Source organism: Gorilla gorilla, chromosome 20 (genome assembly GCF_029281585.2).
Source record: "Gorilla gorilla gorilla isolate KB3781 chromosome 20, NHGRI_mGorGor1-v2.1_pri, whole genome shotgun sequence".
NCBI classification, from domain to species: Eukaryota; Metazoa; Chordata; class Mammalia; order Primates; family Hominidae; genus Gorilla; species Gorilla gorilla.
Window position 1 is genome coordinate 17904955 of NC_073244.2, and position 71533 is coordinate 17976487.

The 71533-nt window shown below is 44.4% G+C and overlaps 2 protein-coding genes across 6 annotated transcripts in view; both read left to right on the top strand.

Moving 5' to 3' along the window:
- The first annotated feature begins 17209 nt into the window (after positions 1-17209).
- On the top strand, positions 17210-44408 carry LOC101128712 (zinc finger protein 69). Of its 3 annotated transcripts, XM_055371752.2 has the most exons (5): positions 17232-17448; positions 33345-33471; positions 33678-33738; positions 34426-34664; positions 43261-44408. In XM_055371752.2, coding segments are annotated over exons 1-5 (492 nt in total). In that variant the 5' UTR covers positions 17232-17385; the 3' UTR covers positions 43263-44408. The 3 variants fall into 3 exon arrangements, with proteins under 3 accessions (XP_055227726.1, XP_055227725.1, XP_055227727.1); XM_055371751.2 differs by having other exon boundaries at positions 17210-17448; positions 34426-44408; XM_055371750.2 differs by having other exon boundaries at positions 17218-17448; positions 33336-33471; positions 34426-44408.
- Positions 44409-55388: 10980 nt separating this feature from the next.
- LOC101130507 (zinc finger protein 700) overlaps positions 55389-71533 on the top strand; it is a 24191-nt gene continuing 8046 nt past the window's right edge. The window contains exon 1 of one of the 3 annotated variants that reach the window (XM_055371700.2): positions 55389-55764. In XM_055371700.2, the coding sequence (XP_055227675.1) occupies positions 55702-55764 (63 nt within the window). In that variant the 5' untranslated portion in view covers positions 55389-55701. Of the gene's footprint in view, positions 55765-61365; positions 61609-71533 lie in introns of those variants that run through there. The other 2 variants (XM_019016468.3, XM_055371701.2) reach the window with 2 other exon arrangements.

Sequence of the window (71533 nt, forward strand, 5' to 3'; positions counted from 1 at the left end):
ACCCTGTCTCAAAAACAAAATTTATAGTTACAAGTCCTAAACCCCAACAGGGTCATATTTGGACATGGACCTTTTAGGAGATCACATACATTTATAAAGGAGGGCCCTCAATGGGATTAGTAAGAGAGAGAGAGAACTCTGCCTCTCCAGCATGTAAGGACAAAGCAAGAAGGCATCTAGCTGCAAGCCAGGAAGATAGCCTTCACTAGGAACAAAATTGCTGGCAGCAAGATTTCAGACTTCCCAAGCTTCAGAACTGTGAGAAACAAATTTCTGCTGTTTAAGAAACTGAGTCCATGGTATTTTGTTATACTAGCCTGAGCTAAGTCACTCCAAGAGTCCTCACATTAACCATATACTATCGTACAAGTGCTGCGTTTGGATCTACCTGGAATGTCTCCAAATCTACTTTTCCTCTTGGACCCATTGTGAGAATAGGTTTGCCTCATAGACAACTGCTGGTGATATTAGTGATAGCCTACCAACTAGGGACTAAAAAGAAAGTTTTTCTTTTTTTTTTTTTTTCTTGCTTTTTTTTTTTGAGATGGAGTTTTTGCTCTGTTACCCAGGCTGGAGTGCAATTATGCAATCTCGGCTCACTGCCAGTTCTGACCCCCAGGTTCAAGTGATTCTCCTGCCTCAGCCTCCCAAGTAGCTGGGTTTACAGGTGCGTGCCACCACATCTGGATAATTTTTGTACTGTTAATTAGAGATGGGGTTTCAACATGTTGGCCAGGTGGCTCTAGAACTCTTGACCTCAGGTGATCCACCTGCCTTGGCCTCCCAAAGCACTAGGATTACATGTGTAAACCACCACACTTGGCCTCTCATTCATATGTGTGTGTGTGTGTGTGTATATATGTGTGTGTGTGTGTGTATATACACACACACACACACACACACACATATATATATATATTCTGTTTTTAATAAAAATAGAGACTAGGTCTATGTTGCCCCGTGTGGTCATAGCCCAAACTTTTGGGCTCAAGTGATTTACTCGCCTCAGCCACCCAAAATGCTGGGATTAAGTCATGAGAAACTGTGCCAGGGCAAATGAAAGAAACTTAGTGGGAGGCCAGGCACGGTGGCTCACACCTGTAATCCCAGCACTTTGTGGGGTGAGGCGGGTGGATCACCTCAGCTCAGGAGTTCAAGACCAGCCTGGACAACATGGTGAAACCACATCTCTACTAAAAATACAAAAAAATTAGCTGGGCATGGTACTCCCATTCTCACAGTCGTGCAAAGGCTCTTTCTTAAGGATTCCACCTGCTGGAAAGCATTATATACTGCCTGCACTGATTCAAGAGTGTCTGGTTTCATCTCCATGTCATAATTACAACCACAATCCTAAAGGGACTGATTTACTACACTGTGGTTGCCATTAAGTCCCAAATTGTACCCTCAGCAGCAACTGTATCATCCCAAGTCACAGCTCTACCCTCTAAAGGTGTGCCTGAGGCTTGTGCCTGCCATACTAACACATTAACCTGTCCAAAGCTTCCTTCAGAGCTGTGTCCCAGTCCCAAAGTGCCCCTTTCTAAAACATTGGGCTAAGTGTCAGATAAATGCTCTCCAATAATCCAAAGACCAACAAATGTCTGGATTTCTTTTATTTATTTATTTATTTATTTATTTATTATTATACTTTAAGTTTTAGGGTACATGTGCACAATGTGCCAGTTAGTTACATATGTATACATGTGCCATGCTGGTGTGCTGCACCCATTAACTCGTCGTTTAGCATTAGGTATATCTCTTAATGCTATCCCTCCCCCCTCCCACCACCCCACAACAGTCCCCAGAGTGTGATGTTCCCCTTCCTGTGTCCATGTGTTCTCATTGTTCAATTCCCATCTATGAGTGAGAACATGCGGTGTTTGGTTTTTTGTCCTTGTGATAGTTTACTGAGAATGATGATTTCCAATTTCATCCATGTCCCTACAAAGGACATGAACTCATCGTTTTTTATGGCTGCATAGTATTCTATGGTGTATATGTGCCACATTTTCTTAATCCAGTCTATCATTGATGGACATTTGGGTTGGTTCCAAGTCTTTGCTATTGTGAATAGTGCAGCAATAAACATACGTGTGCATGTGTCTTTATAGCAGCATGATTTATTATCCTTTGGGTATATACCCAGTAATGGGATGGCTGGGTCAAATGGTATTTCTAGTTCTAGATCCCTGAGGAATCGCCACACTGACTTCCACAATGGTTGAACTAGTTTACAGTCCCACCAACAGTGTAAAAGTGTTCCTATTTCTCCACATCCTCTCCAGCACCTGTTGTTTCCTGACTTTTTAATGATTGCCATTCTAACTGGTGTGAGATGGTATCTCATTGTGGTTTTGATTTGCATTTCTCTGATGGCCAGTGATGATGAGCATTTTTTCATGTGTCTGTTGGCTGCATAAATGTCTTCTTTTGAGAAGTGTCTGTTCATATCCTTTGCCCACTTTTTGATGGGGTTGTTTGATTTTTTCTTGTAAATTTGTTTAAGTTCTTTGTAGATTCTGGATATTAGCCCTTTGTCAGATGGGTAGATTGTAAAAATTTTCTCCCATTCTGTAGGTTGCCTGTTCACTCTGATGGTAGTTTCTTTTGCTGTGCAGAAGCTCCTTAGTTTAATTAGATCCCATTTGTCAATTTTGGCATTTGTTGCCATTGCTTTTGGTGTTTTAATCATGAAGTCCTTGCCCATGCCTATGTCCTGAATGTTGCTGCCTAGGTTTTCTTCTAGGGTTTTTATGGTTTTAGGTCTAACATTTAAGTCTTTAATCCATCTGGAATTTAATTTTTGTATAAGGTGTAAGGAATGGATCCAGTTTCAGCTTTCTACATACGGCTAGCCAGTTTTCCCAGCACCATGTATTAAATAGGGAATCCTTTCTCCATTTCTTGTTTTTATCAGGTTTGTCAAAGATCAGATGGTTGTAGATGTGTGGTATTATTTCTGAGGGCTCTGTTCTGTTCCATTGGTCTATATCTCTGTTTGGTACCAGTACCATGCTGTTTTGGTTACTGTAGCCTTGTAGTATAGTTTGAAGTCAGGTAGCCTAATGCCTTGAGCTTTGTTCTTTTGGCTTAGGATTGTCTTGGCAATGTGGGCTCTTTTTTGGTTCCATATGAACTTTAAAGTAGTTTTTTCCAATTCTGTGAAGAAAGTCATCGGTAGCTTGATGGGGATGGCATGGAATCTACAAATTACCTTGGGCAGTATGGCCATTTTCATGATACTGATTCTTCCTATCCACGAGAATGGAATGTTCTTCCATTTGTTTGTGTCCTCTTTGATTTCGTTGAGCAGTGGTTTGTAGTTCTCTTTGAAGAGGTCCTTCACATCCCTTGTAAGTTGGATTCCTAGGTATTTTATTCTCTTTGAAGCAATTGTGAATGGGAGTTCACTCATGATTTGGCTCTCTGTTTGTCTGTTATTGGTGTATAGGAATGCTTGTGATTTTTGCACATTGATTTTGTATCCTGAGACTTTGCTGAAGTTGCTTATCAGCTTAAGGAGATTTTGGGCTGAGATGATAGGGTTTTCTAAATATACAATCACGTCATGTGCAAACAGGGACAATTTGACTTCCTCTTTTCCTACTTGAATACCCTTTATTTCTTTGTCCTTCCTGATTGCCCTGGCCAGAACTTCCAACACTATGTTGAATAGGAGTGGTGAGAGAGGGCATCCCTGTCTTATGCCAGTTTTCAAAGGGAATGATTCCAGTTTTTGCCCATTCAGTATATGATATTGACTGTAGGTTTGTCATAAATAGCTCTTATTATTTTGAGATACATCCCATCAATACCCAGTTTATAGAGAGTTTTTAGCATAAAGGGCTGTGGAATTTTGTCAAAGGCCTTTTCTGCATCTATGCAGATAATCTTGTGGTTTTTGTCTTTGGTTCTGTTTATATGATGGATTACGTTTATTGCTTTGCATATGTTGAATCAGCCTTGCATCCCAGGGATGAAGCCAACTTGATCGTGGTGGATAAGCTTTTTGATGTGCTGCTGGATTTGGTTTGCCAGTATTTTATTGAGGATTTTTGCATCGATGTTCATCAGGTATATTGGTCTAAAATTCTTTTTGTTGTGTCTCTGCCAGGCTTTGGTATCAGGATGTCGCTGGCCTCATAAAATGAGTTAGGGAGGATTCCCTCTTTTTCTATTGATTGGAATAGTTTCAGAAGGAATGGTACCAGCTCCTCTTTGTACCTCTGGTAGAATTCAGCTGTGAATCCATCTGGTCCTTGACTTTTTTTGGTTGGTAGTCTATTAATTATTGCCTCAATTTCAGAGCCTGTTATTGGTCTATTCAGGGATTCAACTTCTTCCTGGTTTAGTCTTGGGAGAGTGTATGTGTCCAGGAATTTATCCATTTCTTCTAGATTTTCTAGTTTATTTCGCAGAGGTGTTTGTAGTATTCTCTGATGGTAGTTTGTATTTCTGTGGGATCAGTGGTGATATCCCCTTTATCATTTTTTTACTGTGTCTATTTGATTCTTCTCTCTTTTCTTCTTTATTAGTCTTGCTAGCGGTCTATCAATTTTGTTGATCCTTTCAAAAAACCAGCTCCTGGATTCATTAATTTTTTGAAGGGTTGTTTGTGTCTCTATTTCCTTCATTTCTGCTCTGATTTTAGTTATTTCTTGCCTTCTGCTAGCTTTTGAATGTGTCTGCTCTTGCTTTTCTAGTTCTTTTAATTGTGATGTTAGGGTGTCAATTTTGGATCTTTCCTGCTTTCTCTTGTGGGCATTTAGTGCTATAAATTTCCCTCTACACACTGCTTTGAATGCGTCCCAGAGATTCTGCTATGTTGTGTCTTTGTTCTCGTTGGTTTCAAAGAACATCTTTATTTCTGCCTTCATTTCATTATGTACCCAGTAGTCATTCAGGAGCAGGTTGTTCAGTTTCCATGTAGTTGAGCGGTTTTGAGTGAGTTTCTTAATCCTGAGTTCTAGTTTGATTGCACTGTGGTCTGAGAGACAGTTTGTTATAATTTCTGTTCTTTTACATTTGCTGAGGAGAGCTTTACTTCCAACTATGTGGTCAATTTTGGAATAGGTGTGGTGTAGTGCTGAAAAAAGTGTATATTCTGTTGATTTGGGGTGGAGAGTTCTGTAGATGTCTATTAGGTCTGCTTGGTGCAGAGCTGAGTTCAATTCCTGGGTATCCTTGTTAACTTTCTGTCTCATCGATCTGTTTAATGTTGACAGTGGGGTGTTAAAGTCTCTCATTATTATTGTGTGGGAGTCTAAGTCTCTTTGTAGGTCACTCAGGACTTGCTTTATGAATCTGATTGCTCCTGTATTGGGTGCATATATATTTAGGATAGTTAGCTCTTCTTGTTGAATTGATCCCTTTACCATTATGTAATGGCCTTCTTTGTCTCTTTTGATCTTTGTTGGTTTAAAGTCTGTTTTATCAGAGACTAGGATTGCAACCCCTGCCTTTTTTTGTTTTCCATTTGCTTGGTAGATCTTCCTCCATCCTTTTATTTTGAGCCTATGTGTGTCTCTGCACGTGAGATGGGTCTCCTGAATACAGCACACTGATGGGTCTTGACTCTTTATCCAATTTGCCAGTCTGTGTCTTTTAATTGGAGCAGTTTTACAATTAAACTGTAACTTTTACAATTAAAAGTTTAAATGTAAACTTTTACATTTAAAGTTAATATTGTTATGTGTGAATTTGATCCTGTCATTATGATGTTAGCTGGTTATTTTGCTCATTAGTTGATGCAGTTTCTTCCTAGCCTCAATGGACTTTACATTTTGGCATGATTTTGCAGTGGCTGGTACCGGTTGTGCCTTTCCATGTTTAGTGCTTCCTTCAGGAGCTCTTTTAGGGCAGGCCTGGTGGTGACAAAATCTCTCAGCATTTGCTTGTCTGTAAAGTATTTTATTTCTCCTTCACTTAAGAAGCTTAGTTTGGCTGGATATGAAATTCTGGGTTGAAAATTCTTTTCTCTAAGAATGTTGAATATTGGCCCCCACTCTCTTCTGGCTTGTAGAGTTTCTGCCGAGAGATCCGCTGTTAGTCTGATGGGCTTCCTTTGTGGGTAACCCGACCTTTCTCTCTGGCTGTGCTTAACATTTTTTCCTTCATTTCAACTTTGGTGAATCTGACAATTATGTGTCTTGGAGTTGCTCTTCTCGAGGAGTATCTTTGTGGCGTTCTCTGTATTTCCTGAATCTGAATGTTGGCTTGCCTTGCTAGATTGGGGAAGTTCTCCTGGATAATATCCTGCAGAGTGTTTTCCAACTTGGTTCCATTCTCCCCGTCACTTTCAGGTACACCAATCAGACGCAGATTTGGTCTTTTCACATAGTCCCATATTTCTTGGAGGCTTTTTTCTCTCAACTTCCCTTCTTGCTTCATTTCTTTCATTTCATCTTCCCTCACTGATACCTTTTCTTCCAGCTGATCACATCGGCTCCTGAGGCTTCTGCATACTTCACGTAATTCTCAAGCCTTGGCTTTCAGCTCCATCAGCTCCTTTAAGCACTTCTCTGTATTGGTTATTCTAGTTATACATTCGTCTAAATTTTTTTCAAAGTTTTCAACTTCTTTGCCTTTGATTTGAATTTCCTCCTGTAGCTCGGAGTAGTTTGATCGTCTGAAGCCTTCTTCTCTCAACTCGTCAAAGTCATTCTCCGTCCAGCTTTGTTCCATTGCTGGTGAGGAACTGCATTCCTTTGGAGGAGGAGAGGCGCTCTGCTTTTTAGAGTTTCCAGTTTTTCTGCTCTGTTTTTTCCCCATCTTTGTGGTTTTATCTACTTTTGGTCTTTGATGATGGTGATGTACAGATGGGTTTTTGGTGTGGATGTCCTTTCTGTTTGTTAGTTTTCCTTCTAACAGACAGGACCCTCAGCTGCAGGTCTGTTGGAGTTTGCTAGAGGTCCACTCCAGACCCTATTTGCCTGGGTATCAGCAGCGGTGTCTGCATAACCGTGGATTTTCGTGATCCGCGAATGCTGCTGTCTGATCGGTCCTCTGGCAGTTTTGTCTCAGAGGAGTACCCGGCCGTGTGAGGTGTCAGTCTGCCCCTACAGGGGGGTGCCTCCCAGTTAGGCTGCTCGGGGGTCAGGGGTCAGGGACCCACTTGAGGAGGCAGTCTGCCCGTTCTCAGATCTCCAGCTGCGTGCTGGGAGAACCACTGCTCTCCTCAAAGCTGTCAGAGGTTACTGCTTTCTTTCTGTTTGTCTGTGCCCTGCCCCCAGAGGTGGAGCCTACAGAGGCAGGCAGGCCTCCTTGAGCTGTGGTGGGCTCCACCCAGTTCAAGCTTCCCGGCTGCTTTGTTTACCTAAGCAAGCCTGGGCAATGGTGGGCACCCCTCCCCCAGCCTCGCTGCCGCCTTGCAGTTTGATCTCAGACTGCTGTGCTAGCGATCAGCGAGACTCCGTGGGCGTAGGACCCTCCGAGCCAGGTGCAGGATATAATCTCCTGGTGCGCCTTTTCCTAAGCCCATCGGAAAAGCGCAGTATTCAGGTGGGAGTGACCCGATTTTCCAGGTGCCTTCTGTCACCCCATTCCTTGACCAGGAAAGGGAACCCCCTGACCCCTTGCACTTCCCAAGTGAGGCAATGCCTCGCCCTGCTTCAGCTGGCACACAGTGCGCTGCACCCACTGTCCTGCGCCCACTGTCTGGCACTCCCTAGTGAGATGAACCCAGTACCTCAGATGGAAATGCAGAAATCACCCGTCTTCTGCGTCGCTCACGCTGGGAGCTGTAGACCGGAGCTGTTCCTATTCGGCCATCTTGGCTCCTCCCCCTCTTTTTTTTTCTTAAGAGAAATAGTATGGCTCTATTTCCCAGGCTGGAGTGCAGTGGTGGCATCATAGCTCACTGTAGAAACTCCTGGGCTCAAGGGATCCTCCTGCCTCAGCCTCACAAGTAGCTGGGAATAAAGGCACATGCCACTATGCCCGGCTGTTTTTAAATTTTTTGTACAGATGGTGTCTCACTCTATTGCCCAGGCTGTTCTTGAACTCCAAGGCTCAAGTGATCCTCCCACCTCAGCCTCCCAAAGTGCTGAGATTACAGTTATGAACCAATGCACCCAGAACTCAAAAAGGAATATTTATAAGGGAAAACATCTAATGTTCAAATTGTTATGTATAGAGCAGTTAACGGGAACTATCATTTAGGGTCTATGGGATTCTAGGACACTAGGTATGAAACAAGTATGAGGAAGGTCAGAGAACAAGTTGACTTGATGATTAATGCTGAAGGTTCTGCAGCTTGGTTTAAGTTTTCCTCCTCCCTTCCTCCCTGATGAATTTGATAAAGTTTAAAGGGATGGTTTCACCAGGGGCTTTTTCCATTGACTGCAAGGAGGTCATCCCGCTTGGTAAATCCTCAGTAGGCCAAGCCTCTTACGTGGCTAGAATGATCCAGTCCGTAAGGAAATGTCACCACCTGCTGTATTTTACACTTTGACCATCAAAGGGGTACAGGGTTTCCCCAGGGAGTTTGGTGGGATTTTAATTTTTTGTTTGTTTTGAGACCGTGTCTTGCTGAAGTGCAGTACCCAATTATAGCTCACAGCAGCCTCAAACTTTGGGGTTCAAGTGACTCTCCTGTCTCAGCCTCCTGAGTAGCTGAGACTGTAGGTACACACACTTCTCCTTGGTAATTAAAAATTTTTTATGGAGATGGGAGGGTCTAACTTCACGGCTCAGGGTGGCCTCCAATCTCGGGCTTCAAGCGATCCTCCCACTTTGGCCTCCCAAAATGTTGGGATTACAGACGTGAGCCATGGCACCCGGCCTCCCAGGCTGTTGTTTGAAGGTCTTTGCAATCTCTAAGAGTTCTGCAGCAGTTTATTCCCTGACAGTGACAGTCTCATCCTTTGATCCCATTTTGCAGCAGTAGCTGAACGTTCACTTTTCTTTCCATAAGGGGGCGAGCTTGCCAGTGACCCTCATCCCTCTCCTCATCGATGACTTCTTTGTCATCAGAGCCTTCCTCTTCATAAATTCCCACGGAATCCAAGTTTTCACGTCCCAATCGGGCTTAGTTATGATAGCCACAGGCCCACACCAGCTGCCACAGCACCCCCGTCCCATGGAAACCGCCCGACTCTCTTCTCCCCAAGCGTCCTGTCCCAGGAGCCCCCATCATCTCTGCTCCCCCGGGCTCCAGGCCCTAGAGCCGCGCTGCTGCAAAGCCCGGTTCCCAGGGCTGCTCCCTCCATATATCCACATCCATCTCCAGCTCTCCACCCTCTCTCCGACCAGCCAGGCCTGGAGATGCTGCAGTGTCACTGAACGTGGGTCCCTCAGCTGCCACCTCCACCACGATCTGGAAATCTTTTAAATGCACTTAAGTTATCTTAGAATTTTCCTTCCCCACTTTATACATAAACATAGGAGGAGAGCAGGGACTCTGCTGGTGTCTTATTTACACAATGGGATTGAGGGTGTTTCTGTCATGGAACTGATCAATGGGGTGAGAAGTAGCTGAATAACCTGCAGGGGGCAGCAGAGCCCGAGGCCGGTGACTCAACGCTGAGGCCAGTGTGGAGCCTGCAAAGGAAGGGAAAGAGAGCCTTTCCTGGGGGCTTCCGGGCAGCCCGCCCTCCCCTACAGGTGGCCTCCAATTGCTCAGAGCAGCTCCAGAAGGAGTGTGGATTCCGAGAAGCTGAAGAGCCCTGGAAAGCAGAAGACCCACATGCACACGTATGTGTGGGGGTTCTGTCCTTTCTGGTGTTGTACCTCTGGAGCCTGGGGCTGTCTTCTGGGCAGGGTTTGGGGTTTGACATGCATAGGGCCACTGGAGTCAGATTTGTAAGATACAGTGAATTTCTTTAAGTTTTTCTTTAAAGATTTAGCCTGCTAACTTCCTCGTCTTCTGTTCTCAAACTCAACTTTCCTGTTCCTCCTTGCCCCTAGTTACTTTAAAACAGCCTACCCCATTCCCGTCAGCTCTAATCAATAACTCACATCTGTTCCCTTGGTTACCTGTACCCATTGTTCCCCCAAAACTGCACATCTCACATGCTCCACCTCTGTACCTCACATCCCCCTCCCCTTCTATATTTAGAAAAATATGTACAAGCAGCCAATCGGGTCAGCTCAGATTGTGCGGTCCGACCCCAGCCCATGGGGGAGTAACACAGAGATAGGTACCGCATTAAGGATAAAAACCTCCTGGTCTCCTTTGTTCTCTGTGCTCTTGTGATCTTGATTGACGTGAGTGGCACCCTTCTGCAGTAGTAAATTGCCTTGCTGAGAGAATTAAAGTTTTGCCTGAGTGCTGGTTTTACTTCACGGCACCAAGCTTTTATTCCGGGAGCATTTTATATCCAACAGTTCTGGGGGATCGTCCGAGATCCCCATGCTCCTTTTGGAAGAGTTCTGCAGTCACCCTACCCTGGGGAGACGCGTCCCACTGCCCCATTGCGGTGGCCCCAGGGACAGGAGATCGAGACCCACCCATTTTGACGAATAACCCCGGACTCTCAGCAACGCGGGGAAGAGAGGCTTGCAATACCGCAGCGACCAGGTAAACTCTGTGCACAGACCAAGGTGGGAAACGTCGCAGGGGCAACAAAGTAATTCTTTGGTAGTCGGAGGGGTGTGTCAGGGCATTCTGGGGGTTGAAAGTGCATGAATGGTAACAAGCACTACTGCTGTGCGGAGCGAGTGAGTCCAATCTGCGGTTCTGTGGTCACCTCACACGGCTTAGGGCAGCCCTGCGGGGGTCCTGTCACAGGTTTATACTGACCTGCCATCAATGCTAAGAGGAACCTGAAACAAACCTGCGAGGGAAGCGGCCAGAGTGGATGAAGCTAAAGAAGGGTGCAAGGAACCTCCAGCAGGTGGAGCTAAAGGATAGTGGAATTGAGCCTTAGCAACGCTTCCAGTGAGGGATAGGCAAAAGACCCCCTAATTTGAGGGGTTGAGCCACAAGGAACCCCCAAATAGGCAAGAGATCCTTAATATGAGAGGCTGAGCCACAAGGAACCCCCCAAATAGGCAAGAGATCCTTAATATGAGGGGTTGAGCCACAGCAAGCCCCCCTTGGCAAGAGATTCCTATCACGAGGGATTGAGCCTAGCCAGGACCCAGTATAGGAAATATTACAAGCAAAAAAGACAAAGTTAGCAACAAAGATATCCCCCCTAATAGTCCCCTAGCTCTCATGTTAAAACATTAGAAAGATAATGAAAAGACTAAACATAAGAAAAAGCAATTAGTGATAAAATATTGCTGTTCCATTTAGACTCAAGAACGAATCCTTGAACCCTTAGTTTTCTGGCCAGAATTTAAGTCGAATGAGGGATGGATTTGTGAACTTCTAATAGAAAATGTTGCTAGTAGAAGACCTGCCTCCCGAGAAGAAACAAATTATGCCCTATGTTAGTTGCAAGGAGTTGTCCTTTCCCCTCCTCCAAGGATTGAAAGGAGCAAGTCAAAAACTAATATTTGGAGGAAAATGAGTTGTACATGTGCCCTATTAAGATAGAACCATCTTTAATGAAAAAGACAGTGAAGGAAGGGGCTTGGGGGATCCTAGCACGAGAACAACTCGCAAGATCCCCTAGACCATTCCCCACCTAATATACCCAACCCTTCCCCTCAGGCATCGCCCAGTAAGTCTGTTCTTCCCCAGCCTAAGTCCCTCTCCCCTAAAGAACTCCAAGCTCCTAATTCACCAGATGGCTTTTGCCAGGCTAGCAACATGAAGGATCTGCCGCAACATGTTGTCAGCGTTGTCTGGCCCATAGTGCACCCCTGCAGCAGGCAAAGCCCATGCTCCTGCCCACTGGCTGGTCCAAGGTCCCGGCATTGTATTGACGGCAGCTCTGCATGACACGCGAGCCAGGCCCCAGCCTATGCCCCATGCAAACTACATTATAGGATATCTGCCTTACTTTGCTGAGGCTAAGTAATACGGGGCTTCAGCGATGGCTCCAAGCAGCCTGGCATCCCCGCAGCTAAGTTTCCTGAGCAAGAAGTAGATAATCTTTCAGCGGATATATCCACTAGCATTTTTTATAGTCAGGCCAGTGTTAAAAGTGAAAATATCCACCAGAAAAGAACTCTGATTCTTTAAAGTCACCTATGTTAAAATGTACCACCAAAAAAGAATTACATGTGTATAAATATGAGGCTATTCTGTTAAAAATGATAGTTTAACGTTACTAATAATTTGCTCAACCTAACAAGTTTCTTAACGAAAGATCCAAATCTAAAAAGGAAGCACACATGTTTAGATTTAACTGATTACCATACAAATGTCCGGCCAAACTTAAGAGAAACCCCCTTCAAAAATGATTAAAGGAAAAAGGATTCAACAGATGTTCAATAATTAATAGAGAAGTTCCTAGAGAAATAAAATTTAAAAATTGTTTAATAATTAGTTTACCCAAATTTGTAAGCTGTTTGCACTTAGTCAAGCTTTAAAGTAACTGCAAAGGAACCATCTATACTAATCTATATTGATTCTAAATACACCTTTATGGTGGCTCATACATTTAGAAAATTTCAGACAATAATAAAGGTCAAAGCCTTGTTCATGAAGAGTTAATAACCCAAGTGTTAAATAACCTTCAGTTACCAGAAAAAAAAAAAAAGCTATTTTCCACGTCCCCAGGCACCAAAAATCCTATCTTTCAAGAGTTAAGAAAATAACCTAGCAAATCAGATAATCCGAGCCAGCTGCCGTTTCTCCTGTAGGCGCTGAAGGGAACTCAAATGTTATTTAAACCTCTTATGAAAGAAGTCCTATCCCACCTAAATTAGAGGACCCATTAAAGACCTCAAGCTATGTATAGCACAGTTAAAGTTTATATGTGTATAAAAATGTATATCCTTAGCCAAACAAGTCTAGAAACTTAGTTGCCATAACTCAGATGTCTTCTGTCTTCCTATTAATCCAAACTACCTCTCAAAGCAATCCACTGCCAACATTCCTACATACTTGGTTTATCTTCCACTTTCTCTTCCCTCAAAACTCGCAATTTTCCAGTACAGGTGCAGCTCCTGGAGTTCCCAGTACGTCAACACCGGCCTGAGGAGCTGGCCTAGCACTTCCCACCATTGAAACTGCAGTCTGGACAGCAGAGAAAGGATAGACCCATCACACCCGAGTCAAGAAAGCACCGCCACCCCCAAAGTCGTAGGCCATTATTCCAGGGGAAAGCCCCCTCAAACTAAAGCTAAGAAAAATTTAACCTCTTCCATCTATTCTATTACTCTTTCTTCTTTTCCCCTTCCAATGCTGACCACCTTGTCATTAATGTAACTCAATGAAACTCACCCCAAGTTATCACGTTTAATGCTATGTCTAGTCATACCCTGTAAAGATCTCCAAAGTCAAAGACAAGTCTCAGCCTCAGAAAAGCATCTCTGCCCCTTTAAGGTGAAAGGCTCCCCCTACCAAGACTCTTGTTCCTTAACAAATATAAGAAAACAAGTCTGTCATAGCTAGAATAATGTCCTATGGACAACCAAATATCAAGGCTAGACCTCATCAGCAGGTGGCTGTATATCCTTAAAACCATACATTCATTTCACTAAAAAAAGCACCTCCCCAATTGCCAGTATAATCAATGTAATCCCATACAAATTTCCACTTCTACTGACCCTAAACCTACTTTAAGTCACTTCTATGGAACAGGAGCCAACTTGGCCAGCACAGACCTCATAAGATCTTTCGAAATGCGTTTTATTAATCCTTCATTCTCTTCACCCCCTTCCTTCTCTTCTCCTTCTAAGCTTTCTTCTAATCAGACTGCCACCTCTTTTCTACCTAATGATACTACTAAAGTAAATATTGTAGAAGTAAAAGATTTAAGACAAACCCTAGCAATTAAAACAGGATATCAAGATGTAAATGCCTGGTTGGAATGGATTCAATATTCCGTCTGCACATTGAACAAAAGCAATTGTTACGCTTGTATGCATGGCAGACTAGAGGCCCAGACTGTTTCCTTTCCACTAGGATAGCCTTTCAGTCAACCAGGCATAGGCTGTATGGTAGCTCTTTTCCAAAATTCCACAGCCTGGGGCAACAAATCATGCCAAGCTCTCTCTCTGCTATATCCCGAAGTCCAACAACCTGCAGGCCAGCCCCCAAAGGCCATTTAGCTTCCTTCTCCTGACGTCAATTTCACCTCATGTCTCTCACGACAAGAGGAGAATCTGGCGTTCCTTAGAAGCTTAACAAGATGCAATAAGCTTAAGCCCTTCCAAAAACTTACCCATCAGTCTACCCTTAGTCATCCTCAAGCAGATGTATGGTGGTATTTTAGTGGACCTTTACTGGATACTCTGCCAAGTAACTGGAGCGGCACTTGCGCTCTTGTCCAATTGGCGATCCCTTTCACACTGGCATTTCATCAAGCAAAAAAAAAAGAAAAGCCACAACACCAAAAAATAAGAGAAGCCCCTTATAAGTCTTTTGACTCTCAAGTTTACATAAAGGCCATTAGAGTCCCACGGGGAGTGCCTAACAAGTTCAAAACCTGAGACCAAATAACTGCAAGATTTAAACCCATATTTCCCCGAATAACTATTAATAAAAATGTAGCTTAGATAAATTACATCTATTATAATTAGCAGCAGTTTATGAATTACACCAAGGATCTTATCAAAAAACAGCTGACCAGTTAAGGCCTACTAGCCAAATAGCTTAAGAAAACAGAATCACTTGACTGGGCGTGGTGGCTCACGCCTGTAATCCCAGCACTTTGGGAGGCCGAGGTGGGCGGATCACAAGGTCAGGAGATCGAGACCATCCTGGCTAACATGGTGAAACCCCGTCTCTACTAAAAAATACAAAAAAAGTATCCGGGCGTGGTGGCGGGCACCTGTAGTCCCAGCTACTGGGGAGGCTGAGGTAGGAGAATGGCGTGAACCCACGAGGCAGAGCTTGCAGTGAGGCAAGATGGCGCCACTGCACTCCAGCCTGGGCCACCAAGTGAGACTCCATCTCAAAAAATAAAAAAAAACCAGAATGGCTCCAGACATGTTATTAGCCGAAAAAGGTGGAGTTTGTGTTATGATTAAAACCCAGTGTTGTACCTTCATTCCAAACAACACTGCCCCCAGTGAGAGCATAACAAAGGCCTTGCAAAGACTTACCGCTTTATCCAATGAATTAGCTAAAACTTCTGGAGTCAATGACCCTATTTCAAGATGGCTAGGAAAGTAGTTCAGTCAATAAAGAATCATAGCCTCAATACTTATTTCTTTTACAGTCGTAACAGGTGTACTTATTCTTGTTAGGCGTTGTGTCATACCATGCATCCATAGGCTAATACAAAGGATTGTACGAACAGCATTTACTGAAACCTCCCTTAGTTCTCCTCCACCTTATTCAAGTAAGCTTTTCCTTTTAAAAGATCAAATCAAACAGCAAAGCCAAAACACGTTACAAAAGTTTAAAGAGAAAAAATCATAAGAAAATTAAAAGGGAGGAATTGTAACATACAGTAAATTTCTCTGAGTTTCTTTTTTTTTTTTTTTTTTTGAGACAGAGTCTCGCTCTGTCACCCAGGCTGGAGTGCAGTGGCGTGATCTCGGCTCACTGCAAGCTCTGCCTCCTGGGTTCACGCCATTCTCCTGCCTCAGCCTCCCGAGTAGCTGGGACTACAGGCGCCCGCCACCACGACTGGCTAATTTTTCGTATTTTTTAGTAGAGACGGGGTTTCACCATGTTAGCCAGGATGGTCTCGATCTCCTGACCTCGTGATCTATCCGCCTCAGCCTCCCAAAGTGCTGGGATTACAGGCGTGAGCCACCGCGCCCGGCCTCTCTGAGTTTCTCTTCAAAGACTTAGCCTGCTAACTTCCTTGTCTTTTGTTCTCAAGCTCAACTTTCCTGTTCCTCCCTGCCCCTAGTTACTGTAAAACAGCCTACCCCCTTCCGGTCAGCTCTAATCAATAACGCACATCTGTTCCCTTGGTTACCTGTACCCATTGTTCCCCCGAAACTGCACGTCTCGCACGCTCCATCTCTGTACCTCACGTTCCCCTCTCCTTCTATATTTAGAAAAATATGTACAAGTAGCCAGTCGGGTCAGCTCAGATTGTGTGGTCGAACCCCAGCCCATGAAGGAGTGACACAGAGATAGGGACTGCATTAAGGATAAAAACCCCCTGGTGACCTTTGTTCTCTGTGCTGTTGTGATCTTGATTGACACAATTTACCTTCTGCAGAAGTAAATTGCCTTGCTAAACAAATTAAACTTTCCCCTAAGTGCTAGTTTTACTTCGTGGGACCAAGAATTTATTCCTAAAGCATTTTATATCCAACAGAGATATTCATATATATAAAGAAAATGTGGGCCGGGCGCGGTGGCTCACGCCTGTAATCCCAGCACTTTGGGTGGCCGAGGCGGGTGGATCACTTGAGGTCAGGAGTTCAAGACCAGTCTGGTCAACATGGTGAAACCTTGTCTCTACTAAAAATACAAAAAATTAGCCGGGCGCGGTGGCATGTGCCTGTAATCCTAGCTGCTGGGGAGGCTGAGGCAGGAGAATCACTTGAACCCAGGAAGCGGAGGTTGCAGTGAGTGGAGATCGCGCCACTGCACTCCAGCCTGGGGGGACAGAGCCAGGCTCTGTCTCAAAAAAAAAAAAAAAAAAAGAAAAGAAAAGAAAATGTGTGAAGATCAGGCTAGAGACAGAAATGTTTGGGAGCGTCACCTGGATAAAGGGTTCATGAAGTTGGCAGTTTATTTAGGTCAAAAGCTTAAATTAACCCCTGGAGAGAGTTTCCTGCTGGTGAAAATGAAGATCTGGAAGGAGGGAGCATTTTCACACTGTGAGGAGGGGATGGGGGTGTGAGAGCAAGTCTTAGCCATGCCTCATCCCCAGTTGCGGCCCGCTCCAAGACATATGCCTCTCGTCCTGGTGCAGTCGTGTCTGGCCTGGTCTCCGTTCCCCTGCTGCTCTGAGGCAGGAGATGGCTCCTGTGGACACTGAGTCTGAAATTCCCGGCACACTCCTGTGACCCCGTGCAGAACGAAGGAGCAGGGACAGTCCCTTGAGTGAGGAAGACGCTAGTGTTCTCCTCTATCAATAGCAAGTTTGGCTGAAATGCAACTATCCAATAACCAGAGTGCAGGAAGGAGCTCGCCCTTAGAGAAGCTGTGGTCAGAATCCGTCTGTCTGGCTCTGCAGGGCCCGATACCCAGGGCTTCCGCTGTCACTCAGACATGGGGGGCGGGGCCTAGCATTCCATCCAATCAGAGGCACTGTGGCGGGTCCCTGCCCAGTGTTCCTCCAGACACTGAGGGGGTCGCATTCCTTCCCTCACTTTTGTCCCTGCGCGGGCTGCGGCTGGGATCCGGTCTTTCCAGCCCCGAGAGGGACCTGGTTCCTCTATCCAGGCTTCTGTCACTCTGTCACCTACGCTATGCCCTGCTGTAGTCACAGGAGGTGTAGAGAGGACCCCGGGACATCTGAAAGCCAGGAAATGGTGCGTGTCTGGGGCCGGGTGTCGTGAGACGGGGGAGGGGCTGCCTGGACCGACCGGAACCGACTGTGGCGAGACCCTGGTTTTCCTGCGGGCGACTTTGGGATCTGGGACCGAGTCCTCCTGGAGCCGCTCGGCCCTCGGTCCTCTCGACTGCTCGGTGGGGCTGGGCCGGTAGCCGGGACACCAGGCGTCCTGTCCCGTCTCTGCGCGGCGACTGCGGTTCCAGAGCCCTCTCTGGGCAGGTCCGCGCCCGCAGCCACGCGTCTACCCAGATTGTGCGGGGGCCACGGGAGGGTCATGTGGGTGATCCCGACTCCAGTGTGGGGTTCGTGCGTGGGAGGAGCAGCGGTGTGGGGCCCCAGTGTCCACTTTTTCTCCTGTTAAAAATTAAACTGAGGAACGTTAACAAAGAGTTCATTTGAGCAAACAGCGATTCACGAATGAGACACACCCAGTCCTGGCTTGTGGTTTGTCAACGGAAAAAGCCAAACTATGTAAAATAAAGAAGTTTATTCGGAGCCGAATAGGAGAGACCTTGGCCGAGGGAAAAACAACCCCAAGAAGCCTGGAGTAAGTGGTCCCGAGGCGGCTCAAGACAGTTTGGTTTTTATTCATTTTAGAGAGACAGGAATTGCAGGGAAAATCATGAATTAGTGCCTGGAAGGTGTAAGTTCCTTAGGCAGAAAGGGAGGGACCTGGCCGGGCACGGTGGCTCACGCCTGTAATTCCAGCACTTTGGGAGGCCAAGGCGGGCGGATCACCTTAGGTCAGGAGTTCAAGACCAGCCTGGCCAACATGGTGAAACCCTGTCTCTACTAAAAATATAAAAAAGAAACTAGCCGGGCGTGATGGTGGACGCCTGTAATCCCAGCTACTCGGGAGGCTGAGACAAGAGAATTACTTGAATCCAGGAGACGGAGGTTGCAGTGAGCCCACACAGTGCCACTGCACTCCAGCCTCAGCGACAGAGTGAGACTCTGTCTCAAAACAAAAACAAAAACAAAAAACAGAAAGGGCGGGACCTGTGGAAGAGGGGTTAGAAGGCACAGGTGGTTGAGGGATTCTGTAGGTGGCAGTTGGTTGAGAGTGTGAAGCTTTGTCTAAAGTTTGGAGGAGGTAGGAAGGAATGCTGAAGGAAGGGGGTCTGTTATCTGCCACTTGATTCCATCCCAGCCAAAAAACAGACCTGTTTCTCGAGATTTTATGAATTCTAAGGCATAACTTTACCTTTGCCTTGCGTGGCCTTAGGTCTTGTTTGTAAGTTAGTATCTTCTTGCCACAAGGAGTCTGTTTTTCCATTCTGATGATATCTATTTTTACATGAATGTGCGTCAGTTGCTACATCTAAACTCCTAAAGGGAGAGGGTATAAGGAGGCCTGTCTCACCTCCCATCCTGTCATACACAGGCACTCAATTTTCAGGGCTTTTTGGGGGTTCCCTTGGCCAAGAGCCGGTCACTTCACTTACCTGGGAAGGTACTTTGTTTTTGTTTTTATTTGAAACAGAGTCTCCTTCTGTCACTCAGGCTGGAGTGCAATGGCTCAATCTCGGCTCACTGCAACCTCCACCTTCCGGATTCAAGCGATTCTCTAGCCTCAGCCTCCCGAGTAGCTGGGATTACAGGCACGCACCTGAAGGGGGCCTGCCCCTCCACCCCTGTGGGTATTTCTCATCAGGTAGAGACAAGAGACTGAGAAAAGAAATAAGACACAGAGAGAAAGTATAGGGAAAGAACAGTGGGCCCAGGGGACCGGCGCTCAGCATGCGAGGACCTGCACCGGTGCTGGTCTCTGAGTTCCCTCAGTATTTATTGATCACTATTTTTACTGTCTTGGCGAGGGGAGTGTGGCAGGACAACAGGGTGATGGTGGGGAGAAGGTCAGCAGGGAATCATGTGAGCAAAGGAACCTGTATCATGAATAAATTCAAGGAAAGGTACTGTGCCTGGATGTGCAGGTAGGCCAGATTTATGTTTCACTTTATGCAAATATCTCAGTGTAGCAAAGAATAACAGAGCAGTATTGCTGCCAGCATATCTCGCCTCCCACAGGGCGGTTTTCTCCTATTTCAGAATAGAATGAATGGTCGGCTTTACACCGAGACATTCCATTCCCCGGAACGAGCAGGAGACGGAAGCCTTCCTCTTATCTCAACTGCAAAGAAGCCTCCCTCTTTCACTATTCCGCCTCAGCACAGACCCTTTAGGGGTGTCAGGCTGGGGGATGGTAAGGTCTTTCCTTTCCCACGAGGCCGGATCTCAGGCTGTCTCAGTGTGGGAATACCTTGGACAATACCCAGGCTTTGTTGGGCAGAGGTCCCTGCGGCTTTCCGCAGTGCACTGTGCCCCTGGTTAACCGAGAATGGAGAATGGCGATGACTTTTACCAAGCATACTGCCTACAAACATATTGTTAACAAGGCACATCCTGCACAGCCCTAAATCCATTAAACCTTGATTCAATACAGCACAGGTTTCTTTTTTTTTTTTTTTTCTTTTTTGAGACGGAGTCTCGCTCTGTCGCCCAGGCTGGAGTGCAGTGGCGCGATCTCGGCTCACTGCAAGCTCCGCCTCCCGGGTTCACACTATTCTCCTGCCTCAGCCTCCCGAGTAGCTGGGACTACAGGCGCCCGCCACTGCGCCCGGCTAATTTTTTTGTATTTTTAGTAGAGATGGGGTTTCACCGTGGTCTCGATCTCCTGACCTCGTGATCCGCCCACCTCGGCCTCCCAAAGTGCTGGGATTACAGGCGTGAGCCTACAGCACAGGTTTCTGTGAGCACAGGGTTGGGGCTAAAGTTACAGATTAACAGCATCTCAAAGAAGAACAATTTTTGTTAGTACATACCAAAATGGAGTTTCTTATGTCTTCCTTTTCTACATAGACACAGTAACAATCTGATCTCTCTTTCTTTTCCCCACATGCACCACCACGCCTGCCTAATTTTTGTGTTTTTAGTAGAGATGGGGTTTCACCATGTTGGCCAGGCTGTTCTCGAACTCCTGACCTCAAGTTACCTACCCGCCTTGGCCTCCCAAAGTGCTGAGATTCCAGATGTGAGCCACCTCGCCAGGCCAGAAGATATATTTTTATTTTTAGTTTATAGGTTGAAGGCTCGGCTTTTATAAGGTACATGAGGAGACAAACCAGATAAATGCTTGATTGGTTGCAGAGATGCAGTCGCCTTATTTGGACTTGCCAGCCCGAAATAATTCAAAGGTTCAGATTTCAGTTTGAAGAGTTTATTCAAGCAGAAAGATAGCAATGGCCCATTCAGGAAAAAAAACAGACTCCAGAGAAATGGACTCAGTACTCTAAAATTAGAAGTTAAGTTCTTTCTTATATTACCAGGAAAAGAGGTCCTGATCAGACCCCAAGAGAGTTCTTGGATCTCACACAGGAAAGAATTCAAGACGAGTCACAAAGTGCAGTGAGAAGGGAGTTTGTTGAAAGCTACTCTGGGCCAGCATGATGGCTTACATCTGTTTTCTAAGCACATTGGGAGGCCGAGGCAGGAGGATCACTTCTAGTCAGCAGTTCGAGACCAGCCTGGGCAACATAGGGAAACCCCATCTTTTCCAAAAATAACAAAAATTAGCCGGGTGTGGTGGCTTGCACTTGTAGTTCCATGTACTCGGGAGGCAAGAGTTCAAGACCCAGCTGGCCAATGCAGTGAGACCCTGTCTCTATTAAAAAAAAAAAAGAAAAGAAAGGAAGGGAGGGAGGGAAGGAAGGAGGAAGGAAGGAAGAAAAAGAAAGGAAGGAAGGAAGGAAGAGAGTGATTCTCTGTTACAGAGTAGGGCATCCTCATAAAGCAAGTGGAGGAATGTACTAAGTGTTTCTTATGTAGGGATCTTGTCTATGTAAAGACTAAACTAAGCTGTGCCTACCTGCATGTGGGCTGACAGCATCACAAAATTTATTACTCTGTTGATTTAAAGAAAACTATCCTTTACATTTTAGCACCCAAGTGCATTAAAACAACTATAATTATCTTGAAAGCACATATTGTTATAGGTATTGGGACATCAGGACATTCTGTCGTTGTGGGAGTGTAAGGATACTTGCAGGCATCTTCAGGCTGTTTTCTTCATGGGAAACTTTATGATCATGGGTTGTGACTGGCAAGGAGTGTTTCTTGTTAGTGTCAAGATGGAGCTGAACTTAAATTGGTGTTACCCTGGCTCCCCTAGGCACCTGCTTCCCTAACACTTGTATAGGGAAACGGCAAATAAATATAATAGGATTGCATTTTCCATAGAAGGCTGATGTATGAGGTACAACAATTTAATTTAATTTTTTTCTTTGAGCTAATGTCTTGTTCTGTGGCCCAGGCTGGAGCAGTGGTGCGATCATGGCTTGCTGCAGCCTTGACCTCCCTGGCTCAAGCACCTCAGCCTCCCAAGTAGCTGAGAGTACAGTCACCCACCAGCACGCCTGGCTGATTTTTTTTTTTTTTTTTTTTTTTTTGTATGCAGGTGACATCTTGATACGTTGCCTAGGCTGGTCTCTAGCTCCTGGCCTCAAACAGTCCTGCTTCCTTGGCCTCCAAAAGTGCTGCGATCACAGACGTTAGCCAGTGCACCTGGCTAACAACTTAATTTGTTATGGTTTGCTTTTTTCCCCCAGCGCTTGTTTTCTTTTCTTTCTAGCTGGTTTTTATTTCCTTTTCAATTTAAAAGAGTGAATTTAACATTCCAGCTGAAGATAATGTGATAACCATGAAGTCTTTGTGTGAGAAAGTTAAGAGGGAAGTTAGTCTACTACAGAGATCAGTAGTGAAGAGGGGCCCAGTGGGATGGCTCACACCTGTAACCCCAGCACTTTGGGAGGCTGAGGCAGGTGGATGGCTTGATCTCAGGAGTTCAAGACCAGCCTGGGCAACATAAGTGAGATGCCATCTCAATTGTGAAAAATCATATTAAATAAATTTTTAAAAAGTGAAGAGGGAAAGGGTCTTTCCTGTTTCCCTTCAGTCATTTACAACATTTTACAAAACACTATAGGTAAGAAAGAAGGCGAATCTGTAATCAGGGAAAGGAGAGTTCCAGCTGGCTATGTGAAAGCTGTGTGTCATGTGACTCAACCCCATGATCGCATTGCTTCAAGACAGAGATCCACCAGCTTAAATATTTGAATTACTTTGTTGTTTTGTTTGTTTGTTTGTTTGTTTGTTTTGAGACAGGGTCTCACTCTGTGGCCCAGGTTGGAGTGCAGTGACCTCATCTCAGTTCACTGCAGCCTTTGCCTCCTGGGTTCAAGTAATTCTCCTGCTTCAGCCTCCCAAGTAGCTGGGATTACATGCATGTGCCACCACACATGGCTAATTTTTGTATTTTTAGTAAACACAGGGTTTTACCACGTTGGCCAGGCTGGTCTCCAACTCCTGTCCTCAAGTGGTCCACCCACCTTGGCCTCCTAAAGTGGTGGGATTACAGGTATAAGCCAGCTTTCCTGGCCTGACTTAGGTAGAAATTTTCTAGTTATGTAATCAGAGGTTAATCGGTGGATTCTGCCTGATTAAGCATAAATTTTGTTTCCCTATAAATTAATAATTTTGAAGAATTGAATTTCAATTTGCTTTCAGGGTCTTTAAGTAGGACCTTCGGACACTGCATACAGTTCGGCCTCATTGTTTTTTATTTAAATTTTTCCACAATCTCCAGGGAGACTGTTTTCCCCTGGCATTTTCCAAATATATGGGATGCAGGGCCTCAAATCCTCCACCCTCATACCACAGCCTAACTCTTCAAGGGCTTGCAGTGAAATCTGTTTCTGAACATTTCACATGAGAGGAAAGCAGAGAATAACCACTAGACATTTTCCCAAAAAAATCCTTTCTGCCTCTCCTCCTTTTCTTTCCTAGACACAGACACCTTATCAAGATGTCTTTGGGATGAGGTTCCTTTCTGGAAACATTACAGGGTGATGTGTCTTCAGTACACCCTCCTATCTTTTCCTGGTTTTGGGTTTTAGAACTGCCCGGGGCTGACTCAAGATGCCCACAACTGCCATGTCTCCTGGAGGGTCTCATGGGTATTAGTGCCTAGGGGAGTGGGGCCTCCTGAGGGAGCAGCTGAATGCCTTATGGTGGAGGAGATGCCTGGTATACTCTTCATCTACATAACCAATTCTTGGGGTGCTCAACTTCTCTCTCCCAACTCCAGTTTCCATTAATTGGAGACACATAGACAGTCAGCCAATCGGATGTTGCTATTGAGGAAAAAGAGAAATGATTCCTGTCCTCTGGATTGTCTCAACTGTGAAGGGAGAAATATCCCAAAAGACAAGGAAAAGCCACTCCAACATAGTGGAGCAATAGCCGCAAAGCAAGATATACATGGGGGTACATAGGGGACACAATGCAGTGTTGGTGGGAAATAGTCATTGAGCGCTTCTCCTTTCCTCTCGTGTGAAATGTTCAGAGAATCACCACCAGACACTCCCGTGTGAAAATTTGTATGCATCTCCTCCTTTCATCTATCCTAAAAACAGAGATCTTTTTTTTTTTTGAGACAGAGTCTTGCTCAGTCGCCCAGGCTGGAGTGCAGTGGCACGACCTCGGCTCACTGCAAGCTCCGCCTCCCGGGTTCACGCCATTCTCCTGCCTCAGACTCCCTAGTAGCTGGGACTACAGGAGCCTTTTAGTAGAGACAGGGTTTCACCATGTTAGCCAGGATGGTCTCTATCTCCTGACCTCGTGATCCACCCACCTTGGTCTCCCAAAGTGCTGGGATTACAGGCGTGAGATACCCCACCTGGCCTAAAAACAGAGATCTTATCAGATTGTCTTTTGGTTGAGGCTCCCCTTTGGAAACTTCAAAGGGTATTGTGTCTTCAGCACACTCTCCTATGTTTTCGTGGTCCTGGGTGGTAGAATTGGGGTGACCTAATATTCCCACAGCTGCCATGTCTCTTGGAGGGTCTAGTGAGTATCAGCCCCTGAGTCACTCCTCCCAGGGGACAGACTGAGGTAGGAGAATGGGGACTCCCAAGAGAGCAGCTGAATGCCTTGTGATGGAAGGAGACTCCTAGTATACTCTGCATCTAGATAGCCAACCCCTCGAGATGCTCAGCTTTTCTTTCCCAGTCCCAGTTTTCGTAAGTTGGAGACACATGGCTGGTCAGCCAGTTGGATGGTGCTACTGAGGGAAAGGAGAAATGATTCCTGTCCTCTGGATTGTGTCAACTGTGAAGGAAGACAAAACCCCAAAAGACAAGGAAAGCCCACCCCAACTGGGTGGACCAGTAGCCTGCAAATCAGAATATGAAATTGAGGTTCACAGGGGGGCATAGTGTGCTGTTGGTGGAAAGTAGTCATGAGCGCTTCGGTGAGCAGGATGGGGGTGGAGAGATGTCTCATGTGATAGGGTGACCTGTGCTGACACATGAGTCAGACATCACTGTGTTCCAGCCAGTATTGCCCCTCTGTGGGCTTGTCCCTTGTAAAGAATTGTTCATAGATTGCAGCTTGAGTGTTTCAAATTAACTTTACGTTGCATTTTTCACTAGAGCCAAATCCAAGAATGATTGCATAGATCAGGTAAGACACAGAAGAGGCAACTCAACAAAGCCCATGACATACAGTGCATGGCTCACAATCCCAGGAGATGAGAGCAGCACAGCTGCAGAGCAACACAGAGTGGGGGGAACATCCAGGATGCACATTCAACCAGCAGGTGGGGAGCAAGACAGACAGGGACCTGTGGGCCAAAGCGTTTCTCAGGGTCCAGGGAATTGAACAAGGAGACGTCGCTCAGGGAGTTGTTTCTGGTGGATTTAGAGCAAGCAGGCACTAGTTCTGTGAAGTCGCACTGTGATTAAGAGGTGGTCTGTGCCATCCATGTGGTGTGTAAGGGTCAGTGGTACAAGTCAAATTGGTTATATCTAGCTGTCCCACAGGGAGGTGGTCACCAGAATGCAATCGTGTAAGAAATATATGTGAGCTGACCACATGGAGGAAATGGGAGGAGGTGGAGAACTAGAAACTGTTAAGTTTGAATAAAGTTTTTTTCCGTTATGAGAAAGTTAAATCCATGAAGAAAATGCTGCTAAGGTAACATATAACTATAAGAACTCAGTATAAGAGGCAACTCTAGAATTAATTAAATTATTGTATATGGAGATGATGGGTAGTGGATTGATTATTCTCCTGTAGATAACCATTTGTCGCTGCTTTTTCTGTTAAGTGTTCACCACTTGTATCATTGGCTGGCAATACCTGGTTTTTCATGGTTTCACATTACCTTAAACAGATGCCCAGACTGGGCATGGTGGCTGACACCTGTAATCCCAGCACTTTGGGAGGCTGAGGCGGGTGGAACACCCGAGGTCAGGAGTTCAAGATCAGCCTGACCAATATGGTGAAACCCCGTCACTACTAAAAGTACAAAATTAGCCAAGCGTGGTGGTACATGGCTGTAATCCCAGCTACTCAGGAGGCTGAAACAGGAGAATCACGAGAACCTGGGAAATGGAGGTTGCAGTGAGCCGAGATCACACCATTGCTCTCCAGCCTGGGAAACAAGAGCGAAACTCCATTAAAAAAAAAAAAAAAAAAAAAAAAAGATGCCCTGGTTTCACAATTTGCTGTTTTCCATTGGTCTATCTTTCCATCTCTCTGATAATACCATTTTCTCTTAATTAGTATAACGTTCAAAGCTGTGGTGTTTGGTGGGTATATTGCCTGTCTATCTTAGTCATCTTGGGCTGCTATATCAAATTACCATAGACTGGGTGACTTAAGGGATAAACATTTCTTTCTGGCAGTTCTTGAGGTTGTGAAATCCATGTTCAGGGAGCTGGAAGATCTAGTGTCTGGTAAGGGCCCGCTTCCTGTTTTGCGATGGTCGTCTTCTTGTGTTTCTTCACGTGACAGAAAAGAGAGGAAGCCGGCTCTCCTGTGTCTTCTTATAAGAGCACTAATCTCATTCAGAAAGGATCGACTCTTACGCTGTCATCTAATCCTAATTACTTTTCAGAGATGTCAACTTCTAATACTATATTGGGGGCTAGGTTATTAATGTGTGATTTTTTTGGAGTGATGCAAATATTCATGCTGTAACACCCCCCCAACCATACTCTATAGAGCATCTTGGCTATTCTTAGTCATTGTCTTGTATTTCAGTTTTTAGAAGTAGTTTTTTCTTAATTTTAGTGAAAAAAACAAACTGCCTTGTAAATTTCATGGACTAAAATATAACTGTAGTCATATTTCAGAAACGTTATATCATAGTGCTATTTAATCTCCTTTTAAGGACACATGACATTTTTTCATTTATTTCATTTTATATTGATGTTTTTCAGTGTAGACTTTTTGCATAATAATCATTTTATATCCTTCCTGAGACTTTTTTGGACTTCAAGAAAATTAGTTTTAACAGAAATTAGTGGCTGGGCATGGTGGCTCATGCCTGTAATCCCAATATTTGGGAGGCCGAGGTGGGTGGATCACCTGAGGTCAGGAGTTCAAGACCAGCCTGATGAACATGGAAAAACCTTGTCTCTACTAAAAATACAAAATTAGCCAGGCCTGGTGGCACATGCCTGTAATCCCAGCTACTTGGGAGGCTGAGGCAGGAGAATCACTTGAACCTGGGAGGCCAAGGTTGCAGTGAGCCAAGATCGCGCCATTGCACTCCAGCCTGGGCAACAAGAGTGAAACTCCATCTCAAAAAAATAAAAATAAAAATAAAGAGATTATTCCAGCGTCGGCAACATGGCAAACTTTGCCTATACAAAAAATTACCTCGTCACTGTGATGTGTGCCTGTAGTCCCAGCTACTCAGGAGGCTGAGGTAGAAGGATCTGTTGAGCCTAAGAGTTCGAGGCTGCAGTGAGCTATGATTGCAACACTACACTCCAGCCTGGGCAACAGAATGAGACCCTGTTTGAAAAAAAAAAAAAAGAAAAGAGGCAGGTGCGGTAGCTCACGTCTCTAATCCCAGCACTCTGGGAGGCCGAAGCGGGTGGATCACAAGGTCAGGAGATCGAGACCATCCTGGCTAACATGGTGAATCCCCGCCTCTACTAAAAATATAAAAAATTAGCCAGGCGTGGTGGCGGGCGCCTGTAGTCCCAGCTACTCAGGAGGCCGAGGCAGGAGAATGGCATGAACCCGGGAGGCGGAGGTTGCAGTGAGCCAAGATGGCGCCACTGCACTCCAGCCTGGGTGAGAGAGCGAGACTCCATCTCAAAAAAAAAAAAAAAAGAAAAGAAAAAAAAGAAAAAAATTAGTTTCAATAGAGTTTGCTCTTTTAAAAATTATATTTAGCAGATTGTTGCTGATAATTAAAATTCACTGATAGTTATTTCTGTATAAAGTGTGCATTCTAGAATCTTACTAAAAATATTACATATGCACAAAATACATAAAAGAATTGCACAATTAATCCAAATAATGATGGAGCCAGTATTGGGAATAAGATAACTGCCTTACTTTTTTTTATATTTTCACAACCTGGGTATGCATCCTCATCAGTATGTTTTATTTTTGCATGTTTTTCATGCAAATAAAAACCAATATGTGATATTTCATATTGGATTTTAACTCAGTTATGAACCTTATATGGAATGATAGTTAATTCACTTTCTTATTTAATGGATTTTATTATTTAGAACAGTGGTTGTTTCCCCAAAACATTGAGCAGATAATCCACAGAGTTCCAGCATTTTTCTTCCAGGCTCATAGTTCCTCCGGGCTTTTTTTTTTTTTTTTTTTTTTTGAGACAGAATCTTGCTCTGTTGCCCAGGCTGGAGGGCAGTGGCATGATCTCAGCTCACAGCAACCTCCGCCTCCTGGGTTCTAGCAATTCTTCTGCCTCAGCCTCCGGAGTAGCTGGGAATACAGGCACACACCACCACACCCAACTAATTTTTGTATTTTTAGTAGAGAGAGGGTTTCACCATATTGACCAGGCTGCTCTCGAACTCCTGACCTCATAATTCACCCACCTCAGCCTTCCAAAGTGCTGGGATTACAGGGGTGAGCCACCGCGCCCAGCATAGTTCCCCCTATTTTAAACATCTTGACTGGCCAGGTGCTGAGCCTCATACCTGTAATCCTACCATTTAGGGAGGCCAAAGCAGGAGGATAGCTTGGACTCAGGAGTTGGAGGCCAGCCTAGGCAACATAGCAAGACCCTGTTTCAAAAAAAAAAATTGTTTTAAACCAAAAAAACCATATTGACTTTGTGTAGTGTATCCTACAACTTATGCAAGAATATATTACATGTGAACATGATGAAAATTGGAGAAGCCAATGTTATTATTACCTAAAGTCTATCTTTTACATTAGGCTTCACTCTTTGTGTTCTGTGGTTTAAGACAACTACATGTGTCATGTATCCACCATCACAGTCTTATACAGAAGCGTTTCACTGCCCTCAAAATCCCCTGTGCTCCTCCTAATTCTATCTCTCCCCTCCCTCTTTTGCCACCCCTATTTATCCCTGGCAACAAATGATGATGTTCCTGCCTCGGTTTTGCATTTTCCAGAATATCACATATTTGGAATGATGCTGTAAGTGGCCATTTCAGACTTTCTTCTTTCATGTAAAAATATGCATTGAAGGTCTCTCGATACCTTTGTTGCTTGACAACTCACTTATTTTTTATTTTTCTTTCTTTATCTAAAGATTTTTGTTTTGTGAGAGACAGGGTCTCAAACTACCCAGCTCAGGTGATCCTCCCGCCTCAGCTTCCCAAATGCCTGGATTCCATTTGTGAGCCACCATGTCCGGCCACTCATTTTCTTTCATCACTGAGTAACATTCCATTGTACAGATGTTACCACAATTTGTTTCTTTATTCATCTACTGAAAGACTCATCTTGAGCCTGGTGTGATGCCTCATCCCTGAGTTCCCAGCACACGGGAGACTGAGGTGAGATTGCTTAAGGCCAGAAGTTAGAGAACAGCCTGGTAGATACAGTGTGAGACCTTATCTATTTTTTTTTTTTTAAGACTCACCTTGTTTGATTCTAGTTTTTGGCAGTTATGAGTAAGGCTGCTAAAAACATTTGTGGGAGGACTTTTGTGTGGACATCAGTTTTCAGTTCATTTGAGTCAATATGTAGGAATGAGACTACTGAATCAGTAAGACCATGCCTATTTTCTTCAGAGCTCCGCAGACTGTCTTCCAAATTGGTTGTAGAATTTTCCATTCACATCCCTAGTGAGGGAGAGTTCACTGTCTCCAGCATTTGGAAGTGTCAGTGTTTTGGATTTTAGCTACTCCACCAGGTATTTGCTGGTGCTTTATTTTTGTTTTCCTTTTTTTTTCTTTGGAGATGGAGTTTCGTTCTTGTTGCCCAGACTGGAGTACAATGGTGTGATTGAGCTCACTGCAGCCTCTGCCACCCGGGTTTAAGCGATTCTCCTGACTCAGACTCCCGATTAACTGGGATTACAGGTGTATGCCGCCACGCATGGCTGCTGTTCGTATTATTAGTAGAGACAGGGTTTCACCATGTTGGCCAGGCTGGTCTCAAACTTTTGACCTCAGGTGATCCACCCGCCTCAGCTTCCCAAAGGGCTGGATTACAGGCATGAGCCACTGCACCCAGCCTGTTTTCATTTGCTCTTTAATAACATGTAATGTAGAGCATCCTGTCATATGTTTGTTTGCCATAATTACATTCTTTAGGGGGAGGTATACTTGGAAAGATTGGGCTTTTTTTTTTTTTTGAGACTGAGTCTGGCTCTGTCACCCAGGCTGGAGGGCAGTGGCGTGATCTCGGCTCACTGCAACCTCTGTCTCCTGAGTTCCAGCGATTCTCCTGCCTCAGCCTCCTGAGTAGCTGGGATTACAGGCTCACGCCACCAGGCACAGCTAATTTTTGTATTTTTACTAGAGATGGGGTTTCACCATGTTAGTCAGGCTGGTCTCAAACTCCTGACTTCGGTGATCCACCCGTCTCTGCCTCCCAAAGTGCTGGGATTAAGGCATGAACCACCGCAACCGGCCTTTTGCTTATTTTTTGATTGGTTGGTTTTTTTCTTATAGAATTTTAGGAGTTCTTTATACCTTTTGGGTACCAATCCTTGATCAGATAGGTGTCTTGCAAATATTTTGTCCCTGTCTGCCGCCTGTCTTTTTCTTCTTTTAACAAAGTCTTTTCCAAAACATTTTTGTTTTGAATGAAGTCCAATTTATCGATTTTCTCATTCACAGATCATGCTTTTTGTGTTGTGTGTGAAACCTTATTGCCAAATCCAAGGTCGTCTTGGTTTTCTCAGTGTTATATTCTAGAAGTTGTGAGTTTCGCATTTTCCATTTAAGTAAACGATTCATTAGGAAGTAGTTTTGTAAAAGGTGCAGTTCTGTGTCTAATTCATTTCTTTGCATTTGCTAATTCAGGTGTTTCAATACCATTTGTTTTGTGCCACCATGCCTAATTTTTTACTTTATTATGGAGACGGGGTCTTCTTATGTTGCCCAGGCTGGTCTTGAACTGAGGGGCTCAAATGATCTGTCTGCCTTGGCCTCTGGGTTTGCATTTTTAATACTTGTATTTATAGTAGATTTTTCTATGTTCCTAGTGCCTTTCTTGTCATCTTATGGAATCTTCTCTTTTATATTTAATTTATTGAGCATTTTAAATCATCAGGAGATATTAACTTATTTATGCTGGAGGTTGCACTTTTTTGAATTGCCAACGTGTGAAAAATCAGACTTTGGCCATGACCTTAAGCAGTAGGATATAAACAATTCCCACATGCTTAGCGTTCCAAAAATGGAACACTAGGCATAAATTGGTTAAGGCTTGTCAGATGCCTTTTCTGCCTCTATTAGGACATTCTTATGGTGTTTTGTTTGTTTGTTTTAAGAGTCTCACTCTGTTGCCCTGGCTGGAGTGCAGTGGCGCGATCTCGGCTCACTGCAACCTCCACCTCCCAGGTTCAAGTGATTCTCCCATGTCAGCCTTTCAAGTAACTGTGACTATAGGCACGTGCCACCATGCCTGCCTAATTTTTGTGTTTTTTTAGAGATGGAGTTCCACCATGTTGGCCAGAGTGGTCTCAAACTGCCGACCTCAAGTGATCCGCCCACCTTAACCTCCCAAAGTGCTGGGATTACAGGCATGAGCCACCATGCCTGGCTGCTACCATGATTTGTTATCATTACTTATCTTAAAACAAAATGTAAAACTTATCAGCTTAAGAAATTTTACATGTACAGTTGAGATAGTTTGACAGATCTACATAAGTTCTCTAAGATGAATTCTATTGTATTTTGCTTTTTTCAATTATCCTGAGGTTTCATGCATGTTGTAGTATAGGCCAAGATGTTATTTTCTTTTTTTTTTTTTTTTTTGAATCGGAGTTTCACTCTTGTTGCCCAGGCTGGAGTGCAATGGTGCTATCTTGGCTCACCGCAACCTCCTGCCTCCCGAGTTCAAGCAATTCTCCTGCCTCAGCCTCCTGAGTAGCTAGGTTTACAGGCATGTGCCGCCATGCCTGGGTAATTTTGTATTTTTAGTAGAGATGGGGTTTCTCCGTGCTGGTCAGGCTGATCTCAAACTCTGTCCCTCAGGTGATCTGCCCGCCTCAGTATTCCAAAGTGCTGGGATTACAGGTGTCAGCCACCATGCCCGGCTAAGATGTCATTTTCTAAGAGTAAATAATATCCCATTTTATGTATATGCTTACCACATTTTGTTTTTCCATTTAGCCATCGATGGATATGTGGGTGGCTGCATTGCTCATTACTGCCACCTCAGGAAGGTCGTATAGTGGTTAAATCTGTGCTTATGACACCTGGGTATCTCTTAAGAGTTTCTTGTTTGCCCTCTTGAGCACATACAGTGCCAGGTATTTTTTAGGAATGTCCCCTTTGCCCTGTCAGCATCTATCTAGCTACATTCTGACAGGATAACTGCAGAATGAATGATTCCTGGGCATCATAGTGGAAGTTTCTTTCTACCTAAGTGATTCCCCTCCTCTCTGCTTATATCTAGCATGCCTGATTTGGGTGGTCCCTGGGGGTGTGGGATTTCCCAGGGGCTCCCCTTCCTGCTCTTTGCTACCTACATGCTTCCTCTGACAATATCATCAAAGATTACACTTTGGGAATAGGCATTTTCAAGGATACACAGCCTCAGGACTGCTAATGTTAACTTTTTTCTGCATATTAATTCACAGGACTCTATCATGACAGGTGCTACAGTCCAAAGACCCACAGTCCAAAGAGACATTAGGGACAGCCCAGGCAACCCGCTTTTCTCCCTGGGTTCGGTAAATACATTTCCTATCCTGCTGTGGCTTTAGCCCTTGTTCAGTTCTAGCATCACAATTGCTTTATGAACTAGCCAGGTGTGGTGGCACATGCCTGTGGTCTCAACTACTCAGGAGGCTGAGGCATGAGAATTGCATGAACCCAGGAGTAAGAGGTTGTAGTGAGCCACGATGGTGCCACTACACTCCAGCCTGGGTAACAGAATGAGATGCTGTCTTGAAAAAAAAAACAACTGCTGGCCAGGCCTGGTGGCTCACGCCTGTAATCCCAGCACTTTGGGAGGCTGAGGCAGGCGGATCACCTGAGGTCAGCAGCCTGACCAACGTGGAGAAACTCTGTCTCTACTAAAAATACAACATTAACCAGGCATGGTGGCACATGCCTGTAATCTTAGCTACTCAGGCTGAGGAAGAAGAAGTGGTAGAACCTCAGCAGTGAGCCGAGATCACGCCATTGCACTCCAGCCTGGGCAATAAGAGTGAAAATCTGTCTCAAAAAAAAAAAAAAATTGCTTTATGGAGGAAAGTAAGTATACACAGGGAGAAAGGGATCTGATAACCCTTGGAGTCCATGGCATCCTGAGAACTTCTTGAGAATAGAGTCTAGGCCCCCAGTGCTGTCACTCTCACCCATCCTCCTCTACACATGTGAGATGTTTCAGGACCCCGTGGCCTTTGATGATGTGGCTGTGAACTTCACCCAGGAGGAGTGGGCTTTGCTGGATATTTCCCAGAGGAAACTCTACAGGGAAGTGATGCTGGAAACTTTCAGGAACCTGACCTCTATAGGTAAGGATGACAATATTCCTTCCCTCAGTCCATTAGTGAACCAGTGTTTCTAGCTCATCAATGCTGTTGAGTGATTTAGAACATAGACAGGAAATACTTTGATGAATAAATGAGGTATGGCTGCAGTAAATCATGGGCATAGAATCTAATAATTTTTTCACAATTTTATACTGCCTCAGTACTATTTTTCTGTGTCTGTATTTTAGGAAAAAGTTGGAAAGACCAGAACATTGAATATGAGTACCAAAACCCCAGGAGAAACTTCAGGTAATTTGTACTTACAAGACAAAGCAGTGTCTCTCTAGAGAATCTTAGAATATGACAATATATTAAAAATAAGTAAAACAAAGAACTAAGTCCAGGATCAAATTCATTTATTTTTAGAATATTTGATCAAAAAACATATATGTAAATGTGACCTAGGCTGTGGGCTCACTCCTGTAATCCCAATCCTTTGAGAAGTGGAGATAGGAGGATAGCTTGAGGCCAGCAGTTCAAGAACAGCCTGGGCAATATAACGAGACCACATATCAACAACAGCAAAAAATTAGCTGGGCATTGTGGTCTGTAGTCCCAGCTACTCAGGAGGCTGAGGCAGGAGGATCACTTGAGCCAGTAAAGGCTGCAGTAAGCTATGATGATATGACTGCACTCCAGTGTGGGCAACAGGACAAGACCCCTAAATAAAAGAAAAATGACACAGAGTATTTAGTATTTGTAAAATAGTTTACATGGGAAGAGTATTAAGAAGCCCCATATAAACAGTTTTTTAAATAATAGTTATGGCTGGGTTACCTTGTAGAATGTGTTGTCCAGTCACCTTCAAACAATTCTGACAGGGCAGAAAGCCTACACTTTGATGGAGAGTGTTAAAAATGCAAGTGCAATACTTGTTGATTAATATAGAAGTACTTATAAACAAACCCTTTGTAATGTGTTTCTCATTTTTGACAGGAGTCTCATAGAAGAAAAAGTCAATGAAATTAAAGAAGACAGTCATTGTGGAGAAACTTTTACCCCGGTTCCAGATGACAGACTGAACTTCCAGGAGAAGAAAGCTTCTCCTGAAGTAAAATCATGTGAAAGCTTTGTGTGTGGAGAAGTTGGCCTAGGTAACTCATCTTTTAATATGAACATCAGAGGTGACACTGGACACAAGGCCTATGAGTATCAGGAATATGGACCGAAGCCATGTAAGTGTCAACAACCTAAAAAAGCCTTCAGATACCGCCCCTCCTTTAGAACACAAGAAAGGAATCACACTGGAGAGAAACCCAATGCTTGTAAAGTATGTGGAAAAACCTTTATTTCCCATTCAAGCATTCAAAGACACATGGTAATGCACAGTGGGGATGGACCTTATAAATGTAAATTTTGTGGGAAAGCCTTCCATTGTCTTAGTTTATATCTTATCCATGAAAGAACTCACACTGGAGAGAAACCATATGAATGTAAACAATGTGGTAAATCCTTTAGTTATTCTGCTACCCTTCGAATACACGAAAGAACTCACACTGGAGAAAAGCCTTATGAATGTCAGGAATGTGGGAAACTATTTCATAGTCCCAGATGCTATCGTAGACATGAAAGGATTCACACGGGAGAGAAGGCTTATCAATGTAAGGAATGTGGAAAAGCATTCACGTGTCCCCAGTATGTTCGTATACATGAAAGGATCCACTCTAGGAAAAAACCCTATGAATGTAAGCAGTGTGGGAAAGCATTATCCTCTCTTACAAGTTTTCAAACACACATAAGAATGCACTCTGGAGAAAGACCTTATGAATGTAAGATATGTGGGAAAGGCTTTTGTTCTGCCAATTCATTTCAAAGACATGAAAAAACTCACAGTGGAGAGAAACCCTATAAATGCAAGCAATGTGGTAAAGCCTTCATTCATTCCAGTTCCCTTCGTTATCATGAAAGGATTCACACTGGAGAGAAACCCTATGAGTGTAAGCAATGTGGGAAGGCCTTCAGATCTTCCTCACACCTTCAATTGCATGGTAGGACTCACACTGGAGAGAAGCCCTATGAATGTCAGGAATGTGGGAAAGCCTTCAGATCTATGAAGAACCTTCAAAGTCATGAAAGGACACAAACACACATAAGAATACACTCTGGAGAAAGACCTTATAAATGTAAGCTATGTGGGAAAGGCTTTTATTGTCCCAAATCATTGCAAAGACATGAAAAAACTCACACTGGAGAGAAACTCTATGAATGCAAGCAATGTGGTGAAGCCTTCAGTAGTTCCAGTTCCTTTCGATACCATGAAAGGACTCACACTGGAGAGAAACCCTATAAATGCAAGCAATGTGGGAAAGCCTTCAGAGCTGCTTCAGTCCTTCGAATGCATGGTAGGACTCACCCTGAAGATAAACCCTATGAGTGTAAGCAATGAGGGAAAGACTTCAGATCTGCCTCACACCTTTGAATGCATGGTAGGACACACAATCAAGAGAAACCATGAATGTAAAGAATGTGGGAAACCCTTCAGGTCTGCCCAGAACCTTCGAATTCAGTAAAGGACACAAGCACACATAAGAATGCACTCTGGATAGCTGAACAAAAGGCAGCAGAAACTTCTGCAGACTTAAATATCCCTGTCTGACAGCTTTGAAGAGAGTAGCAGTTCACCCAGCATGGAGTTTGAGATCTAAGAATGGACAGTCTGCCTCCTCAAGTGGGTCCCTGATCTCCAAGTAGCCTAACTGGGAGGCACTTCCCAGTAGGGGCCAACTGACACCTCATACGGCTGTGTGCCCCTCTGTGGCGAAGCTTCCAGAGGAAGGATCAGGCAGCAACATTTGCCGTTCTGCAATGTTTGCTGTTCTGCAGCCCCTGCTGGTGATACCCAGGCAAACAGGGTCTGGAGTGGACCTCAAGCAAAATCCAACAGACTTCAGCTGAGGGTCCTGACTGTTAGAAGGAAAACTAACAAACAGAAAGGACAACCACACCAAAACCCATCTGTACATCACCATCATCAAAGACCAAAAGTAGATAAAACCACAAAGATGGGGAGAAACCAGAGCAGAAAAGCTGAAAATTCTAAACATCAGAGCGCCTCTTCTCCTCCAAAGGAACGCAGCTCCTCGCCAGCAATGGAACAAAGCTGGACTTTGACTTTGACGAGCTGAGAGAAGAAGGCTTCAGATGATCGGTAATAACAAACTTCTCCAAGCTAAAGGAGGATGTTCGAACCCATCACAAAGAAGCTAAAAACCTTGAAAAAAGATTAGACAAAATGACTAACTAGAATAAACAGTGTAGAGGAGACCTTAAATGACCCGATGGAGCTGAAAACCATGGCACGAGAACTATGTGATGCATGCACAAGCTTCAGTAGCTGATTCGATCAAGTGGAAGAAGGGGTATCAGTAATTGAAGATCAAATGAATGAAATGAAGTGAGAAGAGAAGTTTAGAGAAAAAAGAGTAAAAAGAAATGAAAAAGCCTCCAAGAAATATGGGACTATGTGAAAAGACCAAATCTATGTCTGATTGGTGTACCTGAAAGTGACAGGGATGGAACCAAGTTGGGAAACACTCTTCAGGATATTATCCAGGAGAACTTCCCCAACCTAGCAAGGCAGACCAACATTCAAATTCAGGAAATACAGAGAACGCCACAAAGATACTCCTCGAGAGGAGCAACTCCAAGACACATAATTGTCAGATTCACCAAAGTTGAAATGAAGGAAAAAATGTTAAGGGCAGCCAGAGAGAAAGGTCGGGTTACCCACAAAGGCAAGCCCGTCAGACTAACAGCGGATCTCTCGGCAGAAACTCTACAAGCTAAAAGAGAGTGGGGGCCAATATTCAACATTCTTTAAGAAAAGAATTTTCAACCCAGAATTTCATATCCAGCCATACTAAGCTTCATAAGTGAAGGAGAAATAAAATCCTTTACAGATTCAAATGCTGAGAGATTTTGTCACCACCAGGCCTGCCCTAAAATAGCTCCTGAAGGAAGCGCTAAACATGGAAAGGAACAACCGGTAGCAGCCACTGCAAAAACATGCCAAATTGTAAAGACCATCGAGGCTAGGAAGAAACTGCATCAACTAACGAGCAAAATAACCAGTTAACATCATAATGACTGGATCAAATTCACACATAACAATATTAACCTTCAATGTAAATGGGCTAATGCTCCAATTAAAAGACACAGACTGGCAAATTGGATAAAGAATCAAGACCCATCAGTGTGCTGTATTCAGGAGACCCATCTCACGTGCAGAGACATACACAGGCTCAAAATAAAGGGATGGAGGAAGATCTACCAAGCAAATGGAAAACAAACAAAAAAAGCAGGGGTTGCAATCCTAGTCTCTGATAAAACAGACTTTAAACCAACAAAGATCAAAAGAGACAAGGCCATTACATAATGGTAAAGGGATCAATTCAACAAGAAGAGCTAACTATCCTAAATATTTATGCACCCAATACAGGAGCACTAAGATTCATAAAGCAAGTCCTTAGAGACCTACAAAGAGACTTAGACTCCCACACAATAATAATGGGAGACTTTAACATCCCACTGTCAGCATTAGACAGATCAATGAGACAGAAAGTTAACAAGGATATACAGGAATTGAACTCAGCTCTGCACCAAGAGGACCTAATAGACATCTACAGAACTCTCCACCCCAAATCAACAGAATATACATTCTTCTCAGCACCACATCACACTTATTCCAAAATTGACCACATAGTTGGAAGTAAAGCACTCCTCAGCAAATGTAAAAGAACAGAAATTATAACGAACTATCTCTCAGACCACAGAGCAATCAAACTAGAACTCAGGATTAAGAAACTCACTCTAAACCACTCAAATACATGGAAACTGAACAACCTGCTCCTGAATGACTACTGAGTACATAACAAATGAAGGCAGAAATAAAGATGTTCTTTGAAACCAATGAGAACAAAGACACAACATACCAGAATCTCTGGGACACATTTAAAGCAGTTTGTAGAGGGAAATTTATAGCACTAAATGCCCACAAGAGAAAGCATGAAAGATGTACAATTGACACCCTAACATCACAATTAAAAGAACTAGGGAAGCAAGAGCAAACACATTCAAAAGCTAGCAGAAGGCAAGAAATAACTAAGATCAGAGCAGAACTGAAGGAGACACAGACACAAAAAACCCTTCAAAAAATCAGTGAATCCAGGAGCTGTTTTTTTGAAAAGATCAACAAAATTGATAGACTGCCAGCAAGACTAATAAAGAAGAGAGAAGAATCAAATAGATGCAATAAAAAATGATAAAGGGGATATCACCACCAATCCCACAGAAATACAAACTACCATCAGAGAGTACTATAAATACCTCTATGGAAATAAACTAGAAAATCTAGAAGAAATGGATAAATTCCTGGACACATACACCCTCCCAAGACTAAACCAGGAAGAAGTTGAATCCTTGAATAGACCAATAACAGGCTCTGAAATTGAGGCAATAATTAATAGACTACCAACCAAAAAAAGTCAAGGACCAGATGGATTCACAGCTGAATTCTACCAGAGGTACAAAGAGGAGCTGGTACCATTTCTTCTGAAACTATTCCAATCAATAGAAAAAGAGGGAATCCTCCCTAACTCATTTTATGAGGCCAGCGACATCCTGATACCAAAGCCTGGCAGAGACACAACAAAAAGAATTTTAGACCAATATACCTGATGAACATCGATGCAAAAATCCTCGGTAAAATAGTGGCAAACCGAATCCAGCAGCACATCAAAAAGCTTATCCACCACGATCAAGTTGGCTTCATCCCTGGGATGCAAGGCTGATTCAACATATGCAAAGCAATAAACGTAATCCATCATATAAACAGAACCAAAGACAAAAACCACAAGATTATCTGCATAGATGCAGAAAAGGCCTTTGACAAAATTCCACAGCCCTTTATGCTAAAAACTCTCTATAAACTGGGTATTGATGGGATGTATCTCAAAATAATAAGAGCTATTTATGGCAAACCTACAGTCAATATCATATACTGAATGGGCAAAAACTGGAATCATTCCCTTTGAAAACTGGCATAAGACAGGGATGCCCTCTCTCACCACTCCTATTCAACATAGTGTTGGAAGTTCTGGCCAGGGCAATCAGTAAGGACAAAGAAATAAAGGGTATTCAAGTAGGAAAAGAGGAAGTCAAATTGTCCCTGTTTGCACATGACATGATTGTATATTTAGAAAACCCTATCATCTCAGCCCAAAATCTCCTTAAGCTGATAAGCAACTTCAGCAAAGTCTCAGGATACAAAATCAATGTGCAAAAATCACAAGCATTCCTATACACCAATAACAGACAAACAGAGAGCCAAATCATGAGTGAACTCCCATTCACAATTGCTTCAAAGAGAATAAAATACCTAGGAATCCAACTTACAAGGGATGTGAAGGACCTCTTCAAAGAGAACTACAAACCACTGCTCAACGAAATCAAAGAGGACACAAACAAATGGAAGAACATTCCATTCTCGTGGATAGGAAGAATCAGTATCATGAAAATGGCCATACTGCCCAAGGTAATTTGTAGATTCCATGCCATCCCCATCAAGCTACCGATGACTTTCTTCACAGAATTGGAAAAAACTACTTTAAAGTTCATATGGAACCAAAAAAGAGCCCACATTGCCAAGACAATCCTAAGCCAAAAGAACAAAGCTCAAGGCATTAGGCTACCTGACTTCAAACTATACTACAAGGCTACAGTAACCAAAACAGCATGGTACTGGTACCAAACAGAGATATAGACCAATGGAACAGAACAGAGCCCTCAGAAATAATACCACACATCTACAACCATCTGATCTTTGACAAACCTGATAAAAACAAGAAATGGAGAAAGGATTCCCTATTTAATACATGGTGCTGGGAAAACTGGCTAGCCGTATGTAGAAAGCTGAAACTGGATCCATTCCTTACACCTTATACAAAAATTAAATTCCAGATGGATTAAAGACTTAAATGTTAGACCTAAAACCATAAAAACCCTAGAAGAAAACCTAGGCAGCAACATTCAGGACATAGGCATGGGCAAGGACTTCATGATTAAAACACCAAAAGCAATGGCAACAAATGCCAAAATTGACAAATGGGATCTAATTAAACTAAGGAGCTTCTGCACAGCAAAAGAAACTACCATCAGAGTGAACAGGCAACCTACAGAATGGGAGAAAATTTTTACAATCTACCCATCTGACAAAGGGCTAATATCCAGAATCTACAAAGAACTTAAACAAATTTACAAGAAAAAATCAAACAACCCCATCAAAAAGTGGGCAAAGGATATGAACAGACACTTCTCAAAAGAAGACATTTATGCAGCCAACAGACACATGAAAAAATGCTCATCATCACTGGCCATCAGAGAAATGCAAATCAAAACCACAATGAGATACCATCTCACACCAGTTAGAATGGCAATCATTAAAAAGTCAGGAAACAACAGGTGCTGGAGAGGATGTGGAGAAATAGGAACACTTTTACACTGTTGGTGGGACTGTAAACTAGTTCAACCATTGTGGAAGTCAGTGTGGTGATTCCTCAAGAATCTAGACCTAGAAATACCATTTGACCCAGCCATCCCATTACTGGGTATATACCCAAAGGATTATAAATCATGCTGCTATAAAGACACATGCACACGTATGTTTATTGTGGCACTATTCACAATAGCAAAGACTTGGAACCAACCCAAATGTCCATCAATGATAGGCTAGATTAAGAAAATGTGGCACATATACACCATGGAATACTATGCAGCCATAAAAAATGATGAGTTCATGTCCTTTGTAGGGACATGGATGAAGCTGGAAACCATCATTCTGAGCAAACTATAACAAGGACAGAAAACCAACACTGCATATTCTCACTCATAAGAGAGAATCGAACAATGAGAACACTTGGACACAGGAAGGGAAACATCACACACCAGGGCCTGTCATGGGGTAGGGGGAGGGGAGAGGGATAGCATTAGGAGATATACCTAATATGAATGACAAGTTAATGGGTGCAGCACACCAACATGGCACGTGTATACATATGTAACAAACCTGCACGTTGTGCACATGTACCCTAAAACTTAAAGTATAATAATAATAAAAAAAAGAATGCACTCTGTAGAAAGACCTTATAAATGTAAGATATGTGGGAAAGGCTTTTGTACTGCCAAGTCATTTCAAATACATGAAAAATCTTACACTGGAGAGAAACCCTATGAGTGTAAGCAATGTGGTAAAGCCTTTGTTTCTTTCACTTCCTTTCCATATCATGAAAGGACTCATACTGGAGAGAAACCCTATGAGTGTAAGCAATGTGGAAAAGCCTTCAGATCTGCCTCACACCTTTGAAAACATGGTAGGACTCACACTGGAGAGAAACCCTATGAATGTAAGCAATGTGGGAAAGCCTTCAGATCTGTCAAAAATTTTCGAATTCATGAAAGGACACACACTGGAGAGAAACCCTGTGAATGTAAGAAATGTGGGAAAGCGTTCCATAATTTCTCTTCTTTGCAAATACATGAAAGGATGCACAGAAGAGAGAAGCTCTGTGAATGTAAGCATTGTGGGAAAGCATTCATACCTGCCAAGATCCTTTGAATACATGCAAGAACACACAACGGAGAGAAACCCTATGAATGTAAAGAATGCAGAAAAGCATTCAGCTTGCCTGCTTCCTTTCATAGACATGAAAAGACATTGGAAGGAAACCCTACGAAGGCAAGCAATGTGGCAAAGCTTTCACTTCTTCCAGTTCTTTTCAATATCATGAAAGAATTCACACTGGGGAGAAACCCTATCAGTGTAAGCAATGTGCGAAAGCCTTTATTTCTTCCACTTCTTTTCAATATCGTGAAAGGACTCACATGGGGGAGAAACCCTATCAGTGTAAGCAATGTGCGAAAGCCTTTATTTCTTCCACTTCTTTTCAATATCATGAAAGGACTCACATGGGAGAGAAACCCTATGAGTGTATGCCATGTGGGAAAGCCTTCATTTTTCTAGTTGCTTTCGATATCATGAAAGGACTCACACTGGAGAGAAGCCCTATGAATGTAAGCAATGTGGGAAAGCCTTCAGATCAGCCTCACACCTTCAAATGTATGGAAGGACTCACAATGGAGAGAAACCCTATGAATGTAAGCAGTATGGGAAAGCATTCAGACCTGACAAGATTCTTTGAATACAGATAATGAATGTAAACAATTAACTGTTTATAATAACTGTATACTAACAAATGTTATTTTTAAATAATTAGGAAGCTATAATAGTAAGGCCGGGTGCCGTGGCTCATGCCTGTAATCCCACCACTTTGGGAGGCCAAGGCAGATCACGAGGTCAGGAGATCGAGACCATCCTGGCTAACATGGTGAAACCCCATCTCTACTAAAAATACAAAAAATTAGCCAGGCGTGGTGGTGGGTGCCTGTAGTCCCAGCTACTCGGCAGGCTGAGGCAGGAGAATGGCGTGAATCCAGGAGGCAGAGCTTGCAGTGAGCCAAGATTGCGCCACTGCACTCCAGTCTGGGCAACAGAGTGAGACTCTGTTTCAGAAAAAAAAGCTATAATAAAATATCCCATTGGTGTCATGTATTAGATCAACCTTATATGTTAAATTGTTATTATTTGTACATTGTGAGTCAGTATAACCATGTGGATAAAATGCCAGGCATCTTTTTTTTTGGAAATTTTACTTTTCATGCTTATGTACTTAAAATTTTATCTCAACCCTAATTTTTCTTATCTTTTTTTTTTTCCAGAAAAAAATCTCACTCTGTCACCCAGACTGGAGTGCAGTGGCATGATCTCAGGTTGCTGCAACCTCTGCCTCCAGGGTTCAAGCAATTCTCCTGCTTCAGCCTCCTGAGTAGCTGGGACTACAGGCATGCACCACCACGCCAGGCTAATTTTTTGTATTTTTTAGTAGAGACAGGGTTTCACCATATTGGCCAGGCTGGTCTTGAACTCCAGACCTCATGATTCGCCTGCCTCGGCCTCCCAAAATGCTTGGATTACAGATATGAGCCATCATGCCCAGCCGCAACCCTAATTTTTCATTCAGTCATAATACCAACAGTTATCTCATGTACCTCTGAGTGCCTTCTTCCCAAAAGCCAGCAGTACCATACCTGCTGTCGGCAAGGGTGTAATATACCATAGTGATAAATATGACCAAAAGCCATAAATGACTGTGAGATGTATGAGAATTACAAGTCACATTAGTAAGAAGAGAAAAATTTTGGTCATGTTTATGATTTGAAATATGTTTTCCTCTATCACATTTAGAAATATAGTTACAAAATGCCCTTGTTTTTGTCCTGATTCATCATGGTCACTGAGGAGCATCGTCTCATATGCCTGGTATGTGACACGTGTCTTTCCAACAATAAAAGACTTGGCATTGGCTGGGCATGGTGGCTCACGCCTGTAATCCCAGCACTTTGGGAGGCCGAGGTCAGGAGTTAGAGACCATTCTGACCAATATGATCAAACCCCGTCTCTACTAAAAATACAAAAATTAGCGGGGTGTGGTGGCATGCTCCTGTAATCCTAGCTATTCAGGAGGCTGACACAGGAGACTTGCTTGAATATAGGAGGCAGAGGTTGCAGTGAGCCGAGGTCACACCATTCACTCCAGCCTGGGCAACAAGAGCGAAACTCCGTTTCAAAAAAAAAAAAATGACTTGGCCTTGTGGTGAGGGGAGGTCATCTGTAGACTCCTGGACCTGTTTTTGCCTTACTTATTCTCTAAAGACTGAAATATTTCCTAAAATATATGGGCACTGTTTACCAGAAAGTACCTTAGTTAAAACATAAAGTCATTTATGCCTTATAAAGCTATATTTTTTCAAATTGCTTTACTGAGTCGTAGGAGGCTAATAAATTTGTGTAAATTGTCTAAATACAAGCCTGTCTTTCTCTGATAATGTGCTGCTGAGGCTAACTTGTCAACAGCCTGCTTATCTCAGCAGTGTAAAGTTAACAGCAACATGGAAAAGTTTCTTTTACATATTATGCAACGGCTTAGAACAATTCAGTCACTTCCTTTAAGGTACCAATGAAGCTGCTCTTCAGAAACGCTTATTTCAAACTCCCTAAGGTCAAAATCCAGGCACCACAAGATGCAGCATCAGCCACTGACCAAACCCTGTCTGCGTGTGGAGATGACATACCCAGTCCCAGATAATGTATCCACATCAGTGAAGGGTGGAGTCGTTGATTGTCAGATCACACAAAGTGACTCAGAGCAGGGAAGACAGGGCAGTGAAACCTGGCCAGGCACAGTGGCTCATACCTGTAATCCCACCACTTTGCTAGTCCAAAGCGGGTGGATCACTTGAGGTCAGGAATTCAAGACAAGCCTGGTCAACATGGTGAAACCCTGTCTCTACTAAAAATACAAAAATTAGCTGGGCATCGTGGTGTGTGCCTGTAATCCCAGCTAATCAGGATGCTGAGGCAGGAGAATGGCTTGAGCCTGGAGACAGAGGTTACAGTGAACTGAGATCACACCATTGCACTCTCCAGCCTAGTCGACACAGCGAGACTCTGTCTCCAGAAGAAAAAAAGAAAGAGTTGGATGCACCTGAATCCAACCCCTGCCTCATCCTTCTCCCTTGAAGGCCAAATACACCCTGATACTTTTCACCAAAGAGTAGAAACAACACCATTCACTTGACCCCAAATGTGACTTTCCACAGGATGCAAGCACAGTGTTGGAATGGCCAATGACAATGACAATGAAAGTGCAGGCTGAGGGTGATGAACAGGACACACTGGAGAGCCTGACATCGGCCTAGACTATGGGGGTGTCTTGATGCTTCACAAAGAGCCCAAGGAGCACCCCAAAGAGAACACTGGAGCACAGGCCCAAAGGGTGTTCATATGCCAGGAAGGCCACTAATTTTGGAAGTCAGTGACATTGGTGCCGGTTTGAGTCCTGATCCTACAAAGAGTGACCATTGAAAGCTCATACCAGGCGGGGTGGCTCACACCTGTAATCCCAGCACTTTGGGAGGCCGAGGTGGGTGGATCATCTGAGGTTGGGAGTTTGAGACCAACCAGGCCAGCATGGCAAAACTCCATCTCTGCTAAAAATACAAAAAGTAGCCGGGTGTAGTGGCTCACGCCTGTAATCCCAGCCAGTCGGGAGGCTGAGGCACGAGAGTAGCTTAAACTCACAAGGCGGAGGTTGCAGTGTGCTGAGATCGCGCCATTGCACTTCAGCCTGGGTGACAGAGCGAGACTCTGTCTCCAAAAAAGAAAAAAAAGCTCACTTTGTTCTTCCCCTGATGCCCCCACTGCAGGTGTACCAGCTACTCACATTGACCATGGGAGGAGCCCTTTATACTGAGAGAACCTCAGAGCCCTGGAAAGCTAGGGATCCATAGGCAGATGCAGTACTCAGTGATGCCCTCTGCAAGTGATAGTTTTTGTCTTGGGGCTTTTTCCAGACATTCTAGTGAAACAAATGAGGATTTAGGTAAGAAATAACTTTTAATTCTAGACCTTGAAGCCAGCTTGTCATTAAAACAGTTCATAACAAAAAAGTCTAGGTACTGAACTTGTAAGTAAAAATAAAAATATTAAATAAATATTTAATAAGATATTAAATAAATACATAAAATGTGCTTGTATATAGGCTTAGAAGGGGTCAGTCAAAAATTCAGGGGCCGCTGGGCAGATTGGCTCATGCCTGTAATCCCAGCACTTTGGGAGGCTGAGGCAGGCAGATCACTTGAGGTCAGGAGTTCAAGACCATCCTGGCCAGCATGGTGAAACACCATCTCTATGAAAAATATAAAAAGTAGCTGGGTGTGGTGGCACACACCTGTAACACCAGCTACTCTGGTGACTGAGGCATAAGAATCACTTGAACCAGGGAGGCGGAGGTTGCAGTGAGCCAAGATCATGCTACTGCACTCCAGCCTGGGCTACAGAACAAGACTGTCTCAAAAAAAGAAAAAAGTTCAGGGACCTGGAGGAAGGAGAGAAACTGAAGCATGCTTTGGTTAATAGATATTTCATTTTGACTAAAGATCACTAAAGAGAAAACTGTTCACCTAATGGTTTGTGAGGTAAATACTGGAATATCTAGTAGGTGTCTGGTTTGTCATAGGTAACAAACGTGGCACCATCTAAGTCATCATGGGAAGCTTGTTTCATTGTAGTAAGGTGCTCTTGCACAACACAAAGGATGGGGGATTTCATGAATCACAGCCATTTTCAGGATTGCCCACCCACCCCCATCTCCTTTCCACACCCCTTACTCTTTTTCTATCCATGTCTTTGATTTGACTCGTCCTGAGTTGTATCCTTCATAGTAAGTGGATAAATGTAAGTGAACTGTGGGTAGTTCTACCAAATTATGGAACTTGAGGAGGCTGTTGTACAGGACCCAGGTCTAGATGCAGTTGCTGAGAAGTACAGGTGGCCCCTGGGGCTTTGACTTGCATCTGCCAAGTGGGGCTGTGTTGGGTGAACCAGAACTTGTGGAGTCTCTGCTAACTCTGGGTGGCTTCTGAATTGCATGGTTACATAACTGCTTAGTGCTGGAGAATTGGTTGGTGTTCAGCAAGCACCACACATTTGGTGTCAGAAAAAAAGACAGCGTAGGTCAGAACCTTCCACTGACTCACAGTGAGCGAGCGGTCTTTGGTGGGCATTGAGATCCTGGTGGAAGGACTGTGTCCACACTGTGAGGAGGGGCCAGCAGGGTGTGTGTGGAAGTCCCAGAAGTAATTTTCTGGCTGCTCACATTTCCTTCACACACTGCCTAGGAGTGGGCCAGCCTGGCCTGTGTCTTCACGGTCCAAGTGGTTCCTAAGCTTGAAAATGTGTAACTATTGGAGTGTGGGTTTCCTTGTGAGCTGTGGGTGAGGCAGGCTGCCTACCTGAGCTGCCTCCCTTTTGTTTTTTTACAGAATCTTGCTGCCATGGAATTGCTCTTTCCCCATGCATCTGAGAATTTATTTATTTGTTTGTTTGTTTGTCTATTTTTCAGATAGAATCTCACTCTGTGGCCAAGGCTGGATCAGTGGCATGATCTCGGCTCACTGCAACTTGCCTCCCAGATTCTCCTGGCTCAGCCTCCTGGGTAGCCGGGACTACTGGCACAAGCCACCACACCCTGCTTTTTTTTTTTTTTTTTTTTGTATTTTTAGTTACGACAAGTTTTCACCATGTTGACCAGGGTGGTTTCAAAGTACTGACCTCAAGTGATCCACCTGCCTTAGCCTCCCAGAGTTCTGGGATTACAGGCATGAACCACTGCACCTGGCTGCATCTAATAATTTTATTCTGTGATTTGGGTGTTAGGATTTTAATTAGCTGGTTGGAACCTTAGTGAACAGTTTGATAATGTTTGAAGAAGGAAATCAAGTTCTTGAAATAAGCTGTTTTACGACAAGTCAAAATAATAAAAATATGAATACTCAGAGACATACCACCCCAAAAAAATAAATAGGCTTTGGGCAGTTCAGGTGTGTCTCCTTGGTCTCACTTATTTTTGATATGCAAAGGTGATCAAAGTTTTGATTCTTTTTATTGTTCTTTGTAGCTTTGTCATCTCTTTGTCACAAAGCAGAATTTTGCCGCTTTTGAATTTTTAGTAACAGAATATTACCATAGTATACCATTAGTATTATGCTGAGAGGGTGTCTTTCTGGTTTTCTTGCCTGAGCCTGTTGCACACATGCTGCTCTGTGAAGTTGTGGGTCACGTAATTGACTCGCCCATTCCACTACTTAATGGCATGGCACTTGAGTTGGTTCAAGTCTATCTTTTGATTTTTTTTTTTTTTTTTGAGACAGAGTCTTGCTCTGTCACCCAGGCTGGAGTGCAGTGGCAGGATCTCGGCTCACTGCAACCTTTGTCTCCTGGGCTCAAGCAACTGTCCTACCTCACCCTCCTAAGTAGCTGGGATTATAGGCACCTGCAACCACACTCAGCTAATTTTTGCATTTTTAGTAGAGACGGTTTCACCATGTTGTCCAGGCTGGTCTCGAACTCCTGACCTCAGGTGATCCACCCGCCTCGGCCTCCCAAAGTGCTGAGATTACAAGCATGAGCCACTATGCCCAGCCTATCTCTTGATCTTATTGACAATGCTTTTCTTGTTTTTATTCCTAACTGGAAATACAACAGAAAGTTTTACACATTGGGAAATAATTACTGGCTTGTAGATTATGGATAAATTCAAATTTACTAGGAAATGTCAGTAGAGTATGAATGTAACTTATGAATTAACCATCTCACCTTTCATGCACGTGTCTTTATTCTTGTGATTTGCCAACACTTTGAATATCTAACTCACTTTTCGTCGCCCATTTACTCTTAAACAGAATCTCTGTGTGATTATTTATTGCTTTTTATTTGTTGCCATTGGTTGAGCATTTTTCTTATATAATCTTTCATCTTCTGTGTAGCAGTATCCAGTCATCCTCTTACATTTGACTAATTTGTAGTTATTTCTCTTTTTTTCCTCGTTTTCTTTTATTTTAATTTGAGACATCCTTGCTCTGTAGCCCGGCTGGAGTGCAGTGTTCTGGTCACTCACTGCAGCATCAAGCTCCTGGGCTTAAGCAATCCTCCCACCTCGGCTTTCTGCCCAGCTAATTTTCAAAAATTTTTTGTAGAGACAAGGGTGTCATGGTTTTGCCCAGGCTGGTCTCGAACTCCTGGGCTCAATCAATCCTCTTGCCTCAGCCTCCCAAAGTGCTAGGATTGCAGACATGATCCACCATGTTCAGCAATTAGGGGTTTTTTTTTTAAACCAAGATATCTGTACATGTTTCTGACAAATATTTTATTTAAAATCTTTAACAACTGCATACTAACCAAGGTTATTCTGTTTTTCATTTTCTGTTTTCCATTTTCATTATGATTGCTTGTTTTTCTTTTTTTTTTTTTTTGGGGGGACGGAGTCTCGCTCTGTCGCCCAGGCTGGAGTGCAGTGGTGCGATCTCCGCTCACTGCAACCTCCGCCTCCCGGGTTCACGCCGTTCACCTGCCTCAGCCTCCTGAGTAGCTGGGACTACAGGCGCCCGCCACCACGCCTGGCTGATTTTTTGTATTTTTAGTAGAGACGGGGTTTCACCGTGTTAGCCAGGATGGTCTCAATCTCCTGACCTCGTGATCCACCTGCCTTGGCCTCCCAAAGTGCTGGGATTACAGGCGTGAGCCACCACGCCTGGCCCCTTGTTTTTCTTTTTTATTCTCATTTTTTCCTAGATAATTACAATAATTTTCCATGTAGTGGCCCTGGCATGCATTTTCATCCTTCATGCAATCATACAGCTACCTCGATGTCCCTTCTCTCTGCCATTCTGAAATTGGACCTCACTCCTTTGTGACTCTTGCTCCCCATCTGCTATGTGATCAAGTCCTGTCTGATTACATCGTCTCCAAAGCCTCTTTTTGGACTTCTGTTTACCCCTTGGCGTGTCTTGTATTTACTCTCCTCAAAATATATACTTGGAGGCCAGGTGTGGTGGCTCACACCTGTAATCCCCGTATTTGGGAGGCCGAGGTATGAGGATCCCTTGAGCTCAGGAGTTTAAAACCAGCCTGGGCCACACAGGGAGACCCTGTCTCAAAAACAAAACTTATACTTGCAAGCCCTAAACCCCAACATGGTCATATTTGGACACGAACCCTTTAGGAGATCACATACATTTATAAAGGAGGGCTCTCACAATGGGATTAGTAAGAAGAGAGAGAGAACTCTGTCTCTCCAGCACGTGAGGACACAGCAAGAAGTCATCTAGCTGCAAGCCAGGAAGACACTCTTCACTAGGAACAAAATTGCTGGCAGCAAGATGTTGGACTCCCGAAGCTCCAGAACTATGAGAAAAAAATTCTGCTGTTTAAGAAACTGAGTCCATGGTATTTTGTTATACCAGCCTCAGCTAGGTCACCCCAAGAGTCCTCACATAAATCATATACTATCGTATATGATATCGTGCTGCATTTGGATGTACCTGGAATGTCTCCAAATCTACTTTTCCTCTTGGACCCATTGTGAGAATAGGTGTGCTTCATAGGCAACTACTGGTGATAGTAGTGATAGCCCATAACAACTTGGGACAAAAAAGGAACTTTTACTTTTTTTTTTTTTTTTTTTCTTCCTGAGATGGAGTTTGTGCTCTGTTGCCCAGGCTGGAGTGCAATGGCGTGATCTCGGCTCACTGCAACTTCTGACTCCTGCGTTCAAGCGATTCTACTGCCTCTGCCTCCAAAATAGCCAGGATTACAAGTGTGCACTACCATGTCCGGATAATTTTTGTATTGGTAGTTAGAGACAAGGTTTCACCATGTTGGCCAGGCTGGTCTTGAACTCTTGATATCAGGTGATCCACTCACTTTGGCCTCCCAAAGTTCTTGGATTACAGGCGTAAGCCACTATGCTCGCCCTGTTTTATGTATATAAATATGTGTGTGTGTGTATTTCTCTTTTTAATAAAATAGAGACTAGGTCTCACTGTGTTGCCCAAGGTGGTCATAGGCCAAACTTTTGGGCTCAAGCAATCTACCTGCCTCGACCACTCAACGTGCTGGGATTAAGGCATGGGAAACTGTGCCAGGCCAAATGAAAGAGACTTAGTGGGAGGCTGGGCGCGGTGGTTCACACCTGTAATCCCAGCACTTTGGGAGGCTGAGGGGGTGGATCACCTGAGCTCAGGAGTTCAAGACCAGCCTGGACAACATGGTGAAACTGCATCTCTACCAAAAATACAAAAAATTAGCTGGGCATGGTAGTCCCATTCTCACAGTCACAGAAAGGTTCTTTCTTAAGGATTCCACCTGCTGGAAAGCATTATATACTACCAGAACTTGTTCAATTCAAGAGTATCTGGTCTCATCTCAATGTCATAATTACAACTAAAATCCTAAAAGGACTGATTTACCACACTGTGGGTGCCATAAGGCCCGATTTTTACCCTCAGCAGCAGCTGTAACATCCCAAGTTACAGCTCTGCCCTCTAAAGATGTGCCTGACGCTTGTGCCTGCCATACTAACATGTTAATATGTCCAAAGCTTCCTGCAGAGCTGTGTCCCAGTCCCAAAGTGCCCCTTTCTAATAAGTCTATATATTGGTCTTAAACATTGGACTCAGTGTCAGATAAATGCTCTCCAATAATCCAAAGACTAACAAATGTCTGGATTTCTTTTTTCCTTTTTTTTTTTCTTTAAGAAACATAGTATGGCTCTGTTTCCCAGGCTGGAGTGCAGTGGTGGGATCATAGCTCACTGCAGAAACTTCTAGGCCCAAGGGATTCTCCTGCCTCAGCCTCCCAAGTAGCTGGGAATAAAGGCACATGCCACCATGCCTGGCTGTTTTTAAATTTTTTGTGCAGATGGAGTCTCACTCTATTGCCCAGGCTGTTCTTGAACTCCCAGGCTCAAGTGATCCCCCTACCTCAGCCTCCCAAAGTGCTGAGATTGCAGTCATGAACCAATGCTCCCAGCCCTGAAATGGAAAATTTCTTTTGTTTGTTTGTTTGTTTCTTTGTTTGTTTTTTGAGACAGAGTCTCACTCTGTCATCCAGGCTGGAGTGCAGTGGCATGATCTCAGCTCACTGCAACCTTCCAACTCCCGGGTTCAAGCGATTCTCTGCCTCAGCCTCCTGAGTAGCTGGGATTACAGGCATCTGCCACTACGCCCGGCTAATTTTTGTATTTTTAGTAGAGACGGGGTTTCACCATCTTGGCCAGGCTAGTCTTGAACTCCTGACCTCAGGTGATCCACCTGCCTCGACCTCCCAAAGTGCTGGGATTACAGGCATGAGCCACTGTGCCCGGCCCTGAAATGGAAATATTTCAAAGGGAAAACATCTAACGTTCAAGTTATTATCTATAGAGCAGTTAACAGGAACTATCATTTAGGGTCCATCGTGAGGCAGAAATTTAAAAATAATAAGTACTGAATTTATTTACTCCAAGAAAAGTAAAAGCTAAGGCCCAGAGTGTGGCAAGGCAAGGGTTAAAAAGAAAAGAAAAGCACAAGTTTTCCTCTGCCTAGCAGCTCACTTCCAGGACCTTATCAAGAAGATAACGATGTCCAAATAGCCAAGGCCAAAGGAATGGGCTCCAGACACCCCTCCCTTCCAGAGCAATGTTGAAGGAAAAAAAAGAGAGAGACAGATTCTTTTACTGTTACTCTTTTGCAAGTCTTCTTAAGCATTATTATGTTTTACAAATGTCTGTATTTAGCCAGTTCTTGTTTTTCTTTCAATGCAGCTACAAGGACACTGGCTATGCAAGGTCATAAATTATGTTATGCTATAGATTACATGACCTGTCACTGTATGATTAACTGCTTTTGTTTGGCATCTGTAAGGCAGCTTATAAAAACCCCGCTTTGTCTTCGTTCAATGCTCAGCTTTTTGGATATGAATCGTCTGAGCCGGTGCGTACCTAAAATATAAACAAATCCTCCTGTACTCCATATTGGTCTCTCCTTCCTCAGTTTACCACAACAATGGGATTCTAGGACACTAGGTATGAAGCAAATATGAGGAAGTTCAGGGAACAAGCTGACTTAATGATTAATGCTGAAGGTTCTGCAGCTTGGTTTAAGTTTTCTCCTCCCTTCCTCCCTGATGAATTTGATAAAGTTTAAAGGGATGGTTTCACCAGGTGCCTTTTCCATTGACTGCAAGGAGGTCATCCCTCCTGGTAAATCCTCAGTAGGCCAAGCCTCTTATGTGGCCAGAATGATCCAGTCCATAAGGAAATATCACCTGCTGTGTTTTACAATTAGACCATCCAAGGGGGTCAGGGTTTCCCCGGGGAGTCTGGTGGGCTTTTTATGGGTTTTTTTGTTTTTGATTTTTTTTTTTTTTTGAGACAGTGTCTTGCTGAAGTTCAGTAACCTGATCACAGCTCACAGCAGCCTCAAACTTTGGGGCTCAAGTGATCCTCCTGCCTCAGCCTCCTGAGTAGCTGTGACTACAGGTACACACCACCTCTCCTGGCTAATTAAAAAATAAATTTATGGAGATGGGAGTGTCTCACTTCACTGCTCAGGGTGGTCTTCAACTTCGGGCTTCAAGTGATCCTGCCACTTTGGCCTCCCAAAATGTTGGGATTGCAGGCATGAGCCATGGCACCTGGCCTCCCAGGCTGTTGTTGAAAGGTCTTTGCAATCTCTAAGAGTTCTGCAGCAGTTTATTCCCTGACAGCGAGAGTCTCATCCTTTGACCCCATTTTGCAGCAGTAGTTGGGTGTTCACTTTTCTTTCCATAAGGAAGCGAGCTTGCCAGTGACCCTCATCCCCCTCCTCATCGATGACTTCTTTGTCATCAGAGCCTTCCTCTTCATAAATTCCCACGGAATCCAAGTTTTCACGTCCCGATTGGGCTTAGTTATGTTAGCTACTGGCTCACACAAGCTGCAACAGCACCCCGTCCCATGGAAGCCACCCGACTCTCTCCTCCCTGAGTTTCCTGTCCTGGGAGCCCCCATCTCTGCTCTCCCGGGCTCCGGGCCCTAGAGCCGCGCTGCTGCAGAGCCCAGTTCCCAGGGCAGCTCCCTCCACCTATCCACATCCATCTCCAGCTCTCCACCCTCTCTCCCACCAGCCTGGCCTGGAGGTGCTGCAGTTTCATTGACTGCGAGTCCCTCAGCTGCCACCTCCACCGCGATCTGGAAGTCTTTCAAATGCCCTTAAGTTATCTTAGATTTTTCCTCCCCCACTTTATACATAAGCATAAGAGGAGAGCAGGGACTCTGCTGGTGTCTTATTTACACAATGGGATTGAAGGTGTTTGTCTCGCGAAACTAATCGATGGGGTGAGAAGTAGCTGAATAACCTGCAGGGGGCAGCAGAGCCCAAGGCCAGTGATTCCACGTTGAGGACAGTCTCTGGAGCCTGCAAAGGGAGGGAAAGAGAGTTTCCCTGGGGGCTTCGCGCGCAGCCCACCCCCTTCTACAAGTGGCCTCCAGCTGCTCAGAGCAGCTCCAGAAAGGGTGTGGATTCCGAGAAGCTGCAGAGCCCTGGAAAGCAGAAGACCCACGTGCAGACGCATTTGTGGCGTCTCTGCCCTTTCTGGTGTTGTACCTCTGGAGCTGTCTTCTGGGCAGGGTTTGGGGTTTGACATGCATGGGGTCGTTGGGGTCAGAGTTATTTGTATAGATAAAGAAAATGTGTGGCCGGGCGCGGTGGCTCACGTCTGTAATCCCAGCACTTTGGGGGGCCGAGGCGGGCGGATCAAGAGGTCAGAAGATCGAGACCATCCTGGCTAACACGGTGAAACCCCGTCTCCACTGAAAATACAAAATATTAGCCGGGCGTGGTGGCGGGCGCCTTTAATCCCAGCTACTCCGGAGGCTGAGGTAAGAGAATGGCGTGAACTCGGGAGGCGGGGCTTGCAGTGAGTCGAGATCGCACCACTGCACTCCAGCCTGGGCTACAGAGCAAGACTCCGTCTCAAAAGAAAAGAAAAGAAAAGAAAATGTGTGAAGATCAGGCTAGAGCTAGAGACAGAATTGTTTGGTGGCGTCACCTGGATAAAGGGTTCATGAAGTTGACAGTTTACTTAGGTCAGAAACAAAACCTGGTGAGAGTTTCCTGCTGGTGAAAATGAAGATCTGAAAGGAGGAAGCATTTTCACAACGGGATGGGGGTGTGTGAGCAAGGCTTGGCCACGCCTCATCCCCAATTCCGGCCCGCTGGAGGGCATATGCCTCTCCTCCTGGTGCAGTCGTGCCTGGCCTGGTCTCGGTTCCCCTGCTGCTCTGAGGCCAGCAGATGGCTCCCATGGACACTGAGTCTGAAATTCCCTGCACACTCCTGTGACCCCGTGCAGAACGAAGGAGCGGGGACAGTCCCTTGAGTGAGGATGACGCTAGTGTTCTCTTCTATCAATAGCAAGTTTGGCTGAAATGCAAATATCCAATAACCAGAGTACAGAAAGCAGCTCATCCTTAGAGAAGCTGTGGCTAGAATCCGTCAGTCTGGCTCTGCGGGGCCTGATACTCAGGGCTTCAGCTGTCACTCAGATGTGGGGGGCGGGACCTAGTATTTCATCCAATCAGAGGTGCTGGGGCGTGGCACTGCCCACAGTTCATCCGGAAATGGAGGGGGTCGCTTTCCTCACCTTCCTCGCTGCGCGGGCGGCGGTTGGTAACCGGTCAGTCCAGCCCGAAAGGGACCTGGTGCCTGTACCCAGGCTTCTGTCGCTCTGTCGCCTGCGCTATGCCCTGCTGTAGTCACAGGAGCTGTAGAGAGGACCCCGGGACATCTGAAAGCCGGGAAATGGTGCGTGTGCGGGACCAGATGTCGTGAGACGGGGGAGGGGCTGCCTGGAACAGGCGGGAACCGGGCCTCCCTGTGGGCGACTCCGGGGTCTGGGACCGAGTCCTCCTTGAGCAGTTCGGCCCTCGGTCCCCTTGGCCGCTGGACGGGGCTGGGCCGGCAGCCAGGACCCGGGCGTCCTGTCCCGTCCCTGCGCGGCGACTGCGGCCCCGGCCCCTGCCCCGGAGCCCTCTCTGGGCAGTTCCGATCCCGCAGCCCCGCGTCTCCCCAGATTGTGCGGAAGCAACGGGAGGGTCATGGAGGCATCCTGACTCGGGTGTGGGGTTCGTGCGTGGGAGGAGCAGAGGTCTGTGGGGCCCCCAGTCCCCACTTTCTCCTGTTAAAAATTAAACTGAGGTACGTTAACAATTAAAGAGTTCATTTGAGCAAACAGCGATTCACGAATGAGAAACACCCCGTCCTGGCTTGTGGTTTCGTCAACGGAAAAAGTCAAACTATGTAAAATAAAGAAGTTTATTCAGAGCCGAATAGGAGAGACCTTGGCCGAGGGAAACACAACCCCAAGCAGCCTGGAGTAAGTGGTCCCGAGGCGGCTCAAGACAGTTTGGTTTTATTCATTTCAGAGAGACAGGAATTGCAGGAAAAATGATGAATCAGTGACTGAAAGGTGTAAGTTCCATTGGCAGAAAGGGTGGGACCTGTGGAAGGGGGGTTAGAAGGCACAGGTGGTTGAGGGATTCTGTAGGTGGCAGCTGGTTGAGAGTGTTGAATCTTTGTCTAAAGTTTGGAGGAGGTAGGAAGGAATGCTGAAGGAAGGGGGTCTGTTATCTGCCACTTGATTCCATCCCAGCCAGAAAACAGACCTGTTTCTCGAGATTTTATGAATTCTGAGGCGTGACTTTACTTTTGCCTTGCGTGGCCTTAGGTTTTGTTTGTAAGTTAGTATCTTCTTGCCACAAGGAGTCTGTTTTTCCATTCTGATGATATCTATTTTTACATGAATGTGTGGGAGAGGGTATAAGGAGACCTGTCTCACCTCCCATCCTGTCATACAGAGGCACTCAATTTTCAGGGTTTTTTGGGGGTCCTGTTGGCCAAGAGCCGGTCACTTCACTTAGCTGGGAAGGTACTTTGTTTTTATTTGAGACGGAGTCTCCTTCTGTTGCCCAGACTGGAGTGCAATGGCCTGATCTCGGTTCACTGCAACCTCCACCTTCCGGGTTCAAGTGATTCTCCTGCCTCAGCCTCCTGAGTAGCTGGGATTGTAGGCATGCACCACTATGCCCTCCTAATTTTTGTATTTTTAGTAGAGATGGGGTTTCACCATGTTGGCCAGGCTGGTCTCGAACTCCTGACCTCAAGTGATCCACCCACCTCAGCCTCCCAAAGTGCTGGGATTACAGATGTGAGCCATCTCGCCAGGCCAGAGGTATGTTTTTATTTTTAGTTTACCAGTTTAGGGGTAGGCTTTTATAAGTTACGTGAGGAGACAAACCAGATAAATGCTTGATTGGTTGCAGAGATGCAGTTGCCTTATTTGGACTTGTCACTCCGAAATAATAGAAAGGTCAAGATTTCAGTTGGAAGAGTTTATTCAAGCGGAAAGATAGCAGTGGCCCATTTGGGAAAAACACAGACTCTAGGGAAATGGACTCAGTACTCCAAAATTGGAAGTTAAGTTCTTGCTTGTATTACCAGGAAAAGAGGTCCTGATCAGACCCCAGGAGAGTTCTTGAATCTGACACAGGAAGGAATTCAAGACGAGTCCCAAAGTGCAGTGAGAAGAGAGTTTATTGAAAGCTACTCTGGGCCAGCATGATGGCTTAGGCCTGTAATCCAAGCACTTTGGGAGGCCAAGGTGGGAGGATAACTTGAGGTCAGGAGTTCGAGACCAGCCTGGGCAACATAGTGAAACCCCGTCTCTTCCAAAACTAGCAAAAATTAGCCGGGTGTGGTGGCCTGCGCCTGTAGTCCCAGGTGCTCAGGAAGCTGATGTGAGAGAATCACTTGAACCCCGGAGGCAGAGGTTGCAGCCCAGCCGAGGATGCGCCACTGCACTCCAGTGTGGGTAGCAGAGTGAGACCCCATCTCAAAAACCAAAACAAACAGGAAAGAGGTCAAGACCAACCTGGCCAACACAGCGAGACCCTGTCTCTATTTAAATAAATAAATAAATAAAGAGAAAAGGAAAAAGAAAGAAAAAGCTTCTCTGTTTCAGAGTAGGGCATCCTCATACAGCAAGTGGAGGAACGTACTGTCTTTATATCCTCATACAGCAAGTGTATATCCTCATACAGCAAGTGGAGGAACGTACAAAATTTATTACTCTGTTGATTTAAAGAAAACTATCCTTTACATTTTAGCACCCAAGTGCATTAAAACGTAACTATAATTATCTTGAAAGCACGTATTGTTATAGGTATTGGGACATCAGGACATTCTGTCGTTGTGGGAGTGTAAGGATACTTGCAGGCATCTTCAGGCTGTTTTCTTCATGGGAAACTTTATGATCATGGGTTGTGACTGGCAAGGAGTGTTTCTTGTTAGTCTCAAGATGGAGCTGAACTTAAATTGGTCTTTCTCTGGCTCCCCTAGGCACCTGCTTCCCTAACACTTATATAGGCAAAAGGCAAATAAATGTAACAGGATTATGTTTTCCATAGAAGGCTGATGTATGAGATACAACAATTTTTTTTTTTTTTTTTTTTTTTGAGACAGTATCTTGCTCTGTGACCCAGCCTGGAGCAGTGGTGCGATAATGGCTTACTGCAGCCTTGACCTCCCCAGCTCAAGCACCTCCGCCTCCCAAGTAGCTAAGACTACAATTGCCCACCAGCACACCTGGCTAATTTTTTATTTTTTACAGAGGTTAGGTCTCGTTATGTTGCCCAGGCTGGTCTCTGGCTCCTGGCCTCAAACAGTCCTGCTTCCTTGGCCTCCAAAAGTGCTGGGATTACAGATACAGATATCAGCCAGTGCACCTGGCTAACAACTTAATTCATAATGGTTTACTTTTTTCCCCCAGAGCTTGTTTTCTTTTCTTTCTAGCTGGTTTTTATTTCCTTTTCAATTTAAAAGAGTGAATTTAACATTCCAGCTGAAGACAATCTGATAGCCATGAAATCTTTGTGTGAGAAAGTAGTCTCTGTAGTCTTACTACAGAGATCAGTAGTGAAGAGGGGCCTGACAGGATGGCTCACACCTGTAACCCCAGCACTGTGGGAAGCCAAGGCAGGTGGATGGCTTGATCTCAGGAGTTCAAGACCAGCCTGGGCAACATATTGAGACCCCATCTCATTTGTGAAAAATCATATTAATGTAAGTTAAAAAAAATAGTGGAGAGGGAAAGGGTCTTTCCTGTTTCCCTTCAGTCATTTACAACATTTTACAAAACACTATAGGTAAGAAAGAAGGCGAATCTGTAATCAGGGAATGGAGGATTCCAGCTAGCTATGTGAAAGCTGTGTGTCAGGTGACTCAACCCCATGATCACATTGCTTCAAGATAATTTAAAGATCTACCAGCTTAAATTTTTTAATTACTTTGTTGTTTTTGTTGTTTGTTTTGAGATAGGGTCTCACTCTGTCACCCAGGCTGGAGTGCAGGCGCGATCTCAGCTCACTGCAGCCTCCGCCTCCTGGGTTCAAGTAATTCTCCTGCCTCAGCCTCCCAAGTAGTTGGGATTACAGACATGTGCCACCACACTCAGCTGATTTTTGTATTTTTAGTAAAGACAGGGTTTTACCACACTGGCCAGGCTAGTCTCAACTCCTGTCCTCAAGTGATCCACCCACCTTGGCCTCCCAAAGTGGTGGGATTACGGGTGTGAACCACTGCGCCCGGCCTGACTTACTTGTTCAAACAGCCTATGTAGGTAGAAAATTTCTAGGTATGTAATTCCAAGGTAATAGGTAAATTGTGCCTGATTAAGCATGAATTTTATTTCCCTATAAATTAGTAATTTCCGAGAGTTGTATTTAAATTCGATTTCAGGGTCCTTAGGTAGGACCTTAGGACACTACACACAGTTCAGTCTCATTGCTTATTTAAATTTTTCCACACTTTCCAGGGCAACTGGTTTCCCCTTACATTTTCCAAATATATGGGATGCCGGATCTCAAATCCTCCACCCTCATACCATAGCCTAACTCTTCAAGGGCTTGCAGTAAAATCTGTTTCTGAACATTTAACATGACAAGAAAGCAGAGAATAACCACTAGACATTTTCCTGAAAAATCCTTTCTGCCTCTCCTCCTTTTATCTTTCTTAGACACAGACACCTTATCAGGATGTCTTTGGGATGAGGTTCCTTTATGGAAACTTTGCAGGGTGATATGTCTTCAGTACACACTCCTATGTTTTCCAGATTTTGAGTTTTAGAACGGCCTGTAGCTGACCCAAGACCCCCACAATTGCCATGTCTCTTGGAGGGTCTAGTGGGTATCTGTGCCTAGGGGAGTGGGGCCTCCCAAGGGAGCAGCTGAATGACTAGTGGTGGAGGAGATGCCTGGTATAGTTTTCATCTAGATACCCAGTTCGTGGGTGCTCAGCTTCTCTCTCCTAACTTCAGTTTCCATTAATTGGAGACACGTGGCCAATCAGCTAATTGGATGTTGCTATTGAGGAAAAACAGAAATGATTCCTGTCCTTTGGATTGTCTCAACTGTGAAGAGAGAAATATCCCAAAAGACAAGGAAAGGCCACCCCAACAAGGTTGTATTTAGCTGTCCTACAGGGAGGTGGTCACCAGAATGCAGTTGTGTAACAAATATATGTGAGTTGACCACATGGAGGAACTGAGAGGAGGTGTAGAAGTGGAAACTCTGTTGAGTTTGAGTAAAGTTTTCTTCTGTTATGAGAATGTTAAATCCATAATCAAAATGCATGCTAAGGTAACATATCAATATAAGAACTCACTATAACCGGCAACTCTAGAATTAATTAAATTATTGTATATGGAGATGATGGGTAGTAGCTTGATTATTCTCCTGTAGATAACCATTTGTCCCTGCTTTTTCTGTTAAGTGTTCACCACTTGTATCATTGGCTGACAATACTTGGTTTGTCATAGTTTCACATTACCTTAAATAGATGCCCAGACTGGGTGCGGTGGCTCACGCCTGTAATCCCAGCACTTTGGGAGGCTGAGACTGGCATATCACCTGAGGTGAGGAGTTTGAGACCAGCCTGACCAATATGGTGAAACTCCATCTCTATTAAAATTCAAAATTAGCCAAGCATAGTGGTGCATGGCTGTAATTCCAGCTACTCGGGAGGCTGAGGCAGGAGAATCCCTTGAACCTGGGAGGTGGAGATTGCAGTGAGCCGAGATTGCGCCATTGCTCTCTAGCCAGGGCAACAAGAGCAAAATTCCGTCTCAAAAAAAAAAAAAAAACAACATAGATGCCCTCGTTTCACAATTTGCTGTTTTCCATTGGTCTATCTTTCCATCTCTCTGTTAATACCATTTTCTCTTAATTAGTATAGAGTACAAAGCTGCAGTGTGTAGTAGGGATAGTGCCTCTCTATCTTAGTCATCTTGGGCTGCTATATCAAATTACCATAGACTGGGTGACTTAAAGAATAAACATTTCTTTCTGGCAGTTCTTGAGGTCATGAAGTCCATCTTCAGAGAGCTGACAGATCTAGTGTCCAGCAAGGGCCCGCTTCCTGGTTTGCAGATGATCGTCTTCTTGTGGTTCCTTCACATGACAGAGAAGAGAGGAAGCCGGCTCTCCTGTGTCTTCTTATGAGAGCACTAATCTCATTCAGAAAGGATTTACTCCTATGCTCTCATCTAATCCTAATTACTTCCCAGAGATGTCAACTTCTAATACTATATTGGGGGTAGGTTATTAATGTATGATTTTTTTGGATTGATGCAAATATTCATGCCATAACACCTCCCAACAATATTCTATAGAGGATCTTGTCTATTTTTAGTCATTGTCTTCTATTTCAGTTTTTAGAAGTACCTTTTTCTTAATTTTAGTGAGGGAAACAAACTGCATTGTAAATTTCATAAAATATAACTTTAGGCATATTTCAGAGAGGTTACATCATAGTGATACTTAATCTCCTTTTAAGGACACATGACATTTTTCCATTTATTGCATTTTATATTGATGTTTTTCAGTATAAACTTTTTGCATAATAATCATTTTTTATCCTTCTTGAGACTTTTTTGGACTTCAAGAAAATTAGTTTTAAAATTAGTGGCCAGACACGGTGGCTTGCGCCTGTAATCCCAACACTTTGGGAGGTCAATGCATGCAGATAGCCTGAGTTCAGGAGTTCAAGATCACCCTGACGAGCATGGAGAAACCTCATCTCTACTAAAAACACAAAATTAGCCAGGCGTGCTGGCAGAGGCCTGTAATCCCAGCTACTCAGGAGGCTGAGGCAGGAGAATCGCTTGAACCTGGGAGGCGGAGGTTGCAGTGAGCCAAGATCCCAAGATCGTGCCATTGCACTTCAGCCCAGGCAACAAGAGTGAAACTTTGTCTCAAAAAAAAAAAAAAGAAAGAAAATAAATTAGTCCAGCCTGGGCAACATGGCAAACCTTGTCTATACAAAAACTTTCCTGGTCATGGTGATGTGCGCCTGTAGACCCAGCTACTCAGGAGACTGAGGTGGAAGGATCTGTTGAGCCTAGGAGTTCAAGGCTGCAGTGAGCTATGATTGCACCACTACACTCCAGCCTGGGTAACAGAACGAGACCCTGTTTCAAGAAAAAAGAAAAGAAACAAAAAAATTAGTTTCAATATGCTATGCTGTTGTTGCTGATAATTAAAATTCACTGAGATTTATTTCTGTATAGTGTGCATTCTAGAAACTAACTAAAAGTATTACATATGCACAAAATACATAAAAGAGTTGCACAATGAATCCAAATATTGATGGAGTCAGTACTGTGAACGATAACTGCCTTACATTTCTTTATACTTCCCCAACCTGGGTACCCATCCACATCAGTATATTTTATTTTTGCATGTTTTTTATGCAAACCAATATGTGATTTTTTTTTTTTTTTTTTTTTGAGACAGAGTCTTGCCGTGTCACCCAGGCTGGAGTGCAGTGGTGTGATCTTGGCTCACTGCAAGCTCCGCCTCCCGGGTTCACGCCATTCTCCTGTCTCAGCCTCCCAAGTAGCTGGGACTACAGGCACCCGCCACCCCGTCCGGCTAATTTTTTGAATTTTTAGTAGAGACAGTGTTTCACCATGTTAGCCAAGATGGTCTCAATATCCTGACCTCGTGATCCGCCCGCCTCGGCCTCCCAAAGTGCTGGGATTACAGGCGTGAGCCACTGCACCCGGCCAATATGTGATATTTTATATCGGATTTTATTTAAAGTCAGTTATGAACCTTACATGGAATGATAGTTAATTCACTTTCTTATTTAGTTGATTTTATTATTTAGAACAGTGGTTGTTTCCCCAAAACATTGAGCAGATAATCCAGAGTTCCCTCATTTTTCTTCCAAGCTCATAGTTCCCCCTATTTTAAACATCTTGACTGGCCAGGTGCTGTGCCTCATACCTGTAATTCTACCACTTAGAGAGGCTGAAATGGGAGGATAGCTTGGACTCAGGAGTTGGAGGCCAGCCTACGCAACATAGCAAGGCCCTGTTTCAAAAAAAAAAAAAAAAAAGTTTTAAACCAAGGAAACCATATTGACTGTGTGTAGTGTATCCTATAATTGATGCAAGAATATATTACATGTGAACACGATGAAAATTGAAGAAGCCAATATTATTATTACCTAAAGTCCATCTTTTACATGAAACTTCACTCTTTTTGTTCTGTGGTTTAAGACAACTACGTGTGTCATGTATCCACCATCACAGTCTTATACAGAAGCGTGTCACAGGCCTCAAAATCCCCTGTGCTCTCCTAATCATAGCTCTCCCCTCCCTCTTCTGCCACCCCTATTTATCCCTGGCAACAAATGGTAATGTTCCTGCCTCGGTTTTGCATTTTCCAGAATATTAAATATTTGGAATGATGCTGTAAGTGGCCATTTCAGACTTGCTTCCTCGATGTAAAAATATGCATTGAAGGTCTCTCGATACCTTTGTTGCTTGACAACTCATGTATTTTTTATTTTTATTTATTTATCTAAAAACAATTTTGTTTTTGAATGGTGTGAACCCAGGAGGCAGAGCTTGCAGTGAGCTGAGATTGCGCCACTGCACTCTAGCCTGGGCGACGGAGCAAGACTCCATCTCAGAAAAAAAAAAAATAATTTGTTTTTGTTTTGTTAGAGACAGGGTCTCAAACACCCCAGCTCAGGTGATCCTCCCACCTCAGCTTCCCAAAGTGCTGGGATTCCATTTGTGAGCCATCATGTCCGGCCACTCATTTTCTTTATTTTTTTTATTTTTATTATTTTTTTATTTTTTATTGATCATTCTTGGGTGTTTCTCGCAGAGGGGGACTTGGCAGGGTCACAGGACAACAGTGGAGGGAAGGTCAGCAGATAAACTAGTGAACAAAGTTCTCTGGTTTTCCTAGGCAGAGGACCCTGCGGCCTTCTGCAGTGTTTGTGTCCCTGGGTACTTGAGATTAGGGAGTGGTGATGACTCCTAACGAGCATGCTGCCTTCAAGCATCTGTTTAACAAAGCACATCTTGCACCGCCCTTAATCCATTCAACCCTGAGTGGATACCGCACATGTTTCAGAGAGCACAGGGTTGGGGGTAAGGGCACAGATCAACAGGATCCCAAGGCAGAAGAATTTTTCTTAGTACAGAACAAAATGAAAAGTCTCCCATGTCTACCTCTTTCTACACAGACACGGCAACCATCTGATTTCTCAATCTTTTCCCCACCTTTGCCCCCTTTCTATTCCACAGAACCGCCATTGTCATCATGGCCCGTTCTCAATGAGCTGTTGGGTACACCTCCCAGACAGGGTGGTGGCCGGGCAGAGGGGCTCCTCACCTCCCAGTAGGGGCGGCCGGGCAGAGGCGCCCCTCACCTCCCGGACAGGGCGGCTGGCCGGGCGGGGGGCTGACCCCCCCACCTCCCTCCCGGACGGGGCGGCCAGCCGGGCAGAGGGGCACCTCACTTCCCAGTAGGGGCCGGCCACTCATTTTCTTTCATCACTGAGTAACATTACATTGGATGGGTGTTACCATAGTTTCTTTATTCACCTACTGAAAGGCTCATCTTGAGCCTGGTGTGATGCCTCATCCCTAAATTCCCAGCTACATGGGAGACGGAGGTGAGAAGATTGCTTGAGGCCAGGAGTTAGAGAACAGCCTGGTAGATACAGTGTGAGACCTCATCTATTTTGTTTTAAAAAAAGACTCACCTTGTTTGAGTCTAGTTTTTGGCAGTTATGAGTAAGGCTGCTAAAAATGTCTGTGGGAGGACTTTTGTGTGGACATCAGTTTTCAGTTCATTTGGGTCAATATTGTAGGATTGAGACTACTGAATCAGTAAGACCATGCTTATTTTCTTCAGACCTCCACAGACTGTCTTCCAAATTGGCTGTAGAATTTTCCATTCACATCGATAGTGAATGAGTGTTCACTGTCATTGGCATTAGGAAGTGTCAGTGTTGTGGATTTTAGCTACTCCACCAGGTATTTGCTGCTGCCTCATTGTTTTCTTTTTTTTTTCTTTTTTTTTTGTTTTTTGTTTGTTTGTTTGTTTGTTCGTTTGGAGATGCAGTTTCGCTTTTGTTTCCCAGGCTGGAGTGCAAAGGCGCAAACTCAGCTCACTGCAGCCTCTGCCTCCCAGGTTCAAACGATTCTCGTGACTCAGCCTCCGGAGTATCTGGGATTACAGGCGTGCGCTGCCTCTCCTGACCAATTTTTGTATTATTAGTAGAGATGAGGTTTTACCATGTTGGCCAGGCAGGTCTCAAACTCCTGACCTCAGGTCATCCACCTGCCTCGGCTTCCCAATGTGCTGGATTACAGGCGTGATCCACTGCGCCCGGCCTGTTTTCATTTCGTTCTTTAATGACACGTGATGTAGAGCATCCTGTCATATGTTTGCCATAATTACAGTCTTTAGCCGGGTGCGGTGGCTCACGCCTGTAATCCCAGCACTTTGGGAGGCCGAGGCGGGCGGATCAGGAGGTCAGATCAAGACCATCCTGGCTAACACTGTGAAACCCCGTCTCTACTAAAAATAGAAAAAATTAGCCAGGCATGTTGGCGGGCGCCTGTAGTCCCAGCTACTGGGAGGCTGAGGCAGGAGAATGGCATGAACCCGGGAGGCGGAGCTTGCAGTGGGCCGAGATCGTACCACTGCACTCCAGCCTGGGCGACAGAGCGAGACTCCGATTCAAAAAAAAAAAAAAAAAAAAATTACAGTCTTTGTGGGGAGGTATACTTGGAAAGATCTTGTTTTTTTTTTTTTGAGACTGTGTCTGGCTCTGTTGCCCAGTCTGGAGTGCAGTGGTGTAATCTCGGCTCACTGCAACATCTGCCTCCCAGGTTCGAGTGATTTATCTGCCTCAGCCTCCAGAGTAGGTGGGATTATAGGCTTACGCCACCAGGCCCAACTAATTTTTGTATTTTTAGTTGAGACTGGGTTTCACCATGTTAGGCTGATCTTGAACTCCTGTCCTTGATGATCCGCCCACCTCAGCCTCGCAAAGTGCTGGGATTATAGGCATGAGCCACCGTGCCTGGCTTTTTGCTTCTTTTTTGATTGGTTGGTTTTTTTCTTATAGAATTTTAGGACTTCTTCATACCTTTTGGATACCAGTCCATCACCAGATAGGTGTTCTGCAAATATTTTGTCCCAGTCTGTCACCTGTCTTTTTATTCTGTTAACAAAGTCATTTCCAAAACAGACAGTTTTACTTTGTTTGTTTTGTTTTTAAATTATACTTTTAAGTTCTAGGGTACATGTGCACAACGTGCAGGTTTGATACATAGGTATAACATGTGCCGTGTTGGTTTGTTGCACCCATCAACTTGTCATTTACATTCGGTATTTCTCCTAATGCTATCCTTCTCCCAGCCCTCCACCCCCTGACAGGCCCCAGTGTGTGATGTTCCCTGCCCTGTGTCCGAGTGGTCTCATTGTTCAGTTCCCACCTATGAGTGAGAATATGCGGTGTTTAGTTTTCTGTTCTTGTGATAGTCTGCTGAGTATGATGATTTCCAATTTCATCCATGTCCCTGCAAAGGACATGAACTCATCCTTTTTTATGGCTGCGTAGTATTCCATGGTGTATATGTGCCACATTTTCTTAATCCAGTCTATCATTGGTGGACATTTGGGTTGGTTCCAAGTCTTTGCTATTGTGAATAGTGAATATTGCTTTATAGTAGCGTGATTTATAATCCTTAGGGTATATACCCAGTAGTGGGATTGCTGGGTCAAATGGTATTTCTAGTTCTAGATCCTTGAGGAATCGCCACACTGTCTTCCACAATGGTTGAACTAGTTTACAGTCCCACCAACAGTGTAAAAGTGTTCCTGTTTCTCCACATCCTCTCCAGCACATGTTGTTTCCTGACTTTTTAATGATTGCCATTCTAACTGGTGTGAGATGGTATCTCATTGTGGTTTTGATTTGCATTTCTCTGATGACCAGCGTTGATGAGCATTTTTTCATGTGTCTGTTGGCTGCATAGATGTCTTCTTTTGAGAAATATCTGTTCATGTCCTTTGCCCACTTTTTGATGGGGTTGATTTTTTTCTTGTAAATTTGTTTAAGTTCTTTGTAGATTCTGGATATTAGCCGTTTGTCGGATGGGTAGATTGCAAAAATTTTCTCTCATTCTATAGGTTGCCTGTTCATTCTGATGGTAGTTTCTTTTGCTGTGCAGAAGCTCTTTAGTTTAATTAGATCCCATTTGTCAATTTTGGCTTCTGTTGCCATTGCTTTTGGTGTTTTAGTCATGAAGTCCTTGTCCATGCCTATGTCCTGAATGGTATTGCCTAGGTTTTCTTCTAGGGTTTTTATGGTTTTAGGTCTAACATTTAAGTCTTTAATCCATCTTGAATTAATTTTTGTGTAAGGTGTAAGGAAGGGATCCAGTTTCAGCTTTCTACATATGGCTAGCCAGTTTTCCCAGCACCATTTATTAAATAGGGAATCCTTTCCCCATTTCTTGTTTTTGTCAGGTTTGTCAAAGATCAGATGGTTGTATATGTGTGGTGTTATTTCTGAGGCCTCTGTTATGTTCCATTGGTCTATATATCTGTTTTGGTCCCAGTACTGACAGTTTTACTTTGAAGTCCAATGTATCAATTTTCTCATTCACAGATCATGCTTTTTGTGTTGTGTGTGAAACCTTATTGCCAAATCCAGGGTTGTCTTGGTTTTCACAAGTGTTACGTTCTAGAAGTTGTGAGTTTTGCATTTTCCATTTAAGTAAATGATTCATTAGGAGGTAGTTTTGTAAAAGGTGAAGTTCTGTATCTAATTCATTTCTTTGCATTTGCTAATCCAGGTGTTTCAGTACCATTTGTTGTGTGCCACCATGTCTAATTATTTATTTATTTTATTACAGAGACGGGGTCTCCCTATGTTGCCCAGGCTGGTCTCTAACTGCTGGGCTCAAATGACCTGTCTGCCTTGGCCTCTGGTTTTGAATTTTTAATACATGTCTTTATAGTAGATTTTTCTTTTTTTCTTTTCTTTTTTTTTTTTTTTTTTTGAGACAGAGTCTCGCTCTGTCACCCAGGCTGGAGTGCAGTGGTGCCATCTCGGCTCACTGCAACCTCCACCTCCCAGGTTCAAGCCATTCTCCTGCCTCAGCCTCCCGAGTAACTGAGACTACAGGTGCCTACCACCACGCTTGGCTAATTTTTTGTATTTTTAGTAGAGACGGGGTTTCACCATGTTACCCAGGATGGTCTCGATCTCCTGACCTCGTGATCTGCCTGCCTCAGCTTCCCAAAGTGCTGGGATTACAAGTGTGAGCCACCGCACCTGGCCTATAGATTTTTCTACGTTCCTTGTGCTTCTCTGTCATCTTATGGAATCTTCTCTTGTATAGTTCATTGAGTGTTTTTAATCATGAGGAGATATTAACCCATTTATGCTGGAGATTGCAATTTTTTGAATTGCAGATGTGTGAAAAATCAGACTTTGGCGATAACCTTGAACAGTAGGATATAAATAACTCTCACATGCTTAGCGTTCCAAAAATGGAACACTACTCATAAATGGGCTAAGGTTTGTCAGATGCCTTTTCTGCCTCTATTTATTCATTCTTGTCGTTTTTTGTTTGTTTGGAGATGGAGTCTCACTCTGTCATCCAGGCTGGAGTGCAGTGGCGCGATCTTGGCTCACTGCACCCTCCATCTCCCAGGTTCAAATGATTCTCCTGCCTCAGCCTCCCAAGTAACAGGGACTACAGGTACACACCACCACACCTGGCTGATTTTTTTTTTTAATATTATATTTTAAGTTCTAGGGTACATGTGCACAATGTGCAGGTTTGTTACACATGTATACATGTGACATGTTGGTGTGCTGCACCCATTAACTCGTTATTTACATTAGGTATATCTCCTTATGCTATCCCTCTCCCTTCCCCCCACCCCATGACAGGCCCCGGTGTGTGATGTTCCCCTCCCTGGGTCCAAGTGTTCTCATTGTTCAATTCCCGCCTATGAGTGAGAGTATGCGGTGTTTGGTTTTCTGTCCTTGAGATAGTTTGCTCAGAATAACGGTTTCCAGCTTCATCCATGTCCCTACAAAGGACATGCTTATTTCTGAGGGCTCTGTTCTGTTCCATTGGTCTATATCTCTGTTTTGGTACCAGTACCATGCTGTCGCGCCTGGCTAATTTTTGTATTTTTGGTAGAGATGGAGTTCCACCATGTTGGCCAGGCAGGTCTCAAACTGCTGACCTCCATAATTGCACCTGCCTTGGCCTCCTAAAGTACTGGAATTATAGGCATGAGTCACCACACCTGGCTGCTACCATGATTTATTATCATTACTTATTGGAAAACAAAACTTAAAACTTATCAGCTTAAGGAATTTTACACGTACACTTGAGATAGTTTGACAAATCTACATAAGTTCTGTAAGATGAATTCTATTGTATTTTGCTTATTGCAATTATCCTGAAGTTTCATGCATGTTGTAGTATGTAACAAGATGTTTTCTTTTTTTTTTTTTTTTTTTGAGACAGCAGGCTGGAGTTCAGTGGCACAACCTCGGCTCACTGCAGCCTCTGCCTTTCAGGTTCAAGCAATTCTCCTGCCTCAGCCTCCTGAGTAGCTGGGATTACAGGCATGTGCCACCACACCTGGCTAATTTTGTACTTTTAGTAGAGACGAGGTTTCTTCATGTTGGTCAGACTGGTCTCCAACTCCAACCTCAGGTGATCGACCTGCCTCGGCCTCCAAAAGTGCTGGGCTTATAGGCATGAGCCACAGTGCCCGGCCAAGATGTTATTTTCTAAGTATAAATAATATTTCAATGTATTGTGTCCGGAATTGGTGGGTTCTTGGTGTCACTGACTTCAAGAATGAAACCGTGGACCCTTGCGGTGAGTGTTACAGCTCTTAAGGTGGCGTGTCTGGAGTTTGTTCCTTCTGATGTTCGGATGTGTTCGGAGTTTCTTCCTTCTGGTGGGTTCGTGGTCTCGCTGGCTCAGGAGTGAAGCTCCAGACCTTCGCGGTGAGTGTTACAGCTCTTAAGGCAGCGCGTCTGGAGTTGTTCGTTCCTCCTGGTGGGCTCGTGGTCTCGCTGGCTTCAGGAGTGAAGCTGCAGACCTTCGCAGTGAGTGTTACAGCTCATAAAAGCAGCATGGACCCAAAGAGTGAGCAGTAGCAAGATTTATTGCAAAGAGCAAAAGAACAAAGCTTCCACAGTGTGGAAGGGGACCTGAGCGGGTTGCCACTGCTGGCTCAGGCAGCCTGCTTTTATTCTCTTATATGGCCCCACCCACATCCTGCTGATTGGTAGAGGCGAGTGGTCTGTTTTGACAGGGCGCTGATTGGTGCGTTTACAATCCTTGAGCTAGACACAAAGGTTCTCCACGTCCCCACCAGATTAGCTAGATACAGAGTGTCGACATAAAGGTTCTCCAAGGCCCCACCAGAATAGCTAGATACAGAGTGTCAGTTGGTGCATTCACAAACCCTGAGCTAGACACAGGGTGCTGATTGGTGTATTTACAAACCTTGAGCTAGATACAGAGTGCCAATTGGTGTATTTACAATCCCTGGGCTAGACATAAAGGTTCTCCAAGGCCCCACCAGAGTACCTAGATACAGAGTGTCGATTGGTGCATTCACAAACCCTGAGCTAGACACAGGGTGCTGATTGGTGTGTTTACAAACCTTAAGCTAGATACAGAGTGCTGATTGGTGCATTTACAATCCCTGGGCTAGACATAAAGGTTCTCCACATCCCCATCAGACTCAGGAGCCCAGCTGGCTTCACCCAGTGGATCCCGCACCAGAGCTGCAGGTGGAGCTGCCTGCCAGTCCCGTGCCGTGCGCCCACATTCCTCAGCCCTTGGGTGGTCGATGGGACTGGGCGCCGTGGAGCAGGGGGCGGCGCTCATTGGGGAGGCTCGGGCCGCACAGGAGCCCGTGGAGGAGGTGGGAGACTCAGGCATGGTGGGCTGCAGGTCCCGAGCCCTGCCCCGCGGGAAGGCAGCTAAGGCCGGGTGAGAAATCGAGCACAGCGCCGGTGGGCTGGCACTGCTGGGGGACCCAGTACACCCTCTGCAGCCGCTGGCCCAGGTGCTAAGCCCCTCATTGCCCAGGGCCAGCAGGGTCGGCCAGCTGCTCCGAGTGCAGGGCCGCCAAGCCCACGCCCACCCGGAACT

Coding starts and splice junctions, on each gene's coding strand:
- LOC101128712 (XM_055371750.2), top strand. CDS start 17,386: ATGCCCTGCTGTAGTCACAGGAGGTGTAGAGAGGACCCCGGGACATCT. Junction 17,449..33,335: donor CATCTGAAAGCCAGGAAATG/GTGCGTGTCTGG, acceptor TACACATGTGAG/ATGTTTCAGGACCCCGTGGC. Junction 33,472..33,677: donor CAGGAACCTGACCTCTATAG/GTAAGGATGACA, acceptor TCTGTATTTTAG/GAAAAAGTTGGAAAGACCAG.